Source organism: Aquarana catesbeiana, linkage group LG01 (genome assembly GCF_042186555.1).
Source record: "Aquarana catesbeiana isolate 2022-GZ linkage group LG01, ASM4218655v1, whole genome shotgun sequence".
Taxonomy (NCBI): domain Eukaryota; kingdom Metazoa; phylum Chordata; class Amphibia; order Anura; family Ranidae; genus Aquarana; species Aquarana catesbeiana.
Window position 1 is genome coordinate 987,881,763 of NC_133324.1, and position 72,089 is coordinate 987,953,851.

Consider the following 72,089-nt stretch of genomic DNA (forward strand, 5'->3'; position numbering starts at 1 on the left):
GTAAAGTTTATATTAATGGAAGATCAAACCTAACTCTGTGTCTTCTCTTCTCTTATTTTCAGAGGAAATGGAGATCCCAGGTAAGAAGCTTCTTTATTAAAAGAATTTTTTTGTTTCCATCATTCTGTAGCAAAATTGTAACTTAGAGTACAACTCTATCCATGGCTTTCTTGTTTATTGGATGGAGTGGGGAAAGGTAAGTGTCTGTGTTCTCCCCATTACTTTCTGTCCTTGTGACCCCATATCAGACTCTGACTAATTTGGTGTCACCTGGAGAGAACATGAGGGAGAAATCCCCCAGAGCAGGAACACAGTCAGCAATACAAACCCTTTCCTACTCCACCCAAATAAAGTATGTCAGGAGTTACACTTTAAATAGGTGTTAAAGGATAAGTTCACCTTCGGAAACATGTTACTTGCTCCACCTGTTTTTAGGTTTCCACTCCTGCAGCCGCTGCACCCAGTGACAGCATGCACAGAATGATGCAGCCTGCCCGACCACATCATTCATAGAGTTCTGTGAATGGGAAACTACAAGTGGAGTTGTAGTTTTAATTAACTACCAGGTCACTGTTTAGCACTCTGGTAGCTCCTCCGTTTGAGGAAAAATCAGACAATTACACTGACAAGTCTGCAGGAGTCCAGCATGACACCCGTAATCTACTGACCATGGGTGCAATGATTCCAAAGCTCCTCGAGAAAAAAAAAAAATTGTTTTTAAATTGTGAACATATCCTCTAATAAATTGAGTTGGTATAAGCCGTGTGTAGGGGGCAGCCATGAAAGAGACAGAAGAGAAGTGCATGCTCCTCATCTGATACCCAACATGTCTCTGTGATCTCTCTTCTATCCTCCTCCAGTACAGCTCTGTGATCTCTCTTCCATCATCCTCCAGTACAGCTCTGTGATCTCTCTTCTATCATCCTTCAGCACAGCTCTGTGATCTCTCTTCTATCATCCTTCAGTACAGCTCTGTGATCTCTTCCATCACCCTCCAGTACAGCTCTGTGATCTCTCTTCTATCATCCTCCAGTACAGCTCTGTGATCTCTTCTATCATCCTCCGGTACAGCTCTGTGATCTCTCTTCTATCATCCTCCAGTACAGCTCTGTGATCTCTTTTCAATCATCCTCCAGTACAGCTCTGTGATCTCTCTTCTATCATCCTCCAGTACAGCTCTGTGATCTCTCTTCAATCATCCTCCAGTACAGCTCTGTGATCTCTCTTCCATCATCCTCCAGTACAGCTCTGTGATCTCTCTTCTATCATCCTCCAGTACAGCTCTGTGATCTATTCCATCATCCTCCAGTACAGCTCTGTGATCTCTCTTCTATCATCCTCCAGTACAGCTCTGTGATCTCTCTTCCATCACCCTCCAGTACAGCTCTGTGATCTCTCTTCTATCACCCTTCAGTACAGCTCTGTGATCTCTCTTCTATCATCCTCCAGTACAGCTCTGTGATCTCTCTTCCATCACCCTCCAGTACAGCTCTGTGATCTCTCTTCTATATCCTCCAGTACAGCTCTGTGATCTCTCTTCTATCATCCTCCAGTACAGCTCTGTGATCTCTCTTCCATCATCCTCCAGTACAGCTCTGTGATCTCTATCCCATCATCCTCCAGTACAGCTCTGTGATCTCTCTTCTATCATCCTCCAGTACAGCTCTGTGATCTCTCTTCCATCATCCTCCAGTACAGCTCTGTGATCTCTCTTCTATCATCCTCCAGTTCAGCTCTGTGATCTCTCTTCTATCATCCTCCAGTACAGCTCTGTGATCTCTCTTCTATCATCCTCCAGTACAGCTCTGTGATCTCTCTTCTATCATCCTCCAGTACAGCTCTGTGATCTCTCCTCCATCATCCTCCAGTACAGCTCTGTGATCTCTCTTCTATTATCCTCCAGTACAGCTCTGTGATCTCTCTTCTATCATCCTCCAGTACAGCTCTGTGATCTCTCTTTTATCATGGGGATAGTTCCAACCAAAAAATCTATTTTAAGCTTTTTGGAAAACATAGGGAAGGGTTATCACCCCTGTGACATTTGTTTTGCTGTCTGTCCTCCTCTTTAGAAGATTTCACCTCACTTTTTGTCCCAATGACAAATGTTTTTTGAAAATTTGGGGTTTTTTGTGGAACAAGGATTGGAAAGCATCAGTGGAAAGGAGAAAAGTTTTTCCCATATTAACTCTTACAGGAGAGAATTTCCCTTCCTAGGGGTAGATTTCATCTCACCTCCTGTTGTCTCCTTCCGTTTGCAAGTAGGAGTCGTTTGTAAGTTGGATGTTTGAAAGTAGGGGCCTGCCCTATATACTCAGCAGAAATTTGGGCCTTAGGTGTTGTTGTGGCCACAACACTGTAAGCCCTCACAGGGCCCTGCTGTGAAATATTAGATCAAGAATTGTAATTACATGCCCCTGTTGAACAAGGGCAGAACAATTGGACAAGCATGTCCCACGGCCACGTACTGATGAGAATGCACAATCTCCACGACTAGCACTGTTGCCTCTAGACACAGAGCCTTCTTGCCCTCTCTTATTGGCTTGTGACTGTCTGCCTCTCCTTGTTGGCCTTCCAGACATACTAATGGCCTGCAGTGAGATTTAGCTGCACAAAGCTGGGATGTATATATATACTGATACTGCAGCTAGCAGAAGCAACTGCCTGCCTGTAGTATTATTCGTATGAGAACACCAGCAATTGTCTTCAGATAGCTTTAGGTGCACACTGTGCAGAGGGCGCAGTACACTAACTGTAAACACTGTAGCTGCCTGCCTGTGGTATTAATATAGGATCAGAAGAACACCAGCAATTATCTTCAGGTAGCTTTAGGTGAACACTCTGCAGAGGACGCTCTACACTAACTGTAAATACTGTAGCTAATAGGACTAATAAGATCAGAAGAATACCAGAAATGTTCTTCAGGTAGCTGTAAATACACCTGCCTGCCTGTCAGTAGGAAGAGAATAACAGGAATGGATCTAGCTAAACTGAATGCAGTATATATATAACTACTCTAACTTAAATCAAATGACACTGTCTCTGTCTCTCAACGCTGGAACACACACTACACAGGGCCGATGTGCAGGCGGCGTTATATAGCGTGGGGCGTGTTCTAAATCCTCTGAGACTCTCTGTACAGACGGCGCTGTGATTGGCCAAGCATGCGGGTCATAGTGCATGCTTGACCAATCATCAGCCAACAATGCACTGCGATGCCGCAGTGAATTATGGGCCGTGATGCACCACTCGAATTTGGCACGAGCGGCCCATATCGTTCATAATTCTAGGAATTGGTTTCGACTCGAACATGAAGCTCATCCCTAGTCTCCAGACACAAAATGTTCCTGCTTATTTTCTGCCCATTTGTTGTATTGTATTCAAAGAAACACAATATAATCCAATATTCTCATTGAATTATGTTTTTCTGTTCTATTCTTGCAGTTTTACAACCAGGTGAGACATTATTTATCTGTTTATTATAATATTTTATGATTAATATGTATCCAATCAGCCTTCATTAAACTCATCTCACATAGCAGGACAAGGAGTTGGAGGCATCTGATGGGCTTACCAGTTTATAATGTGATCTTGGACTTGTATAAACCTTAATAGTTTGGAGGACACATCATCTCTGGTCTCTGGTATACATTCTGCTCTAGGAGGACGGACTCTAGGAAAATCAAAGGCACAGCTGGTCCCGGTGCCTAAAACCCGGCACATACTGAGTAAGCCCAGTTTAACCCAATGTCCTCAGGAGGTTGAACATGTCTGTCCAAATTTTCTGTATCAACAAACCAAAACTGACGATTTCTTCACACTCATCAATGATTATCGATCAACAGCTGCTGGTGGTGCCTTACTGTTCTCTCAGATATGGAGATTTGTCCCACCAGACAATATGCAGCTTAAAGTGGTTATAAAGCCTAAACATTTCCTTGCATTAAGGTAAACAATGTTTAGGTATTAGTATCTCCCCTCCCCCTCCTTACCTGAGCCCTCATTCTATCCGGCACTCTCTTCCTTACTTCCTGGTCTCACAGGCTGTGCTGAGGCAGCGGCAGTCATTGCATCCCACTGCTGTCAATAAAAGCCAGTGATGAGGAAGCGAGGGGGGGCAAGCCTCACTGTCTGTGCGGGTAGGCTTGGCAGAACAATCCCCACTCAGCATGTAGGGTCTTACAAAGTTGCATGGAACTGCCTTTAATGGGTTCAGAGCCCTCTGAGACCACATTGTAAAGGGTTGTAGGGTTGGGGGGAAAGGTTGCTTCTCCCCCCGATAGGGGTGCACTCCCTCCTGGGCTCCAGCTTGCTGTCTCTTTTACTTTTTGTGTTTATTACAAACACCCTGTCCACCTGTCGCAATGGCAGTTCCTCTAGGATGGCATACTCAGCAAGTCTCTGTGTCTGTCCGGCACTTTTGGCTTTTTGTAATCAATCCCAATGCTCCTGTACCCAAGTGCTGGGCGTGTGTAAGACGTCAGACATTCTTGGGAGTCCAGCAAGAAGACGGCCACATTGTCCGAACATCAGGAAAAACGTAGTGTAGCCGTGGCTTGGTGCACCATTTTGTTGTAGGCCCAAAGCACGGCTCCCACATTCTGGTGCCAATAATCATTATAACCTTGTACAAGAGTCTGTAACATGCCCAGCAGAGAGCGGCTGAATTGACCGCAGACCCCATTGCCCTGCGAGTGTTAAGGCATGGTATGAGACTTACGAATAGCATTCAAATGACACAATTCAGATATTATTTCTGACTAAAAATGTTGGCCTTGGTCAGAGAGTATATGTCTGGGGCAGCCATACAACTGGACCATATGTTCCCAAAACAGTCGTGGTCTGTGCTGTCTTGTCTTTGGTGAGTGCTACCACAGAACTTAGTAAAATGATCAACAAAGACCAGGGCATAACGGAACCCCCGAGGTAGAGCTGGAGACTGTCAGGAAGCCAATTGTGACCAGCTCCAAGGGCACTGAGGTAGTGATGGTCATGGGAGTAGACTTTCCAGGAGGGGCTTTAGGCACGGAACAAACCACACATTCCTGTCAAGCCAATTGTACCCACTCTGACAGCCATGGGCAAAAGAAGTATCTCTTGACCAGGGCTTCAATTTGGTTGCCCCTGAAATGCCCACTTGAGGCATGCAGCACCGGCAGACCAGAAGAATGTGTGACTGGGGGACCACAATCTGTAGTATGTCCAGATGCTCGGTGGGGATGCATGTCTGACGATATAGTACATTTGCCCCAGGACTTTAGCCAATCCCACTGCTTTAAGATTGGTGTGGTTGTATCGGACAGTCTTTGGCACTCTCGGGAGGACCGCTTGTGTTGGCATGGCAAGAAACATTGCACTTGAATAAGGTTGTGATCTTTTTGCTCAATCATAGCTCTCTCCTCCAGGGTGTGGATTTCGGTGGGTCAAGTTGGGTGGGGTGTTGCTTGTTGACCTTTGAGAGAGTAGGAGAAGGAGGCCATGGCCAAAATAAGGGGCCGCCTCCTCCTGGTTCATGTCCACATCCTGTCCTGGATGCTTTACCAGATATCAGCAGAGGGCGTCTGCATGTCTGTTAAATTTCCCTGGCTTGTAATGTATCTTGTAGTTAAAACGAGCCAATCAGGTCACCCATCTCTGTTCCAATGCCCCTAGTTTTGCAATTTCTAGGTAGGCAAGGAGGATGTTGTCCATGAAGAGCTCTATTTCTGCTCCTGTGAGAAACTCTGCAAACTTCTTTCTGATGGCCCACACCAGGGCCAACAATTCCAAAGGAGATGTTATTATGGGATTTCACTCAGTGGGCCGCAGGCTGCAGCTTGCATAGGCAATTACTCATTTGCGACCTTCCTGCTCTTGGGACAGGATGGCCCCCAGGCCTTGTAGGCTCCCATCCGTTTATACTCGGAAGGGTTGCAAGTAGTTGGCATAGGCCAGTAGAGGAGCAGATGTAAGGTTTTGTTTGTGAGCTTCAAAGGCTTTTTGTTGAGGTTCTTGTCATCGAGACTGGATTGAAGGTGAGGCCAACCCCTTTTTTCTGCACATCCTGGCTGCTCGGCAGCTGGGTGAGAGGGGCAGTGATTTGTCAAACTTGGGAATGAACCACTGATAATATCCTACTAATTCTAGGAAAGAGCGTAGCTCGGTGATAGTTTTTGGGGGTCCTAGTCCTGTACTGCCTGAACCCTAGCTGGATTTGTGGAGACCCCCCTGCCTCCACAATGTGCCCCAGGTATTGGATTTTCTGATGCATTAAGCAGCATTTACTAGGTTTTGTACTTCTGGTTTGAATAGTCCCAGGAACGTGATGAAGTTGGTCTTTTCTCGGTCTTGTTCCCTTACTGGGACTTGCCAGTAGCCGCTTGCCAGATCGAGCATAGAGAAGAATTTAGCTTTACCCAGTTCCATGAGCAATTCCTCTACCCTGAGTAATGGGTAGGCATTCCGATGGGTGCAGGCATTTAGTTTGTGAGATAAAAAAAGATTTAGTGTTCCGTGCCAGGAGATGAACTTAGCTGCAGCCCACCCCAGCTGTACCCACAGGTGAAGGGATAAGGGAAAAGTATAAGGGTGAATTGGTGCTGCTAAGTGTTATCGATGTGGTAAAAAATCAATAAACAAAATATAATAAAAATATTTAGAAACCTATATAAAGTGTGCTGTCTCTTTAAAACATCACCATATAAAGTGAAAATGTGTTATATGTGTAAACACAATTAATAAAGTTCTCAAGTGCTGATCAATGAATCTGTGTCCAAAGTATGTCCCTTTCTTCAAAGATTCCAGGGTGTATAAATCCACAAAAAATCAACATCAACATAATCAACAAAAAACATTTTTAATTATTAAAAGGTTCATAAAAAGTGGTAGTGAATTGAAAGAATTTGTAATCGACAAAATTGGTGACTCTTCACACGTGGAATCTTTGAAGAAATGGACATACTTTGGACACAGATTCATTGATCGGCACTTGAGCACTTTATTAATTGTGTTTGCACATACAGTATAATACATTTTCACTTTATATGATGATGTTTTCAAGAGACAGCACTCTTTATATAATTTTTAACATATTTTTATTAAGAATTTTTGTCACATCGATAACACTTAGCAGAACCAATTTACCCTGATACTTTTCCCTTATTTAGTTTGTGATAGTCCACTCAGAACCAAAGGCTCCCATCTTTTTCTGCACCAAGACAACAGGTGCAGCCCATGGACTGTGACTCTCTTGGATGACTCCACTCTGTAACTTGTTATGAATCAGGTTCCTGCAAAGGTCCGGGGCAATATAGTGGTACAGCTCCCGAATGGTTGGAGCATCCCCCATATGGATCGGGTGGTCTATGGTCTTGGTGAAGCTGTAATCTTTAGGGCTGGTTGTAAAGACCAGCAGTAGCTGATGAAGAAGCCACTAATGAGGCAAGGGATAGTCCCAGAAGGGGATGGCCAACTTTTCCAACAGCAGTCTGTATTGCTCCTCATTCAGGGAGGTCATTTCAGCTGGTAATGGGGCACAGATGGCTTCAACTCTTGGCTCGGCCCCAGAGATGCAGTGACCAGGCACCACATAGAGGTCCACAATGGTGATGTGGTTGGGGAGTGGGATTAGGGAGGTTCCCAAATTGATAAAATGGATTAGTACCTTTCCTTTGTGGACCTTGAACAAGGTGCGGGCTGTCAACCGCTCCCCCGGTTCCCCTAGGTCCTTTCGGGGCTCTACAATTGCCATGGCCCCTTTCCACCTTGTTGTAATATCTGATAGGCAGGGACCATTTGACCTCTTGGAGGGGTGCAAGAAGCAGTTTTTGTTTGGGGGGCCATACGGATGATCCCCACCCATAACATCTGTTTTCTATCTGCTCGCTGATAAGCCTCGAAGGCTTGGATCATGTTGAGCCAGACAGATTGCTGACCACAGCCCCGTGATGCTAGCCTGAATGTTCAAACTTTGCCAGCAAGCAGTGTACTGAAAGTCCAAGTCCTTCAAAATATTCATGCCCAGGATAATGAGTACTGCTGAGCTCACTGGGCTGAGTCATCGCAACTTCCACCCATTCCACCACCTGGTTGCATCTGTATTTTCACCCAGGTGATGCCTTCCACTGAGATGGGCAGATTATTGGCTGCCTTTAGAGATAGCCAGGAGGGGTCCAACCAGGAGGGGTCCAACTGGTCTCAAGTCCCAAACTGCTAGAACTTGTACTCCAGGACAGTAACATCTAACTAACTGTCAATCAAGTAAGGGACCTCTTGATCATTGACTGGGATGTTGATCACTGACTTGATGCAGCCATGACCTCTGGTCTGAAGAGACCTTGTGTTGACATGCACTGGGGCCCCAGGAACCCATGTTTTAATAGCAGCCTATGGGTGTCTTTGGATTCAGGCCTGTCACAATTCCTTGCTACATGACCAAAGCGGCCACAATGCCAGTACTTCCAAACTTTGTCTGGAAGCAGATTCTTGCTCTCGGAGAGGTGGGCCACTTTTTTTGAATGTGGACATCTCTTGCTTCATGGATGCCATATACCCTTAATGGCCATCTGCATGGCCAACAAGGGAGATAGGGTCAAGGCCTCTTCCCTCAGGGGTAGTGGTTCATGGTCTTTGTCACTGCTACTGTTGCCACAGTAATGTTGAAAGAGGGAAGGTTGCGCTTTTATTCATTTTGGTAGGACTCCTCTGACAAATCCCGCCTTGCCCTAATGCTGCATACACATGACCGTTTTTTCTGTCAGAACAAACTCTGAAGGTTTTTCCGACGGAGTTCCAACGGAGTTCCGCTGAAACTGTCTTGCGTAGACACACGATCTCACCAAAGTCCGACCGTCTAGAACGCGGTGACGTACAACACACACTACGGGACTAGAAAACGGAAGTTCAATAGCGAGTAGCCAATAGCTTCCGTCTCGTACTTGCTTCAGAGCATGCTTCGTTTTTGGTCCGTCGGAACAGCATACAGACGAGCGGTTTTCCCGATAGGAACTGATTCCTTCGGACAGATTTAAAACATGTTCTATTTCTAGGTCTGTCAGAATTTTCGAAAAAAAAGTCAGATGAGGCCCACACATGGTGATCGTGTGTCCGATGAAAAGATTCCGTTGGACTTTTCCTGCCGGAAAGTCAGAACGTGTGTACGCGGCATAAGTAATCTATATGAGGCTTCTCTTCTGGGCATTTCCACAGATTTTGGAGAGCTACCACAAAGTGGGTGAGGTTTAACCTACCTGAATTTCCCCTGCCTGTACCCATCCAGTGCTTTTAATATTTATGCTTCAATAAAGACTTTATACTTTACTTTCTGAGTGGGTGTGCTGCCGATCCGAAGATTCTCTGTTCCGAGGTTATTGTTTTGTTGCCTAAAAACAAAGAACCTTTGCCTCAACTATGGGACTGACAAATTCTCCTCAAACAGGCCCTCCAGGCATTCAACAATGTGTTCCAGGCTAGTCCAGGAGGCCTCCAGTAGCACCTTTATCGCTCAATGGGCATTATGATCCAGGGACTTAATGGACAGCTTTGAGATCAGCTTGGCGGGAACCTGATACAGGCGAGCAGCTCTCCTACAGGCAAGCTCTTCTGTCTCTCCTCTCACTCAGATAGGGAGATGTTAGAATCATTAAACTTGGGCACCAGGGCCAAGACTGCTCCTAATGGTACCATTATGGTCCCCGTTCCTCCTTCTGCATCTGCTGCAAAGAGGGGCATATCCTGCCGACTATGCCAAGTGTTGGGTAGGTACAGTGTGGTGAGCAGTAAGCAGTCCCGGTTTGCAAAGAACAATGTACTATAAAAGTAGTTCAACAGTACAACCTGCCCCAGAGGGAAGGCTTACCCGACCGGAACTACTTTACAACAGTGCAGTATAGAGACATCAGTCTGCAGATTCAGAGTTGCTGACAGCATCTTCCATAAGGACCAGAGTGTGGCCTGGCTGGTCCAACCCCAAAGGGGAAGTTTCCTGAGAAGCTATATATAGTCCTTGCCCTCTCCCCACTCCACCTAAACCTTTCCATATCACTAATGCTGTCCCATCCTAACACTAGCCAATCACATAAAGTGCCCAAAGAGAGTCTTCTGGTCATCCCAAACTTCCCGTCTTCCATTTAAGGATTATGGAGGCCACTGTGCTCTTAGGAACCTTAAGTGCAGCAGAAATTTTTTTGTAACCTTGGCCAGATCTGTGCCTTGCCACAATTCTGTCTCTGAGCTCTTCAGGCAGTTCCTTTGACCTCATGATTCTCATTTGCTCTGACATGCACTGTGAGCTGTAAGGTCTTATGTAGACAGGTGTGTGGCTTTCCTAATCAAGTCCAATCAGTATAATCAAACACAGCTGGACTCAAATGAAGGTGTAGAACCATCTCAAGGATGATCAGAAGAAATGGACAGCACCTGAGTTATATATATGAGTGTCACAGCAAAGGGTCTGAATACTTAGGAGCATGTGATATTTTAGTTTTTCTTTTTTAATATTTCTGTGTTTTTCTGTCAATATGGGGTGCTGTGTGTACAATATGGGTTGCTGTGTGTACAATATGGGGTGCTGTGTGTACAATATGGGGGGCTGTGTGTACAATATGGGGTGCTGTGTGTACAATATGGGGTGCTGTGTGTACAATATGGGTTGCTGTGTGTACAATATGGGGTGCTGTGTGTACAATATGGGGGGCTGTGTGTACAATATGGGGTGCTGTGTGTACAATATGGGGTGCTGTGTGTACAATATGGGGGGCTGTGTGTACAATATGGGGTGCTGTGTGTACAATATGGGGGGCTGTGTGTACAATATGGGGTGCTGTGTGTACAATATGGGGTGCTGTGTGTACAATATGGGGTGCTGTGTGTACAATATGGGGTGCTGTGTGTACATCAATGGGGGAAAAAATGAACTTAAATGATTTTAGCAAATGGCTGCAATGTAACAAAGAGTGAAAAATTTAAGGGGGTCTGAATACTTTCCATCCCCACTGTAGCTTAATGTCATACCAGATCTTCTGACCTTAAGGCCTCATGCACACTGGACATTAAAATAACATTATAAAAATGCCAGTAGCTTTGCAGTGTATAATAATGGACCTCAGATAAGGAGATTCAGGCCAGCTTCAGGTCATAGTGGGCCCCAGATACAGAGGTGCACACGAGCAACCAATATCTAGCTTTTTGTCATACCGGACCATAATATATGGAGATTCAGCTCAGCAGCCAATATATAGCTGTCTCATGTCAGACCCTCATACATGAAGATGCGTCCCAGTAACCAATATGTAACTTACCATCATACTGGAACTCCAGATATGGAGTCTCACCACGGCAGCTTACTTGTAGCGTAGTATTATACAGGACACCCAGATTCATACCAGAGATTCATACCAGCTGCCAATATTTAATTTAGCTTGGTCAGTGCAGTGGTTGTCCAGGGAGGGCCTCAGACTGGGGCTACGTATAAGGGGGGGGGGGGGGGGGGGTAAAAAAACCACAGTTATTAAAAATCTCTCACTTTGATTCATCTGCTGCTTATCCATTCATTTTCCCTCATTCATTGACTTTAACTCCTCCCTCTCCTTCCTTGTAAGAGTATACAGAGATCTGCTGTGCCTTTTGATTTGCATAGTCTCCATTCTCCCAGAGCTGAAGCATACGGTATACAGTGCTTTGAAAAAGTATTCACACCCCTTGAAAATCTCCCACATTTTCTCATGTTACAACCAAAAAGGTAAATGTATTTTATTGGGATTTTATGTGATAGACCAACACAAAGTGTCACATAATTGTGAAGTGGAAGGAAAATGATAAATGATACAAATAAATATGTGAAAGTGTGTGGGGGGGCATTTGTATTCAGCCCCCTTTACTCTGATACCCCTAACTAAAATCTAGTGGAACCAATTGTCTTCAGAAGTCTCCTAATTAGTAAATAGAGTCCACCTGTGTGTAATTTAATCTCAGTGTAAATACAGCTGTTCTGTGAAGCCCTCAGAGGTTTGTTAGAGAACCTTAATGAACAAACAGCATCATGAAGGCCAAGGAACACACCAGACAGGTCAGGGATGAAGTTGTGGAGAAGTATAAAGCAGGGTTAGGTTATAAAAAAATCTCCCAAGCTTTGAAGATCTCACAGAGCTCTGTTCAATCCATCATCGGAAAATGGAAAGAGTATGGCACAACTGCAAACCTACCAAGACATGGCCGTCCACCTAAACTGACCGGCCGGGCAAGAAGAACATTCATCAGAGAAGAGCCAAGAGGTCCATGGTAACTCTGGAGGAGCTGCAGAGATCCACAGCTCAGGTGGGAGAATCTGTCCACAGGACAACTATTAGTCGTGTTCTCCACAAATCTGCCCTTTATGGAAGAGTGACAAGAAGAAAGACATTGGAGAAAGAAAGTCATAAGAAGTCCTGTTTGTAGTTTGTGAGAAGCCATGTGGAGGACACAGCAAACATGTGGAAGAAGGTGATCTGGTCAGATGAGACCAAAATTCAACTTTTGGCCTAAAAAAAAAATGCTATGTGTGGCGGAAAACTAACACTGCACATCACCCTGAACACACCATCCCCACCGTGAAACATGGTGGTGGCAGCATCATGTGGTGGGGATGGTTTTCTTCAGCAGGGACAGGGAAGCTGGTCAGAGTTGATGGGAAGATGGATGGTGACAAATACAGGACAATCTTAGAAGAAAACCTGTAATGTCGTGTAAACACGAGCGGACTTCTTGTCTGCCTGAACTCTGAAGGACTTCCGACAGAGTTCCGATGAAACGGACTTGCTTACACACGATCCTACCAAAGTCCGATCGTTTCGAACGTAATGACGTACGACCGGACTAGAATAAGGAAGTTCATAGCCAGTAGCCAATAGCTGCCCTTGCTTCGTTTTCAGTCCGTCGGACTAGCATACAGACAAACGTTTTTTTCGATAGGAATCAAGTCCCTCGGAAAGATTTGAAACATGTTCTATTTCTAGGTCCGTCGGAATTTTCGACAGAAAAGGTCGGATAAAAGTCCGATGAAGCCCACACATGACTGGAATGTCCGACGGAATCGTTCCATCTGACTTTTTCTGCCGGAAAGTCCGCCCGTGTGTACGCGGCATTAGAGTCTGCAAAAGACTTGAGACCGGGGCGGAGGTTCACCTTCCAGCAGGACAACGACCCGAAACATCCAGCCAGAGCTACAATGGAATGGTTTAGATCAAAGCATATTCATGTGTTAGAATGGCCCAGTCACAGTCCAGACCTAAATCACATTGAGAATCTGTGGCAAGACTTTAAAATTGCTGTTCACAGACACTCTCCATCCAATCTGACAGAGCTTGAGATATTTTACAAAGAAGAATGGGCAGAAATGTCCCTCTCTAGATGTGCAAAGCTGGTAGAGACATCCCCAAAAAGACTTGCAGCTGTAATTGTAGAGAAAGGGGGTTCTACAAAGTATTGACTCCAGGGGGTGCCATACAAATGTCCCTCCCAACACTTTTCACATATTTATTTGTATCATTTATCATTTTGCTTCCACTTCACAATTATGTGCCACTTTGTGTTGGTCTATCATATAAAATCCCAATAAAATACATTTACGTTTTTGGTTGTAACATGACAAAATGTGGGAAATTTCAAGGGGTATGAATACTTTTTCAAGGCACTGTATACAGAGACATGTTGTGCATTTTAATTTCGCCCAATGTCCAACCTCTTAGAGCTGAACCATATACCCAGAGATATCCTGTGCCTTAAGGGAGTACAGAAGAGATCACTAACTGTCCTCCTGTTTGGTGTAATATGAAAGATGCTGCAAAATATTTCTTATACAATGACTTCAGCTCATCTTTTGAAATTTTCAGATAATAAAACCAAGGTGACCTCAACCAGACAAAGAAAGGGCCACATGCTGCCCAAAACATTTTTACATGAATTTAAAGAATATATGGACAGTTGGTTGGTGACGAAGCTTGTGCCCTCCATCTATACCGTGGTTCTCCTCATGGCTCTTCCTCTCAATATAATGGCGATCATCGTGTTCTTGGTGAAGGTGAAGGTGAAGAAGCCGGGAGTGGTGTACCTGCTGAACCTAGCCGCTGCTGATGTTCTCTTTGTTAGTATTCTTCCTTTCCACATTGTGTACCGATTCTCAGGAAATAACTGGCTGATGGGGGAAGGGATGTGCCGAATTGTCACGGCCATGTATTTAAGTAACATGTGTGGATCCATCCTGCTGATGACGAGTATCAGTGTGGACCGGTTCCTGGCTCTGGTCTACCCGGTCCAGTCCCTTCCCTGGCGCACTGTGAGAAGAGCCTGGCTGGTGTGTTGCTGCATCTGGGTGATATCGATGGTCAGCACTGTGCCGATTCTCATAAGACAACTAACCCGACATTTTCCCGACCTAAAGATCACAACTTGTTATGATGTTCTGGATGCCGAATTGTTTGAAAGGTTTCATATTTACTACATTTTCCCCATTTATATGGCACTTTTCTATTTCTTACCTTTAATTATTACAACCTTCTGTTACATTGGAATCGTCCGCAGTCTCAGAGCTCCGAGCATGAAGGGCGCCCAGAAGAGATCCCGAGCCGTCCTCCTGTCTGTGGTTGTGTTGTGTGTGTTTGTCCTCTGCTTTGGCCCAGCCAATGTTATTTGGTTCATGCATTTCCTGCAGGTCTATAACAAATCCAGTAACTTCCTGTACATAGTCTACATCATTAGTGTCAGTATGAGCAGTGTCAGTTGTTGTCTGGATCCTCTGATCTATTACTATGCGTCCTCGCAGTGGCAGAGACATGTCTACAGCCTGCTGGGATGTAAGAGAGAACATACACAACCAGTAGGCCATCAACGGGTCCTCCTCCACAAAGACCAGATACAGAAAACTCCCAACAATTCTACTGAAACTTCCCGGTTTATATAACTGGAGGAGGCCAAACATTTTGAGAAAGTGATCCCCTTTATGAAGAAATATAATTAATATCTGCTTTACTAATGGTTATATGAGAGTATTAAACGCTTCCAGTATATGCTGATGATGGGACCCTTATATAATAGGCTCACTTGCTAGAAATTACTTTGCAGAAAAATGTTCTTAGAATGATCTTGGTCTTGTTAGAAGGTTGTTGGGACGTGTTGCTAGAAACTCTTTGTCACTACCACCTTACTACATTCTGAGTGACTCCTAGTAACCCCAATGTTCTTAGTGTTCCTGTAGCTGGATCCACCTTGTTTCTACTGTGTGTTGGCAAGGTCTTCCACTGTAATCTCTATATCCCAGTTTTCCCAGTGTCTCCCAGTGTGATCTCTGTACCCCCAGTGTTTCTAGTGTCTCCCAGTGTGATCTCTGTACCCCCAGTGTTCCCAGTGTCTCCCAGTGTGATCTCTGTACCCCCAGTGTCTCCCAGCGTGATCTCTGTATCCCCAGTGTTCCCAGTGTCTCCCAGTGTGATATCTGTACCCCCAGTGTCCCCAGTGTCTCCCAGTGTGATCTCTGTACCCCCAGTGTTCCCAATGTCTCCTAGCGTGATCTTTGTACCCCCAGTGTTCCCAATGTCTCCCAATGTGATCTCTGTATCCCCAGTGTCCCCTGTGTCTTCCAGTGTGAGCTCTGTACTCCCAGTATTTCTAGTGTCTCCCAGTAGGTGGGTGCAGCATGGTGCGGTGGCAATAACATACATACAGTCTAGGTGCAAATAAAGGAACGTATATTAAAGAAAAGGCAGAAAAGTTCACAACAAACTCAGTGGAAGGAGGCCCAACCGGGAAACATTCACAGAGCCAACAGCGTGTAGCAGAGCAGGTTTCAGATGAACTGACAGCGTCTGTCTGGAGGGGAAGAATGTGGACTGGCCATTGCAAGGTGTCCGAGAAGAGTGAAGAGCCCCCCTACTCATCTTAAAACTATCCCTGCTATTACTACTGTCTGTAACAGATGATTGACCTGAACCTACACTACCAAAATGCGAATGCGCGCCAAACTATGGAGCCAGGGTCTTAAATAGATTCTGCCACACCGTAGATGGTTACCAGCGTCACATGGGCAGCAATCTTGTGACAAGATTGCTTTCCCAGTGACTCAGGAAACCATAGAGGAACCATGTTCATCTTGGCTTCCTCTCCCTCTGCATTGCTGCTGCATTTGAGCGCCACCTGCAGCAGATTGCACCTGCCCACACTCCCCCCCTCATTGACAGATGCTGTCCTTGGAATCACAAAATATAAAGAACAACATGAGCAACCCATTGAACATGGTAAAGGCACAACAGGAAGAAATTCAAGTAACGTAATCAGAGTATCTTGGGGGAAGTTTTCCATGTTTGGACCGCAAAGGGTGACAAGCAACAGTGTCTTCCAAGGAGTCAGGTTGCAGGTAATCATCTTCTGGTTGAGGTTCTGTGCCCAAGCATTGAAAAGGGATTTCTGCGATCCCCATATCCTCGTTGTTCAAGTGCAGACTCCTGACATAGACATAGACAGTTAGACAGTCTGTTGTACTCTCTGGGGTGACAAGACTGCCTGTGCTCATGGTGTGTGGGCTTCTTCCCTCTGAATTTTCAGGAACCGGAGGTTCCAGCAGGAGAAGGGGCAGGTACCATTCCTCCAGCACCTCCTGTACTGGTGGGATGTCTGCAGAATTGAAGGGCTGTCTGTCCCCAGCTGATTAGGTAGAACAATCACCACTCAGTGCATATGGCCTCAGCAGGCTATGGCGAAGATATATCTTAATAGGATTAGGTCCTTCTGAGCCTATATCATACACTAGAGTTGGAGGAAAGGGCTGACTGTCCACTTGATAGAGCGTGCGCTACTACTTGGGTTCCAGTTTGTTGCCTCCCATTTTTGGTATTTTTCACCAACACCCAGTCCAAGTGTTCGATGTGATACTTATAAGTCTTTGAGAAAATTATAAATATCGTCCAGATAAAGTAGCACAGTCTCAAAGTTTAGGTCTATCAGGCACCTTTCCATTAGGCGTTAAAAAGTTCTGGGAGCATTGCTCAGCCCAAAAGGCATGTGGTTAAACTCAAACAATCCCAAGGGCGTGATAAAGGCAGTCTTTTCATGATCCTGATCTTGCAGTGGGACTTGACAGTAACAGCTCACCAAGTCAAGGGTGGAAAATAAGCTGGCCTGCACAAATGCCATCAGCGATTCTTCTACCCGGGGTAACTGATAGGCATCCCCGTGGGTACAGGCATTCAGCTTGTCATAGTCCACACAGAACCATAAGCTTCTATCTTTCTTTCTCAGCAGGACCATGGAGGCAGCCCAAGGACTGTGGCTCTTCTGCATTATCCTGCTTTGTAGCATATTACTAAGAAAGTCCTTGATTTCCTCGCAGAAAGCTGCAGGAATGTGATGGTTTTGTTCCTGGATTAGTGGGATGTCCCCTGTGTGAATTGGGTAGTGAATGGCCTCTGTATACCCGTATTCCTCCAGGCCGGCAGTAAAGACAGGTGTGGCAGGGAAAGTCATGGAAAGGAATGTCCAGCTGTTCCAGGAATAGCTTGTATTGTGACTCATCCAATGAAGTCATGACTGGATGAAGCAGAGCACATGTGGCTTCTACCCCCACCTGTGCTTCCAAGATGCAGTGATGGGGTATTATGTACAGGCCTGCTAAAGTGGCATGGTTGATGAGTTTACCAGGACCTTCCCTTTGTGAACCTTAGACAAGGTGCATGCAACCAGTCATTCCCCCGGGTGCCACTGGGTGTTTGTGTGGTTCTAGCATCACGGTGGCTCTTTGCAGTCTCTTGTGGGCACCTATGGGGAGGGACCAGACTACCTTTTGGAGGAGTACCAGTAGTAGCTTCTGTGTGTACGGAGGAGGTGTACGGAGAACTTCAACTTGCTCGTGCAGTTTCCTGGCTGCCCAATGTTGGACTTCACAAGCTTGGATGATATTGAGCCATACTGGTTGTAGGCAACAGCCCTGTGCTCACCAGCCAGAATGTTAAAACTTGGCCAGAAAGCAGAGCAAATCCAAGTCTATTAACATGTTCATGCCCAGAACAAGGGGTACTAAAGAGGTGACTGGTTCACAGTTCACTACCACTCCTACCCGATCCACCACTTGGTCATCAATCTAAATATTCACCCAGGTGATGCTTTCCACTAGAATGGGCAAGTCATTGGCTGCCTTAAGGGATAGCAAGGAGGGGTCCAGTTGGTTCCCTGTCCTGTCCTTTGTCCAGTGGATATAAAAGTCATACTCCATAACTATGGCTTCTGATTCAGTGTCGATTAGACGAAAAAACAGAAAAAAGAGCATGCACCAGCTTTGTGCATTATCATTTGATACATTTATTAAGAAGAAAACATAATTTAAAACTACTCACAAAGGTCTTTGGCTTGTGACAGTCCGTGTACTGATGGCAGTCTCCAGATCCTGAAGAGAGGACGTACGGACTGCTATTGGCTGACGTGTTTCGAAGGTTAGCCTTCTTCCTCAGAGCCTAGCCTAACCTTCTTCTTAATAAATGTATCAATGGATAATGCACAAGGCTGGTGCGCCCTCTTTTTTCAGTTTTTTTCGTCTGATTGCTAGGATACCCCTATCCTGGAGAGCAGCAAGGCCGAAAGCTATTGTCCACCCCAAACCTTGGACTGCCTGGCTAACACATTTGTGCACAAGAGTATTTGTTTTGCTGTATTCAGTGTCGATTAGGCATAGGGACTCCAATCCACTGATAATGGTGGACACCACTCGGCTTGGGGCAACCATGGTCTGTGGTAGGATGGGACCTTGTGTGGCTGATCTCAGGGGTCGTCCCTCTGTCCTGAGAGCTGTTAGTTTAATAGTGGCCTGTGTGTGCTTTTAATGTTAGGCCTGCCACAGTTCTTGCTCACATGCATGTAACGAACACACCGACAGCACTTCCGGTCTTCTTCTGGGTCCTTCCGTAGCGTTTTCTCACACTTAGGGGAAGGGGCCAAATCTCTTTGGAGTGCTTACACCTGTTTCTTCAGGGAGACCACATCCAGGGCAAGTTCTCTTAGTGTAGAATGTATGGTAAAAGGGGCAAGGCCTCCTCCAGCATGTAACAGATCATTTTATTTTGGTTTATGTTACTGTAGCTTCCGAATCTTCCTGTGCCCATACAACCATATCCACCACAATGTCATGAAAAGAGATAGTGGGTTGTACTCTAATCCACTCTTGCATGGCCATCCTGACTGGGCCCTTCTTTCAGTTCTGCCCACCCCCTCAATTGGCCCCTCAGAATGTTGCACGAATCTGCAATTTCTGCAATGCCACGTGCATCCTTTTTTCCCCAGCCATTTCAAGAGGTGCTGGAGCACTACCGTGAACTGCTTGAGACTCTGACCTCCTAAAGTCTCCTGACAAAGAATGTGCATCTCAGCTCTGGGTTACATTTTCTCCAATAAGCCCTTCAGGTGTGGCACAATTTTCTCCAGTGTGGCCCCGTCCTCTGCCAGCAAAGCCATTACCACTTGCTCTGTGTCCTACTCCAAGTGTTAAGGGCCTGATCAGCCAGGCAGAAATCTGGTATAGACATGTAGTACTCTCTAGTCTTTCCTCCCACTCCATCAGTGGCATATTGGTGCCAATAACTTGCACCAGGGCTAATCCTAATGGTGTCAGGATGGTGCTTGCTCTGACTTCTGCAAGAAATTACATATCCTGCCAACTGCTGCCAAGTGTGGGGGCAATAACACACACACAGTCTAGGTGCAAATAATGAAACTTATATTAAAGAAAAGACAGAACAGTTCACAGCAAACAAGGTGGAAGGAGGCCCAACCGAGAAACACGGAACCAACAGCGTGTAGCGGAACAGGTTTCAGACACACTGACAGCATCTGTCTGGAGGGGCGGAATGCGGCCTACCCGGTCCAAGGTCAAATAGGAAGGTGTCCAAGGAGAGTGCAGAGCCCTAAGCTTTCCCTACTCATCTGGGACCTTTCCATGCCACTAATACTGTCACTGACAGACTGGTAACCTGTCCATACACTAGCCACACACAAATGTGCACCAAACCCAGGGGCCATGGTCTTAAATAGACTCTGCCACACCAAAGATGGCTACAAGAGTCACATGGGTGGCCAGCATCCAACCGGATCACTATCCAAGTGACCCAGGAAACTATAGAGGAACCATGTTTCTCTTGGCTTCCCCTCTCTCTGCATTGTCACCTGCAGTGGAGAAAACAAACTGCACCTGTCTACAGGCTTTTATAGATTCCTTGTTGTCTCTTTGCATTACTACTCATTCCTAGCTGTACTGTGTGTCTCTGTTCACCTGTTCCCAGTGTCTTTGTTTCCATGAAAACCTGCCAGCTTGGGCTGTATTCCCTAATGTCCTGTGATCGCTGAGCCTCAGTGCAGTAAGAGATACTTAACTTTTTATCAGCCCAGGGTTCCTAGTAGCTGCCTGCTGAGGGGAGTCAGAAAGCCACAACCAGGGAATCATCTACAGGCCAAACTTCTCCACCGTAAGGAGCTCCAGAGGTGGTTCCTTAGACTCTACCTCAGCCCTTCCTGGAGCCCCCACCTTAGCTGTACATGTGGGCAGACTGGCTTCTCCCTTCTGAGTTCCAATAGGTATCTGTCCTGTCCTAGATTCTTCATGTCACTCATCTGTATCTTGTGTATCTACATTCCCTGGGACCTCTTTGCACCTCAGTGTTCCTCATATGCATTGTTACCTTGGTGTTGCTATAAGCTCCCTCGAGTCCTGCACTAGTCCTGCACTACAGTGCTGTAAGTGTCTTCTGTGTTCTGCCTGCCTGTAAAACCAGCACCCCAGTGCTACAGTATACTCTTGCCATCCCAGTGAGTCCTGTATTCCATGTTTTCCAAAACCTTTGTCTCTGTGCTTTCCTGTACCAGGTCATCTGCAGCCTGTATGGGTGAGCTCTCTGACCATACCGCTATCCAGCTTACAGTCTGCATGGAGGGTTGAGCAACCCAACTGTGATGGACCCCCGTCTTCAACAGGACTATGTAACAGTACATGACAGCCCTTAGAATGTGTTGTTACAATGACCTTGGACCATGTTTGTGTGCAGTCTGTAGAGAGATGGTTTATCTCCTAATATTGTACAGAGAGGCATTTCACAGACTGGGTCATGGTCTTCCAAAATAACAGAAATGAATGTCTCTTGTCATTGTTATATGTGTTGCTGTGAGGACTATCCCATCGTGTCCCAAACCTCCATTTTGTCTCTTATATTGACCAGTTCAGCTCTTTGGATGTACTACGTACAGTACTTCCAAAGAGTGGACCTTTAATCACCAGCTGATGGCAGCAGTAGCGGGATTTGTTTAGCCGGCTCCCAGCTTGAAAGTGAAAGTGATGAGGTGGCTCCATATCTGCCAATCACCTTCACAGATTTGGCAGCACGTTCCCCCTGACCCCTCCTCCCGTGCTTCCCGCTCTTACCGGAGCCCGGGAACCCGGGAGAGCGCTGTGAGACCGAGGCGAATCCATGCCTCAATCTCACATGCAAACAATGAAATGGAAGTGATGTCACTTCCAGGTTCAGATGTCACCATTTCTTCACATCTAACCAAGCCGAAATGTGATTGGTTAGATGGTTTATTACACCCCTAAATGTCTCCATAAAGAGTACCTGTCACCTGCCCAATGCCATCACATAGGGGTTTATTAACCCCTTGTGATAGTAATCAAGTAAAAATAAATAAAAAAAGAAAAGAAAAATGTTTAAAAAAAATAAATTTATAATAAAATATATAATTTTTTTTAAAAAATTGCCGTAACTCCTGTTGCCCCACACACCTGCAAACACAAGTTTGTAAACCGCGGTCTCACCATACATGTGACATATCACCACAAACGTCAGAGTGAGAAGAACAATTCTAGCACTGGAGCTCCTAGTTCAGGCTTTTAAAGCTTCACCTATGGTGATTTTTGGGCACCATAGTTTTTTGCCGATATTGTGGGCGCACGCAATTTTAAGACATGAAATGTTTGGTATCTATTTACTTCATCTTTTATATTTTAACCAAAAATGGGTATTATATTGTGTGTTTTTACACCAAAATCCATTTTATTATATTTTATTCCTGCGTTTAATAAAAACTTGTACAAATATCATGTGACATGACAATTTCAATTATTACCTTTTTATTCTACAGGGTCTCTGCTTGCAGAAAATATATAATGTTGTGGGGAGTTTTAAGTAATTTTATTGCCAAAAATTACGATTTTTACGTGTACAGTACGCAAAGAAAATAAAAAATTGCTCTGGAGCCGAACTGGTTACCGGTCTTGTTGGAAATTCTGAACAGGAAGTTAGTTGCAGTCACACCTTAGAACATTGATCAGATAGCGATATCTGATGGACATTGATCAGATAGCGATATCTGATGGACATTGATCAGCTAGTGATATCTGATGGACATTGATCAGATAGCGATATCTGATGGACATTGATCAGCTAGCGATATCTGATGGACATTGATCAGATAGCGATATCTGATGGACATTGATCAGATAGCGATATCTGATGAACATTGATCAGCTACCGATATCTGATGGACATTGATCAGCTAGCGATATCTGATGGACATTGATCAGCCAGCAATATCTGATGGACATTGATCAGATAGCGATATCTGATGGACATCAGATAGCGATATCTGATGAACATTGATCAGCTAGCGATATCTGATGGACATTGATCAGGTAGCTAGCTAAAAATCTTGCCACATTGCTATGTCTGACCCAGGGCGGGGACAAGGGGTGGGCAGAAGGGTTGGCTGCCCTGGGCGCAGGTATATTGTAATGATGGGGGTGCCGCAAGTTCCTTCTATTATGAAGTTAAGAGGAGTATTGACAGCATCATTACTTCTATCAGGCTAGCACTGAAAGTGGCAAGGAGAGGAGATAGCCGGGAGAGGGTGCAGGCTGTGCTCTCTTTCCCCTCCTCCTCATAGGCTCACACATAATGAAGGGGGGAGAACAATTTGGCATGTTTGCCCTGGGCACTGGATGATCTTGTCCCGTCACTGGTTTGACCTCCACATGACAGTCTTCATCTCTCTACTTTCTAATCTTCACTTTTACTTTGTACCTCTTCTCTTCTAAATAAACTTTCCAATCAGATCTCCAGGATCAGAGGTTGTTATTTCCTCATCAGATAACAGAACAAGGAATTTCGGTCCCCCCATGCACGTTTTCCCCCAATCTTACCTGTCCTCAATTCGGATCCTGCATTGTCCTGCTGTGATCCTCTGTGCCACTGCCAGAGTCCAGGTCCCGTGCCGCCATCTTTGATCCTGGCATCATCGGGTTCAGCCAGCCCGGCCCCCCTGATGGCTTGGGGCTGGGTCCACCCAGTTCCAGGCACATGGATGGAATCTGAAATATCTCGGGATACATGACATGCGTATCCCAGGAGTTCTCTGAGCACATAATACATCATTTTCACAAAGGAAAAAATGGTTGCTGGGGCCAACTTAAAAATTAAACAAAAAAATAAAAAGGTGGGGGAGTGAAATAATACCTAGTTGGATGTGTGAAGGCTTTCCGTAAACTCAGGGGACCCCTTAGATTCCTTCTGGAAATGGTTCTGGAACTCCCATATTTATACACAGAGATATATAGAGGAATGACAAGATACAACTATTGAAGAGGAGGTGACGTCTGTTGTAAAGTCCTGACGGGCAGAGCCTTGTTTATGACAGTAGACTGTGGATGTCTTTTCCATCATACAATATATGTACAATCTCGGCACGGTTCTGTGCTGGGCAGAAGTAGCTTCATACACACGCATGAGAGTCATCCCAACCTGGCTAATCAAGATGGCCAAAGACTCTGAACCTGGAAGAAGACCCAGAGAAGATAAACCTTCTGACTATGGAGGGGAGCATGGTCATCTCAGAGCTAGAAGGGATCATTCTGATGGTAGGTCCTCCATAATGTACACATTTGAATACTTTCACTTTATGGTAAGAAGCTCCTGGGGGCCCAACATTCTGTATCTGGGGATAATGAAGTACAAGGTAAGCTGGGTATCCCTGGCTGTGTAAACAAAGAGCATGGATAGTGCTGACATCACTGACCCAATATATCCACATGGCCATGTATGGTCATTGACATCACCCAGTAGACCCCGCCCCTTTGTTTAGCAATGGGAATCTGCGACATGTCATTCCTTGCGAGTAAGCCATGGGAGAGGATCATGTCAATGTGGGTGGGATAGTTTTCTATCAGCAGATCATTGATTGTGGCTGATGAATCGCTGGATGATGTGAATGATGATGGATGTACTGTACATCATGGGACATTATTTGGGGTTATTTTTATAAAGGACTCAAAAAGTGTGGTATCATTATTTACTGTGTGTACAATGTACCCCTTACTTTTTAACATGGGGGTCTGGTATCTGGGAACCCCTCATCTTAAAAGGGGCTTCCAGATTCTGGTAAGCCCCCCTGCCTAAAGACCCCCACAACCACTGGGCCAGGGTTATGGGGAAGAGACCCTTGTTCTCATCACAAAGGTTTCCACCATTTTGAGGGCATGTGGCCTAGTATAGTTAAGGGGGAGCACACATTTGTTCCCCCTCCTTTCCTGGCCAACCAGGCTGCATACTCAGATGATGTTCTGGTATTGGGGGAGGAAGCTCACCTTTTTTTTCCTTCAATTTTACTTTTAAATTCAAACCAGAAATTCATCAAGGATAAGGGTCTGCTATGTATTTTTTAAGGGGATCCCATCAAATTGATGTAACTTTTGCTTCTAGCATGTTTTTTACAAACATATACAGTATGTATTTCCTATGCTCCTCAGCTCCATCTAGAGGCCATAATGGGGTGTTTTACTACTGTATATAACAAAGAACATTCATTCAAAACACAAAATAGCCTAAAGAATGTTCGCTTTTGCCCTTTTCACACCGAATTTGCAGGGTGTTCTCCAGGTGTTCGCCCCGATGAACACCCTGCAATGCACTGAGCATTCTGCCCAATCAGGGCACAGTGTAAGCTGGTTGTTACGGAATGGGGCTCGGAAGCCAGCCGCGGCATCCTTAACAACCAATGAGTCATCAGCTGTCTATGGGTTAGCCCGCTGACAGCTGAACATTAAACAAAAAAGTAGCAGTTGAAAAATAAAGAAATAAATGGAGTGGGGTCCCCTTCGGGTCTGCTATGGATTTAGAGGGGAACCCCACACCAAAATTTAAAAAAACAACAATGTGTGGTCCCTCCCAAAATCAGCACCAGACCCTTATCTGGGCATGCAGCCTGGCAGGTCAGGAAAGGAGGACGAGCAAGCACCGCCCCCTCCTGAAACATACCAGGCCACATGCCCTCAACATGGGAGGTGGGTACTCTGCCCCCCCACCCCAAAGCACATTGTCCCCATGGGCCAATGGATGTGGGGGTCTGTGGGCGGAGAGGTTTATCGGAATCTGGAAGCCCCCATCCTCCCATGTGAATGAGTATCGGGTACATAGTGTCAAAAAGTTATATAAACAAAAGGCAAGTTTTTGTAAATCCATCGTCAATGATGCCGCCCGCTGACCAGAAAACAAAACAACACAAAAAAAAGCTCCGCCTCCTAGGAGGCATCCTGCTGAATGCCTGCTTTGCGCTTTGACATTTCTTATATAGGTAAAGGGGCGGGATCACCTTGTTATGTCACCCGGTGGCACCGCCTCTTCTGACATCACAGGCCCATCATGCACAAGTCCGTGACATTAGAAGTGAGCGCTGCCACGGGTGACATGTGGGCCATGTGGACCCGCCCCTTACCTATATAAGAACTGCTAAAGCAGGCATTCGGCAGGAGGCCTCCCAGGAGGCTGAGCGTATTTTTCTGGTCGGCGGGAGGCGTGATTGATGTTGAATTTACATCGAGGGAAACTATTTTTTTATTTTTTAATAAAGGAATTGTCAAAAATTGTCTCTGTGTGTTTATTACTTGTTGATACTTTTTTGGTGACTGGGTAGGGGTACAATTTACCTGATACTCATTCACATGGGGGGTTGGGATCTTAAAGGGGGTTTCAGATTCTGCTAAGCCCTCCTGCTCACAGACCCTGACAACCAATGGCCACGCTTGTGGGGATGAAGCCCTTGTCTACGTCAACATGGGCACAAGGTGCTTTGGGGTGAGCACCCCGCCATTTTGAGGGCATGTGGCCTGGTATGGTTCAGGAGGGGACTCTCACTCAACCCCCCCTTTCCTGATCTGCCTAGCTGCATGCTCGATAAAGGTCTGGTATGGATTCTGGGGGACCCCATGCCATTTTTCTTTTTTCTTTTGGCGTGGGGTTTCCCTCCAAATCCATAACAGACCCGCAAGGTGGGAGAGGAGTGGGAAGCCCAGCTACATATAGTGGGAGAGGAGTGGGAAGCCCAGCTACATATAGTGGGAGAGGAGTGGGAAGCCCAGCTACATATAGTGGGAGAGGAGTGGGAAGCCCAGCTACATATAGTGGGAGAGGAGTGGGAAGCCCAGCTACATATAGTGGGAGAGGAGTGGGAAGCCCAGCTACATATAGTGGAAGAGGAGTGGGAAGCCCAGCTACATATAGTGGGAGAAGAGTGGGAAGCCCAGCTACATATAGTGGGAGAGGAGTGGGAAGCCCAGCTACATATAGTGGGGAGAGTAGTGGGAAGCCCAGCTACATATAGTGGGGAGAGTAGTGGGAAGCCCAGCTACATATAGTGGGAGAGTAGTGGGAAGCCCAGCTACATATAGTGGGAGAGGAGTGGGAAGCCCAGCTACATATAGTGGGAGAGGAGTGAGAAGCCCAGCTACATATAGTGGGAGAGGAGTGGGAAGCCCAGCTACATATAGTGGGAGAGGAGTGGGAAGCCCAGCTACATATAGTGGGAGAGGAGTGGGAAGCCCAGCTACATATAGTGGGAGAGTAGTGGGAAGCCCAGCTACATATAGTGGGGAAGGAATGGGAAGCCCAGCTACATATAATACACTAAGCTGTGCTGGGAGAAGATAAAGGCAGATTGGAATACAGCTGGCCAGCACTCGGCAGTGACAAGGAGAGAACAGGGAAGATATACAGGCTGGGCAGAAAGGAGACAGGATGGATCGGACAGATCGAGGAGTGAAGGACTGCAGGGAGACACCAAGACACAATCAGACAGATCAGAGAGAAGGATCAGAGCTTGATTGTAGGGAAGGGGGATGGGAGGCATACCTGAGAAACAGAGTGAGTATGGCAAGAATCTGGAGGAAGGAAGTGAAGAGAAACAAAGTTACAATCAGAAATCAACAGAAAGGAACAAGAACGAGTCACACAAAGATATTATATACAAGTAAAGGCACAGGGAACTAGAGCAGTAGGTATCCCACAATGTTATAAAGCATAAGTTAAAAGCATAGTGGTCTATGCAAAACTGGAAAACAAGAGGCCATATTCTTGTAGTATGTTTAAAAAGTCCAAGGACCATATGGGATGGTAATAGTGGTCCCACACTCAGGGCTGCCATCAGGGGGAACATAAACCATGTTCCAGTACACTGAAAACACAAGGAGAGAGGCACCTCTGGGTGCAGATATAGGAGAAGTTCAATAACACTTAATACAGGCAACTCACATTTGAGAAGTCATAAGTAGGCATTGATAAATCCCAACATGGGGGTAATCTGGTCATCAGTTCATCAATCCGTTCCTGCGAGGTGGAGGCACTCTGCTCAATACAACACCGCTAGATGGTAGAAAACTGGCCGCAGTGGAAAGTACTCAGAATAAGGCTTGAGGCGCTGTTGGTGTGCAGGCAAGGAGGGATGACATCACTGGAAAGCGACACATTTCCCGAGCGTACAGGCTGTGGGTGACCTGGCAGCCACCCTCCTTCTTTCTTCTGTTCTCAGCGATGGTGTCTGCTGATCTGAGGAAGGAGCTGGAATGTTCCGTCTGTCTGAACATTTATAAAGATCCTGTAAACCTGAAATGTGGACATAACTTCTGCCGGGACTGTATTGGTCGTGTGTTGGATACACAGAAGAGGTCTGGAGGTTATTCCTGTCCTGAATGTAAACAAAGCTTCCAGAAACGTCCCGTCCTTCAGAGGATTCTAAAACTACGTAACATAGTGGAGAATTTCCAGTCCACCCATCCAGATCAGGAGGAGTCCGGGGTCTTCTGTACTTACTGTATTCACACTCCTGTACCTGCTGTGATATCCTGTCTGATGTGTGAAGCTTCTCTGTGTGACAATCACCTGAGAGTCCACAGCAAGTCACCAGAACACGTCTTATGTGACCCCACCACTTCCCTGGAGAACAGGAAATGCTCCGTCCATAAGGAACTACTGAAGTATTTCTGCACTGAGGACTCCACCTGTATCTGTATATCTTGTTGTCTGATTGGAGATTACATCGGCCATAAGAAGGAATCTCTGGATGAGGCCTCTGAGATGAAGAAGAAGAAACTGAGGAATGTTCTGCAGAAACTGATGACAGAGAGAGAGGAGATGGAGAAAAGAGTCCAGAGTCTGTAGGAACACAGGAGGAAAGTACAAGGAAAAGCAGATGATGAAACAGAGTGTCAGGGGATGTTATACACAACATCCAATGCAGGTGATCAGATCGCTGGGCTGCACCAAGGAATCAGGGACAAACAAGTAAATTAATAAAAAAGGTATGTTTATTGTTAATGATAAAGACACTCGTGAAATCAAGACAGCAAACCAAAAACAAGTAAATGGTGAAAAACACAGCAAACCCCCAAACCCACCTAACTCTCTATCTAACTAATATAATATACGAGCAAGTAAACAAACATGAAATAAAAAATAAGGCATGGGCAAAAGCGACAAGGGAACAGAAAACAGGAATAATGAAGCAGACCAAGGAGTAGGGAACAGGAAACAGGGCTCAAGGACAGGATACACCAACGGGGTCCAGGAACAAACAGGAACAGGCTGGAACAAGAGCAGGTACTGGCAGGGACAAGGGCTTAGCAGAGGAATACTGAAGCACTGAGGCTTAGTTCAGGGCGGGTTTATATAGTCCAACAGACCCATGACAGGTGTGCTGATGGCAAGTCTGAAGTCCAGGCAGGGAGACACCCGCTGGTGGCCACTGGAATTACACCCTTTTGGTGCTGAATGTAATAGTGCCACAAGCAGGTGAAACCGGAGATGACACCGTTCCTGACAGTTCCCCCGCCGCAAAAGGAGTGGCCTCCGGACACTCCATTCAGCCCTGGGTACGACAGTCCGAGTGGGTGCAGAAACACCCTACAATGCTTCCCTACTGAGTCTACGGACTTCTTCACACTTCCAAGGCCAGAGTCTTTTAGTTCACTGAGGAACATGCCATCAGAGTCTAAAAATAGGACACGCACCCCACCCCCCGGGTCAGGAAGTTTGGATCCGGAGAAGAAAATTAGGAGGGTAACGGGAAAGAAACCATCGGAGGCAGACCACACAGAAGCATTACATTCAGGCCAGGCGACAGACAGGATTGACACAGCGGCAAGATGGCCATCAGTCAGGAATAGTTTTAGCAGGCACCATGTCATCAGGCTGAGCAGAAAGCAGAGGTACATCACGCTGAGCAGTGGCACATACGCATCGAGCTGGGCAGCAGGGAAAAGCACATCGAGCTGGGCAGCAGGGAAAAGCACATCGAGCTGGGCAGCAGGGAAAAGCACATCAAGCTGGGCAGCAGGGAAAAGCACATCGAGCTGGGCAGCAGGGAAAAGCACATCGAGCTGGGCAGCAGGGAAAAGCACATCGAGCTGGGCAGCAGGGAAAAGCACATCGAGCTGGGCAGCAGGGAAAAGCACATCGAGCTGGGCAGCAGGGAAAATCACATCGAGCTGGGCAGCAGGGAAAAGCACATCGAGCTGGGCAGCAGGGAAAAGCACCTCAAGCTGGGCAGCAGGGAAAAGCACCTCAAGCTGGGCAGCAGGGAAAAGCACCTCAAGCTGGGCAGCAGGCATGGGCACCTCAAGCTGGGCAGCAGGCATGGGCACCTCAAGCTGGGCAGCAGGCATGGGCACTTCAGGCATGGGCACTTCAAGCTGGGCAGCAGGCTCATCAAGCTGGAGAGCAGGCACTGGTACTTCCGGCTGGAACACTGGCACCTCAGGCTGGAACACTGGCACGAGACATCAGGCTGGAGGGCTGGCACAAGACATCAGGCTGGAGGGCTGGCACGAGACATCAGGCTGGAGCTCAGGCACCGAGACATCAGGCTGGAGCTCAGGCACCGAGACATCAGGCTGGAGCTCAGGCACCGAGACATCAGGCTGGAGCTCAGGCACCGAGACATCAGGCTGGAGCTCAGGCACCGAGACATCAGGCTGGAGGGCTGGCACCGAGACATCAGGCTGGAGGGCTGGCACCGAGACATCAGGCTGGAGGGCTGGCACCGAGACATCAGGCTGGAGGGCTGGCACCGAGACATCAGGCTGGAGGGCAGGCACCGAGACATCAGGCTGGAGGGCAGGCACCGAGACATCAGGCTGGAGGGCAGGCACATCGGACTGATAGCAGGTACTGGAACTTCAAACCGGACAGCCGGTACTGGAACTTTAGACTGGACAGCAGGCACTGGCACATCAGGCAAAACAGCAGGTGCTGGCACAACAGGCTGAACAGCAGGTGCCTTGGACTGGATAGCAGGTACTGGAACTTCAAACCGGGCAGCTGGTACTGGAACTTCAGACTGGGCAGCAAGCACAGACACTGGCACATCAAGCAGAACAGCAGGTACTAGCACAAAAGGCAGAACAGCAGGTGCATCGGACTGGATAGTCGGTACTGGAACTTCAGACTGGGCAGCAAGCACAGACACTGGCACATCAGGCAGAACAGCAGGTACTGGCAAAACAAGCAGAACAGCAGGTGCATTGGACTGGATAGCAGGTACTGGAACTTAAAACCGGTCAGTCGGTACTGGAACTTCAGATTGGACAGTGGGCACAGGTGCTGGCACATCAGGCAGAACAGCGGGTACTGGCACAACAGGTTGAACAGCAGGTACATCGGACTGGATAGCAGGTACTGGAACTTCAAACCGGGCAGCTGGTACTGGAACTTCAGACTGGACAGTGGGCACAGGTGCTGGCACATCAGGCAGAACAGCAGGTATTGGCATAACAGGCTGAACAGCAGGTACATTGGACTGGATAGCAGGTACTGGAACTTCAAACTGGGCAGCCAGTACTGGAACTTCAGACTGGACAGTGGGCACAGGTGCTGGCACATCAGACTGGAAGGCACAGACATCAAGCTGGAAGGCAGAGACATCAAGCTGGGAGGCAGAGACATCAAGCTGGGAGGCAGAGACATCAAGCTGGGAGGCAGAGACATCAAGCTGGGAGGCAGAGACATCAAGCTGGGAGGCAGAGACATTAAGCTGGGAGGCAGAGACATCAAGCTGGGAGGCAGAGACATCTGGCTGGGAGGCAGAGACATCTGGCTGGAAGGCAGGCACCGAGACATCCGGCTGGAAGGCAGGCACCGAGACATCCGGCTGGAAGGCAGGCAACGAAACATCCGGCTGGAAGGCAGGCACCGAGACATCCGGCTGGAAGGCAGGCACCGAGACATCCAGCTGGAAGGCAGGCACCGAGACATCCGGCTGGAAGGCAGGCACCAAGACATTCGGCTGGAAGGCAGGCACCGAGACATTCAGCTGGAAGGCAGGCATCGAGACATCCGGCTGGAAGGCAGGCACCGAGACATCCGGCTGGAAGGCAGGCACCGAGACATCCGGCTGGAAGGCAGGCACCGAGATATCCGGCTGGATGGCAGGCACGAGACATCCAGCTGGAAGGCAGTCATCGAGACATCCGGCTGGAAGGCAGGCACCGAGACATCCGGCTGGAAGGCAGGCACCGAGACATCCGGCTGGAAGGCAGGCACCGAGACATCCGGCTGGAGGGCAGGCACCGAGACATCCAGCTGGACGGCAGGCACGAGACATCCAGCTGGAAGGCAGGCACCGAGACATCCAGCTGGAAGGTAGGCATCGGGACATCAGGCTGGGAGGCAGGCATCGAGACATCCGGCTGGAAGGCAGGCATCGAGACATCCGGCTAGAATGCAGGCACCGAGACATCCGGCTGGAAGGCAGGCATCGAGACATCCGGCTGGAAGGCAGGCATCGAGACATCCGGCTGGAAGGCAGGCACCGAGACATCCGGCTGGAAGGCAGGCACCGAGACATCCGGCTGGAAGGCAGGCACCGAGACATCCGGCTGGAAGGCAGGCACCGAGACATCCGGCTGGAAGGCAGGCACCGAGACATCCGGCTGGAAGGCAGGCACCGAGACATCCGGCTGGAAGGCAGGCACCGAGATATCCAGCTGGACGGCAGGCACGAGACATCAAGCTGGAAGGCAGGCACCGAGACATCCAGCTGGAAGGTAGGCATCGGGACATCAGGCTGGGAGGCAGGCATCGAGACATCCGGCTGGAAGGCAGGCATCGAGACATCCGGCTAGAATGCAGGCACCGAGACATCTGGCTGGAAGGCAGGCACCGAGACATCCAGCTGGAAGGCAGGCACCGAGACATCCGGCTGGAAGGCAGGCACCGAGACATCCAGCTGGAAGGCAGGCACCGAGACATCCAGCTGGAAGGCAGGCACCAAGACATCAGGCTGGAAGGTAGGCATCGGGACATCAGGCTGGGAGGCAGGCACATCAGACTGGAAAGTGGAAGCAGGTTGGGTTACTGGCAAGATGATGTGGGTCGGGAAGTTTTGTATGTAGGTGCAGGGCTGTAAGAAAAGAAAGTAGCTGGACAGAAGGAAGACTAAGGAACTGTAGCTGGAGGAGGAGTTTGTGGGACTGTTAAAGGTGGAGGAGAAGAAACAGGTGGATTGAAGGCAGGATAGGTGCGACACTTGGAGACTGGGTAGTAGTATTTGGTAGGGGGCTGATTAAACTGGGCTGTAGCTGAGGTTGCCATAGGCGACGGGGAGATAGATTTTTGGGAAGGCAGATGATTAATGGCAGGGGAGTTAAAGGCAGGGTAGGTGCAACAGGAGGAAACAGGGTACTGGTATTTCATTGGTAGAGAAGTATATTCGGAGCTAACAGAAGCTGAATGCGACAGACTTGACCAGGCCTGTATTAATGATTGCACTGAATCAGGTATGCACTTAGCTTGTCTGACCAGAGACTGCACTGATTCATTTTGCAAGCACCTGCTGGGGACAAGCTGAATATTGTTCAAAAAAAAAAATGCTGAGTCATTCTCCAACAGCCAAAGATTCTACCTGAGCTGCACTAAAAGGGGGTGTATAGTCATAAAAGGGGGTGTATAGTCATCACCTCCCTCAGCGACATCAGACAGGGCCAACTCAGTACAGATCTTAAATAATGGTTGCACATCTTCAAACAAAAAACTGCCTTGCTCAATAAAAACATGAGCTAGACGGATGCATTCTAACAATTGTTCCCTAGTGTATTCAGCCAATGTCTGATAACAAAAGTCTCTGTCATCAGTTGCCAGGAGCGATAAATATAAAATACTTTCGAAATCCATCTTTCAACAATAGCTGGGACTCAGGCCCCAATTCCCAGGTGCAACCGATCTGATTGTATGGCTTCAGTATTCTGTCAGGGGATGTTATACACAACATCCAATGCAGGTGATCAGATCGCTGGGCTGCACCAAGGAATCAGGGACAAACGAGTAAATGAATAAGAAGGTATGTTTATTGGTAATGATAAAGACACACGTGCAATCAAGACAGCAAACCAAAAACAAGTAAATGGTGAAAAACACAGCAAACCCCCAAAACCCACCTAACTATCTATCTAACTAATATAATATACGAGCAAGGAAACAAACATGAAATAAAAAATAAGGCATGGGCCAAAGCGACAAGGGAACAGAAAACAGGAATAATGAAGCAGACCAAGGAGCAGGGAACAGGAAACAGGGTACAAGGTCAGGATACACCAACGGGGTCCAGGAACAAACAGGAACAGGCTGGAACAAGAGCAGGTACTGGCAGGGACAAGGGCTTAGCAGAGGAATACTGAAGCACTGAGGCTTAGTTCAGGGCGGGTTTATATAGTCCAGCAGACCCATGACAGGTGTGCTGATGGCAAGTCTGAAGTCCAGGCCGGGAGACACCCGCTGGTGGCCACTGGAATTACACCCTTTTGGTGCTGAATGTAATAGTGCCACCAGCAGGTGAAACCGGAGATGACACCGTTCCTGACACAGAGAGAGTCACTGCCCTGTTCAGAGACCTCAGGAGACGTCTGGAAGACCTGGAGAAGAGAGTCCTGAAGGAAATCTCCGGGCAGGCAGAGTGGGTCTTTGTGTTAATTGATGATCTGGTCCAGGATCTGGAAATAAAGAAGGAAGAGCTGTCCAGGAAGATGGGGAACATTGAGGAGCTGTGTAACATGACGGATCCACTAACTGTCCTACAGGAATCAGACACAGGTGACTTGTGTGATACTGAGGATGGAGATGATGAGGACAGAGAGAGACATGATAAACTCCTCCATGATGGAGGGGATCTGGATGTAGGGGGGATCTCAAACACATTATACACAGGTTTATCTGATATCATGTCTTGGGTAATTGTAGAGAAATGTCCAGGCACACATGTCTATACACATTCTACTACAAAGGGCAAAGGCTACATCAATGCTGAACCATCCAGGAGACCTCCCCAACCCTCCTCCACCATACAACCATCCAGGAGACGTCCCCAACCCTCCCCCACCATACAACCATCCAGGAGATCTCCCCAACCCTCCCCCAACATACAATCATCCAGGAGACCTCCCCAACACTCCCCCACCATACAACACTCACACCTCCAGGTTGGAGGACCAAATATTGGGGCTGTACAGTGTCACGGAACGTCCCACACTCTGCTTAAGTGCTTCTGTCAGTATACCACTTCCTTGTAGTCTGGATACAGATATCAGATATTCCAACCGCTCTCAAGCATAAAACAAGGGGAGACTTGCGTAGATGCTAACATGGACTATTTGATTTAGAATCAAAATTACAAGACTTTATATGCCGTTGGAACCTCCTCTAACAATACAACTGTAACCTAATTAACATGAGCTAGTTTACTAAACCATTTACCCAGACTAGGTGACTATTCAATACACATTACCATAAACATCAACACAGGGTTAATTAGAACAAACAACAATGTGTGGAATACCCTTAGGACCTGTGGTAAGCCAGACTAAACTCATTTACATTAAACACATTATAGCAGAGAACAAGACAGGTAGTTGGAGTTGATGACACCAGCATCTCCTCACAGTATGTGTCCCAACAGTATGAATCAGGTCTTATTAGCAGGGGGCTGCTGGAGGAATCCCCCCTCCCTCTACAGGGACACACATCCCAAATGACCACAGCAAAGAGTCCACAACAGAATCAAACAACATACAATATATACATATATACACGACTGAGTCCGATTAGTACAAATCAGACTGGATTTCTAATTCATCTCACAAAGAGTATTGTTCCCTTGCAAATCCTGGGCCCATAATCAAAAGGCAAGAGGCTTGCATTCAGTCCTCTCCAACAGCCTCTGTCCCGGCTAGGTCTGTCACATACAGCAAACATCGGGGGTGTCGGGGGTTACAGACATATTACTGGATGTGAGCATAGCTGGTAATAATCTACATATATCAGATGACAGGAAAACTCTATGTCGGACATATGAGAGACCAAATCGCCCAGAAACACCAGAGAGGTTTCAGGATTATTCTCAGGTGATGAGCAGTCAGAGGTTCTCCTTAGGGAGACATTACTAGGAAGTGGATGTCGGGGAGTCAGAATGGTGGAGAGTCAGGTTGTGGTACCCCAGTATAGACAGGAGAGGAGATCAATCTCTGAGTGGATGTAATAAAAAGTCCTGGGGTTTGGAGAGGGGTGGGGGTTGGGTAACCAGTATTCAGTGATACATGACAGTAATAAGACCCCATTACCCGGCGGTGTCTCCAGTAGGAGAGTCAGGATAGATCTGGATTATGAGGCCAGGAGGATCTCCTTTTATGATCTGTGTGACCCGATCCGACATCTCCACACCTTCACCACCACCTTCACTGAGCCCCTCCATGCTGGGATATGGGTAGGGGGAGGGTTATATGTAAGGGGGGAGGTTGTATATTAGCTATGACTAAGCACCGTGTCTGGTGTGAAACATTTCAGCGGCTGTGCAGTTAGTCTGTACTTACCCTTGATGCCTTGATTTAAAAAAAAAAATTCAATAAAGGTGAATATTTGGAGTGCGGCTATCCAGCTATACATTTTTTCTATTTCTTTTTTTGTTGCCAACAGAGCCAGCACCCTGTTTGATTGTGGAGACAGCTGATTTTGGGAGGGGTTATTGTCCTGGAGCAGTGAACTTCTACAGGAAATTGTTGTTCTCTGGATCCTTGGAAGGTCTTGTTGGGGAACATAGAGACAGTTGGTCTCCTTCTTCTACAATGAGGGATTTGGGAGTCTGGAGGTGGGACAAGCTGATAAGGTGTTCAGAGATCACAGAAATGAATGTCTCTTGTAATGAATGATGTGCTGCTTGTACAAATTCTTCAGTGAATGATTCATCTGTAAAATGTTGATGTTTGGGACGGTCCTCCATGACAACTGTCTAGGATTGGAGGGTAAAAGTCTCCCGTTTGATGAAGGTAGGGAAGGTGGGGTGTCCCTGGAACAGTTTGGAAATGTGGTCACCCTAGTGAAGACTGGCCCTTGTGTGTCCCCGATCTCAGCCATAGATTGTTATTCATTTCTCATAGCAAGCATCCTGGCAGTGTTTCCAGAGCTGGAGAAGAGAGCTAGCTCTTGGGGTTTTGGAAAAAGAATGTGCACTTCCCTCCAAATGTACAATGCAGTGCTTAGTGCCCGGGGCCACATGTAGCCCATTGCCACTTTATGTGTGGCCCATTGGTCCCCTGCAGACACTTATCTGTAATATGTCATGTACTATGTTTCCAGTCTATGACTGACTGCTGAAGCATGCCCCCAGTCTCCAACAACCCCTGTAGCATGTTCATAGTCTCTGACCATTCTCTGTATCATGTCTGCAGTCTCTGACCATTTTCTGTATCATGTCTGCAGTCTCTGACCATTTTCTGTATCATGTCTGCAGTCTCTGACCATTTTCTGTTTCATATCTGCAGTCTCTGACCATTTTCTGTATCATGTCTGCAGTCTCTGACCATTTTCTGTATCATGTCTGCAGTCTCTGACCATTTTCTGTATCATGTCTGCAGTCTCTGGCCATTTTCTGTATAATGTCTGCAGTCTCTGACCATTTTCTGCACCATGTCTGCAGTCTTTGACAACCTCTTGTATAATTTCTGCAGTCTCTGACCATCTCCTGTACTATGTCTGCAGTCTCTGACCATCTCTTGTCTGCAGTCTCTGATCATCTCCTGTATTATGTCTGCAGTCTCTGATTATCTCCTGTATTATGTCTGCAGTCTCCGATCATCTCCTGTATTATGTCTGCAGTCTCTGATCAGCTCCTGTATTATGTCTGCAGTCTCTGATCATCTCCTGTATTGTGTCTGCAGTCTCTGACCATCTCCTGTACTATGTCTGCAGTCTCTGATCATCTCCTGTATTATGTCTGCAGTCTCTGATCATCTCCTGTATTATGTCTGCAGTCTCTGATTATCTCCTGTATTATGTCTGCAGTCTCTGATCATCTCCTGTATTATGTCTGCAGTCTCTGATCATCTCCTGTACTATGTCTGCAGTCTCTGATCATCTCCTGTACTATGTCTGCAGTCTCTGATTATCTCCTGTATTATGTCTGCAGTCTCTGATCATCTCCTGTATCATGTCCATACCTTTGCAATGCAGTCTCTGACTATTTTAATAAAGTTCTTTAAGTTAGGCTCAGACAAAGCAATCAAAGCATATTTTATCAGTACACCGAAGCATGGGTTTTGTTTAACCACATCACTTAAGGCCCTCCCACTTCTAGATGCTTGACCGCGCCTACAACTCACCATGACGTAGCGAGCTGCAGGTCTTTTTGCTCCTCCAGTGTCCCTCATTCTGAAGTTCAAAAGTTGGGAGGTATGGTGTCCTGACTGAGGGGTGTACTGACTTTTGTTGCCAGCGGTTTAGACATTAATGGCTGTGTGTTGAGTTATTTTGAGGGGACAGCAAATTTACACTGTTATACAAGCTGTACACTCACTACTTTACATTGTAGACAAGTGTCATTTCTTCAGTGTTGTCACATGAAAAGAGAGAAGAAAAGATTTACAAAAATGTCACTGAGGGGTGTACTTACTTTTGTCAGATACTGTATATATACAGTGCAGTGCAGTGTCAGGGGAAGAACGCGGATTGTAAATAATTACCTTTATAGGATCAGACAACCTGAAATAATGTCTTGTACAATTCATACTTTGTGTGTATTCACAATCAGTATAAATTGTGACCTTCCTGTGGAATGAAATAAATGAGAACAATGTTGGGGATGCTAAACAATGAGACATCCTGACAAATACGTGATAACAGCATCGGGAATTCTCCACCGAAAAGCTGGCCATGGTTGCCATAGCGATTGTCCTGAAAAGAGGCGTGGTTACAGGAACTACTGTATGTATGCAGATAAGAAGTAACTTGAACTGCAGCTGGCCTGGCGCCGTCCAATCACAGACCGGACATTTTTACAACAATAAAGGAAGTAAGAGACAAATAAAAGGGCTTACCATTAATGTAGAATGCTTTCTAACACTTTACTGTAATACTTTTATCAAGAATCTCTCTTTATTAAACAAAATCCCTTAAAAAAAACTACAATGGAGGGTGTTTTCTTTGCGAAAAAAAAAGTTCTCTTTATTCCTCCCTTAAACACGATACTCTCTATGCAAGCAAAGGGATGTATTTTTTTTACAATGCAACTCCCAAAAATACTTCTGTTTACAACCTTGAGACTAGGGATGAGCCGAACATCCCCCCCCCACCCCCCGGTTTGGTTCGCAGCACAACATGCGAACAGGCAAAAAAATTTGTGTGAGCATCATTAAAGTCTATGGAACATCAAAGGTGCTAATTTTTAAGGCTTATACGCAAGTTACTGCCATAAAAAGTGTTTGGGGACCCGGGTCCTGCCCCAGGGGACATGGATCAATGCAAAAAAAAAAAGTTTTTAAAACGGCCATTTTTTCGGGAACAGTGATTTTAACCACTTCAGCCCCGGAAGGATTTACCCCCTTCCTGACCAGAGCACTTTTTACAATTTGGCACTGCGTCGCTTTAACTGCTAATTGCGCGGTCATGCAATGCTGTAACCAAACGAAATTTGCGTCCTTTTCTTCCCACAAATAGAGCTTTCTTTTGATGGTATTTGATCACCTCTGCCGTTTTTATTTTTTGCGCTATACACGGAAAAAGACCGAAAATTTTGAAAAAAAATGATATTTTCTACTTTTTGTTCTAAAAAAAAATCCAATAAACTCAATTTTAGTCATACATTTAGGCCAAAATGTATTTGGCCACATGTCTTTGGTAAAAAAAATGTCAATAAGTGTATATTTATTGGTTTGCGCAAAAGTTATAGCGCCTACAAACTAGGGTACATTTTCTGGAATTTACACAGTCTTTAATTTATGACTGCCTATGTCATTTCTTGAGGTGCTAAAATGACAGGGCAGTACAAAACCCCCACAAATGACCCCATTTTGGAAAGTAGACACCCCAAGGAAATTGCTGAGAGGCATGTTGAGCCCATTGAATATTCATTTTTTTTGTCCCAAGTGATTAAATAATGAAAAAAAAAAAAAAAAAAAAAAAAAATTACAAAAAGTTGTCACTAAATGATATATTGCTCACACAGGCCATGGGCCTATGTGGAATTGCACCCCAAAATACATTTAGCTGCTTCTCCTGAGTATGGGGATACCACATGTGTGGGACTTTTTGGGAGCCTAGCCGCATACGGGGCCCCGAAAACCAATCACTGCCTTCAGGATTTCTAAGGGCGTACATTTTTGATTTTACTCCTCACTACCTATCACAGTTTTGAAGGCCATAAAATGCCCAGATGGCACAAACCCCCCCCAAATGACCCCATTTTGGAAAGTAGACACCCCAAGCTATTTGCTGAGAGGCATGTTGAGTCCATGGAATATTTTATATTTTGACACAAGTTGCGGGAAAGTGACAATTTATTTTTTTTTTTTTTTTTTTTTGCACAAAGTTGTCACTAAATGATATATTGCTCACACAGGTCATGGGCATATGTGGAATTGCACCCCAAAATACATTCTGCTGCTTCTCTTGAGTACGGGGATACCACATGTGTGGGACTTTTTAGGAGCCTAGCCGCGTACGGGACCCCGAAAACCAATCACCGCCTTCAGGATTTCTAAGGGTGTACATTTTTGATTTCACTCTTCACTGCCTATCACAGTTTCGGAGGCCATGGAATGCCCAGGTGGCACAAAACCCCCCCAAATGACCCCATTTTGGAAAGTAGACACCCCAAGCTATTTGCTGAGAGGCATGGTGAGTATTTTGCAGCTCTCATTTGTTTTTGAAAATGAAGAAAGACAAAAAAAAAAATTTTTTTTTTCTTTTTTTAATTTTCAAAACTTTGTGACAAAAAGTGAGGTCTGCAAAATACTCACTATACCTCTCAGCAAATAGCTTGGGGTGTCTACTTTCCAAAATGGGGTCATTTGGGGGGGGTTTGTGCCACCTGGGCATTCCATGGCCTCCGAGACTGTGATAGGCAGTGAAGAGTGAAATCAAAAATTTACGCCCTTAGAAAGCCTGAAGGCGGTGCTTGGTTTTCGGGGTCCCATACGTGGCTAGGCTCCCAAAAAGTCTCACACATGTGGTATCCCCGTACTCAGGAGAAGCAAAAGAATGTATTTTGGGGTGTAATTTCACATATTCCCATGGCATGTTTGAGCAATATATCATTTAGTGACAACTTTGTGCAAAAAAAAAAAAAAATAATAATAATTTGTCTCTTTCCCGCAACTTGTGTCACAATATAAAATATTCCATGGACTCGACATGCCTCTCAGCAAATAGCTTGGGGTGTCTACTTTCCAAAATGGGGTCATTTGGGGGGGTTTGAACTGTCCTGGCATTTTATGCACAACATTTAGAAGCTTATGTCACACATCACCCACTCTTCTAACCACTTGAAGACAAAGCCCTTTCTGACACTTTTTGATTACATGAAAAAATTATTTTTTTTTGCAAGAAAATTACTTTGAACCCCCACACATTATATATTTTTTTAAAGCAAATGCCCTACAGATTAAAATGGTGGGTGTTTAATTTTTTTTTTTCACACAGTATTTGCGCAGCGATTTTTCAAACGCATTTTTTGGGGAAAAAACACACTTTTTTACATTTTAATGCACTAAAACACACTATATTGCCCAAATGTTTGATGAAATAAAAAAGATGATCTTAGGCCGAGTACATGGATACCAAACATGACATGCTTTACAATTGCGCACAAACGTGCAGTGACAACAAAATAAATACATTTTTAAAAGCCTTTAAAAGCCTTTACAGGTTACCACTTTAGATTTACAGAGGAGGTCTACTGCTAAAATTACTGCCCTCGATCTGACCGTCGCGGTGATACCTCACATGCATGGTGCAATTGCTGTTTACATTTGACGCCAGACCGACGCTTGCGTTCGCCTTAGCGCGAGAGCAGGGGGGACAGGGGTGCTTTTTTTTTTTTTTTTTTTTTTCTTTATTATTTTTTTGCTTTTTTATCTTATTTTAAAACTGTTCCTTTCATTTTTTTTTTTTTTTTAATCATTTTTATTGTTATCTCAGGGAATGTAAATATCCCCTATGATAGCAATAGGTAGTGACAGGTACTCTTTTTTGAAAAAATTGGGGTCTATTAGACCCTAGATTTCTCCTCTGCCCTCAAAGCATCTGACCACACCAAGATCGGTGTGATAAAATGCTTCCCCAATTTCCCAATGGCGCTATTTACATCCGGCGAAATCTAAGTCATAAAATGCTCGTAGCTTCCAGTTTCTTAGGCCATAGAGATGTTTGGAGCCACTCTGGTCTCTGATCAGGTCTATGGTCAGCTGGCTGAATCACCGGCTGCATTCTCAGGTTCCCTGTTGAGACAGGAGAGCCAGAGAAAAACACGGAAGACGGTGGGGGGGGGGGGGGGGCATTCTCTCCCACTGCTTGTAAAAGCAGTCTAGAGGCTAATTAGCCGCTAGGATTGCTTCTACATGAAAGCCGACTGCTGGCTGAAAAGAATGATACCAAGATGATACCTAAACCTGCAAGCATCATTCTGGTATAACCACTCAAAGTCGTGAATGCTGTACCTGAAGACAAAAATATGGTTAACAATAAAGCACAGTAAACGGTAAAGTATAAAAAATTGCATATCTGAAAAGCAAACATGATAAAACATAATAACAATAAAACATTGCAGAATAGAATACAGTAAAAAAGAGCAGAACAATAGAGAGAATAGAGAGAGAGAGAATAGAGAGAGAACAATAAAACGACAACTATTATTTTTTATTTTATATTTTTGTTTGTTTTTTTTTTTTTTTTTTTACACTTTTTTTGTAACTGTAACTTTTATAACTGTAACCGGTTCCAGGTTCGGGTCTCTCAAAATGCGATGGCATCTTGGGAGACCCTGTGAAAGTGTGTCCTAGTCTGTGCAATGCTGTACCCTACGCTAATACTCAACTAGTGAATGGTAGCGTTCAAAACATTCACCAATGCAAAGACCAGGATTGTCAGGACAGGAGGGACAATAATAGCGGGTGTCACGCCTACATCCGCGCTTGCTGCAGACACAACATCTTTTTTGGGGGGGTTCGTCGGGTAGGGGTACTCGGGAGGACATAAAAATGCCTCTCATGCAGCCGACTGCATTTGGTTGGGGATGTGAATGGGGGAAGTACGGGCGCTGCAGAAGTGGTGGGTTCCCAATTAGGATTGGCGAATGCAGCAGGAAGGGCACTATGGGCATGACGGGCCTGTGTTTGTCTTCTTGGTGGCAGCGGGACACTATTTGTGCTTGCCACCTCACCAGCTTGAACTGCACTTATGGGACTCGCCACGTCACCAAGTGTTACTGCAGTGCTGGTTTGACTACGACCGGGGTGTACTAGGCCGCTGGCGCTTGCCAGTTCACCAAAACGCTACCAAAAAAACTGTTAACGATCGCAGGGATCAGGCCTGACTCTGCGAACGCTGCAGTTATGCATTTAGTGTTTTGTAAGTGACAGTGATCGATCGATACTGCACTTGGGTGGGCTGGGCTGGGCCGGGCGGAGGGGTAAAACGCAGGTGCTAGCAGGTATCTGGGCTGATCCCGCTAACACTGCGTTTTTGGGAACCCTAAACTGCTGGGGACGCCAGTATAGATCTGATCGGATCAGATATTGATCAGTTCAGATACTATACCACTAAGGGAGGTGTACAGTGCGTGCGTGGGTGTTAGCGCTACTGGCACTAACCTGAAGCTGCCTGGGGCTGGTGCTTGCCAGTTCACCAAAACGCTACAAAAAAAACTGTTAGCGATCGCAGGGATCAGGCCTGACTCTGCGAACGCTGCAGTTATGCGTTTAGTGTTTTGTAAGTGACAGTGATCGATCGATACTGCACTTGGGTGGGCTGGGCTGGGCCGGGCGGAGGGGTAAAACGCAGTTGCTAGCAGGTATCTGGGTTGATCCCGCTAACACTGCGTTTTTGGGAACCCTAAACTGCTGGGGACGCTAGTATAGATCTGATCGGATCAGATATTGATGCGTTCAGATACTATACCACTAAGGGAGGTGTACGGTGCGTGGGTGTTAGCGGTACTGGCACTAACCTGACGCTGCCTGGGGCTGGTGCTTGCCATTTCACCAAAATGCTACCAAAAAAACTGTTAGTGATCGCAGGGATCAGGCCTGACTCTGCGAACGCTGCAGTTATGCGTTTAGTGTTTTGTAAGTGACAGTGATCGATCGATACTGCACTTGGGTGGGCTGGGCCGAGCTGGGCGGAGGGGCAAAATGCAGGTGCTAGCAGGTATCTGGGCTGATCCCGCTAACACTGTGTTTTTGGGAACCCTAAACTGCTGGGGACGCTAGTATAGATCTGATCGGATCAGATATTGATGCGATCAGATACTATACCACTAAGGGAGGCGTATGCTGCGTGCGTGGGTGTTAGCGGTACTGACGCTAATCTGACGCTGCCTGGGGCGACGCATATCACCGCCGGACGATCAGGGGGCTAAATCTTTATTCGGTAATAAACGGCGGGTTCCCTGACACTATAAAAAATAAACAAACTAACCAGCGTCACCCGTAACGGTTATACAGTGATCAGTGGTGAAAGGGTTAACTAGGGGGCAATCAAGGGGTTAAAACATTTATTAGGTAGTATATGGGGGTCCCTGTCGCTATAAAACGCTGACAGCGAACCTAAATATTTACGTTCCTAACTAGCGTCACCAGCGACACTAATACAGCGATCAGAAAAATGATCGCTTAGCGACACTGGTGACAGGGGGTGATCAAGGGGTTAAAACTTTATTAGGGGGGGTTAGGGGGGTACCCTAGACCTACAGGGGGCCTAACACTCACTGCCCTGACACTGTAACTGTCACAAACTGACACCAATACAGTAATCAGAAAAAAAAAAAAAAAAAAAAAAAAAAACTGCTGGTGTCAGTTTGTGACGGGGGGGGGGGTGATTGGGGGGGGATCGGGGGGCGATCGGGGGGGGGATCGGGGTGTTTAGTGTGCCTGGCATGTTCTACTGTGTGTAGTGTGTTGGTGCACTTACATTGCAGTCTTCTCTCCTCGGCCCGGAACGGAAAATACCGAGCCGAGGAGAGATGACATCATTTCCTCTGCCTCTGTGTACAATACAGAGGCGGGGAAATGATCCCATTGGCTGAGAGCGATCGCGAGGGGGGGGCCACGAATGGATGGCCTCCCCCTCACCTCCGATCGCCGGGGGAGATTTGCCGACCGCCGCAGGCACCGGGGGGGGGTCCGATCGGACCCCCCACCCGCGGGCAGGCAAGGACGTACATATACGTCCTTTTGCCTGCCCGTGCCGCTCTGTCGACGTATATAGTCGTGCGGCGGTCGGCAAGTGGTTAATAATGCTTAAAGTGAAACAATATAAATGAAATATTCCTTTAAATATCGTGCCTGGGGGGTCTCCTTAGTCTTCCCGTAAAGTGGCGCGTCTTTCCCGTGTTTAGAACAGTAATGCAGCAAAATTACATTTCTAAAGGAAAAATGTCATTTAAAACTGCTCGCGGCTGTAATGTATTGTCGGATCCCGGCAATATACATTTTTTTTTTTAAATGGCGTGGGTGTCCCCCCAAAATTTATACCAGGTGCTAATTTTTAAGGCTTATACGCAAGTTACTGCCATAAAAAGTGTTTGGGGACCCGGGTCCTGCCCCAGGGGACATGGATCAATGCAAAAAAAAAAAAGTTTTTAAAACGGCCATTTTTTCGGGAGCAGTGATTTTAATAACGCTTAAAGTGAAACAATATAAATGAAATATTCCTTTAAATATCGTGCCTGGGGGGTCTCCTTAGTCTTCCCGTAAAGTGGCGCGTCTTTCCCGTGTTTAGAACAGTAACGCAGCAAAATGACATTTCTAAAGGAAAAATGTCATTTAAAACTGCTCGTGGCTGTAATGTATTGTTGGATCCCGGCAATATACATTTTTTTTTTTAAATGGCGTGGGTGCCCCCCCCAAAATTCATACCAGGCCCTTCAGGTCTGGTATGAATATTAAGGGAAACCCCGTGCCAAAATGAAAAAAAAATGGCGTGGGGGGGTATGACAGACTCACCCAGGACAGAGGCTTTTGGAGGGGACTGAATGCTAGCCTCTTGCCTACCGATTATGGGCCCTGGCATTTGGGGGAATGGTGCTCTTTGTGAGCTGCATTCCAAGGGACCCCTGAGGTGGTGTTACTTTGGATTCGGGTCCTTGTCCCCCCAAGACACACAGACTCTGGGAACCCTGTGTATGCCATATTGGAAATGGTGACTGGGAGGGTATGTCTTGGATTGCTTAAAATGGGACAGTAATATTTATCCACAATATCTCCCAGGATATATGTAAAAAAGAAAGAAGGACAGTGCCCTCTAAGTGCAGCATGTATGTAAAAGATATTTATTACAATAGATAAAAGCACTCACATTTGAGTTGCTAAAAACCAGCATGTAAAGTAGTTTCATCCGCGTGCTCACGGGGGATGTGGGTGTCACGGGCCAGTGGGGGGGGGGTCCTGGGATGTGAGTCCTGTGACCTGGGTCCTGGTTGCTGTTCCGGTGGTGCCGAGGGTCCTCAGAGCCTCCGGGCGGCAAGGATGCGGGTCATGGATCCTCCGTGGAGCGCCGTGCTGACCTGTGTCTTCACTTCCAGGAGCGGGGTGAGGCGGGCAGTGCTTCGCGTTCGGAGCATGCGTGCTCCTTCATCAGGCTATGCTGGTGGCCATGTATAGTGTGGGAATTTTATACCATAGGCACAGGGAGGAGAGGTGATTGGGTGGAGGGCGGGACTATGTGTGATGACAGGGCAGATAGGTAACCATGGAGATGGGTTGTATGCAATATGGAAGGAGAGTGGACAGGGACGGGGAGAGGGCAGGGAGAGGGCAGGGCGGGGAGCGGAGGGGGGAGAAAAATGGAATGTGAATGAGTGTGTTATGGTAGAGAATATGGATTGTAGGGCGAGAAGGCGGTACGTATAAAGAGGAATGATATCTTGATATATTGATCATGGTGGACGGAAACTGAATATGTGTATATATACATACAGTATGTGAATATATGAGGAGGGAATAGGAAAAAGTATGTAACTATAGGGAAAGATGAGTGATGTATATGAGGAAATGATGGAGATGGAAGTGTATATGTGTGTAACCAATTGTGAATATAAATATAAAAAATAAATGAAAAATATGAAAAATATAAAAAATATATGTGAGTTGGGAATAGGAAATTATTTTATTTATAATTTTTTTTTATTATATGTAAAGACTAATCTTGGTTTGTTTGATTCTGAACCCCACATGTTAGTTGAGAGAGCTGATCACATTGGCCTGTAGAACTGGGTAGGAGTCGGACAGTCTACTCCTACTATAGTTTGTTGCTTACTAGGCTGAGGAGGGGGGGGAGATCACTGTTTGTATTGTTAATTGTAATAAGCTCCTGCTATTTTGTTTATACTACTGTGTGAAGCTCGGTGACCACAGATCTGCCCCAAAGGTCATGTGTCTGAGTCACATAGTCTGGGTAAATGATTTAGTAAACTAGCTCATGGTAATAAGGTTAATTAGGTTACAGTTGTATTGTTAGAGTAATATGAGCAGGAGGGGGGAACCTCCTCTTTAACGGTATATAAAGACTTGTAATTTTGGTTCTAATAAATGAGTCCATGTTAGCAGCTAAGCAAGTCTTGTCTTGTTTTGTGCTTGTGAGCGGTTGGAATATCTGATATCTATATTCAGACTGGGAGAAAGTGGTATTACTGACAGAAGCACTCAAGCGGAGTGGGATAGGATCCATTACCCCGCTCCAAAATTTAAAAAAAAATGGCGTGGGGTCCCCCCAAAATCCATACCAGACCCTTATCCAAGCACACAACCTGGCAGGCCGCAGGAAAAGGGGGGGGGAAGAGAGAGCGCCCCCCCCCTCCTGAACCGTACCAGGCCACATGCCCTCAACATGGGGAGGGTGCCTTGGGGTCTCCCCCAAAGCACCTTGTCTCTATGTTGATGGGGACAAGGGCCTCATCCCCACAACCTTTGCCCTGTTGTTGTGGGGGTCTGCGGGCGGGGGGCTTATCGGAATCTGGAAGCCCCCTTTAACAAGGGAGCCCCTAGATCCCGGCCCCCCGACTGGGCAAGGGTTGTGGGGATGAGGCCCTTGTCCCCATCAACATGGGGACAAGGTGCTTTGCCTTGTCCCCATCCCCATCAATCAACCTGCTTAAAAAAACAAAAACAATCCCTCCCACATCAATATGATCTTCTTCCATGGCTCACCCTAGGTCTCCTAGGTGATTTAATTGACCAAATATGGCCATGTGGGTATATTGGGTCAGTGACGTCAGTGCTATCCATGCTCTTTGTTTACATAGCCATGGGTACTTGGCTAATAGTTTCAAGAAATTATTAGATAAGCACCTGAACGACCACAACATACAGGGATATACAATGTAATACTGACATATAATCACACACATAGGTTGGACTTGATGCACTTGTGTCTTTTTTCGACCTCAACTACTATGTAAGTATGTAACCTATTTCATTATCCCCAGATACAGAATTGAGCCCCCCCAGGAGCTTCTTACCATAATGTGAAAGTATTCAAATGTGTCCATTATGGCCGACCTACCATCAGAGCGATCCCTTCCAGCTCTGTGATGGTAATGCTCCCCTCCATGACCTTCTCCGGGTCTTCTTCCAGGTTCGGAGTCTTCAGCCATCTTGATTAGCTTGTTGGGATGACTCATGCATGTGTATAAAGCTACTTCTGTCCGGCACAGAACTGTGCCGATATAGTACACTGAGCATCTATGACGGAAGAGACATCCACAGTCTACTGTCATAAACAAGACACTGCTCATCAGGACTTTACAACAGATGTCACCTCCTCTTCTTCTCTCTGTGTATAAATATGAGGGTTCCAGAAACAATTCCAGAAGATATCTAAGGTGCCCCCAGAGCTTAAAAAAGACTTTCACCGGGGCGTGGCCTGGCACAGCATGGAGTAGGACGTTTGTCTTGAGAGCTCCGTCCATTACTCCTTAATCCTATTCATCCTGGACTCTCTGTGCTGCTAAACTGGCTGGATCACATCCCTGAGGCTCTAGCAACACCCTGGGCTCCTTCCTGAACCGATTGGTCACACAGCAGCCCGAACGGAGCGGCGATCTCCCGCGCGGCGGCCGAATCTAAGCAAGACCGCGGCTTCGGCCTACTCCTGGAGGCCGCGGCCATCTTGGTCCTCCGATCCTCTGGCCCTGAATCGAGATACCTGCTAATCAAAGGTACCCTGTTACTGGACAATCCTTCCGGGGAGAGGGACAAGACATATATAGCTCATCTGGCCAGTGGGGACCCCAAGAAAGCCGACAATTACACCCGGTCTGGATTGCGGCCTAGGCTTACACGAGGTGTACGGCGGCCATCTTGGCACACCTGCCTTCCCTGCCTGTGTACTCTACATAAGCTATAGCCCTGGTGTCTCCCTTCTGACAGCCTCCACTGGGATCCCCTATACCCTGAGGGACACAACCCCAGATTACCATCAGCTAAAGAGGTGGGGAGGGATTGCACGCACCTGCTTTGTACAATAACGTCTATCCTTAAACTCTGAGGGCTACAGGGCCTGGGACAGCACTTGTCTTTAACTAACCAGCAAGTCAGGTTGTTACACTAAGTTTGGAGGTTCTCTGGGTCCCACCTGGGACCTCCGCAAAATGTCACCAACTAAGGCACAAAAGGCAGCGGCAGCAAAACTAGATCAGTACCGCCGACTAGAAAAAGAAGACATGGAGGGGGGGGACAACTGAGAAAAGTGGAGCAGGAGAACGAACTGTGGGTGATACTGACAAACTCCTTGAAGCAATCACCTTCTGCAGAACCTCTCTCACAGCACAAATTGAGGAGGTCAAGTTGGATATTTCCCTTATCAGACAGGACTTTCAAAAGCTCAGGGAAAGAGTGAAAGAAACTGAGTTCAGGCTGGGCGAGGTGGAGGATGCTATCCCACCCTTACAAACATCCTCAGACCGCGTGCAAAGGCAAATACAGCAACTCCTTTTAAAGCAAGATGATATGGAGAATAGGCTGAGAAGATGTAATATACGCCTGATAGGCCTGCCGGAAGGGTCTGAGGGTAAGGACACTTCCACTTTTTTGGAACAACTACTGATCAATACTTATGGAAGAGAAGTTTTTTCCCCCATGTTTGCGGTAGAGCGGGCACATCGCATGCCAGCAAGACCCCCCCACAAGGAGCTCCTCCCTGCACGTTCATAGCTAAACTCCTTAACTATAAGGATCGGGACACTGCTTTGAGAATGGCAAGAGAGAAGGGCAATATCCAAGTTGGGAATGTTAAGGTGGCCACTTTCCCAAACTTCTCGACAGAGGTACAGCGCCGTCGTCAGAGTTTTACGGAGGCCAAACGTAAGCTAAGAAATCTGCAATACAAGTACTCAATGCTTTTCCCAGCCTGACTTAGGGTGGAGCATGAAGGGCGCGCGGTTTTCTTCGAGGACCCAGAGGAGGTAATCTCTTGGTTGGAACGAAGAGTTAACCCTCAACAAGCTGATTGATCAAGTCCCATTGATAACGTGTCTGAGACCAGGAAATGTCTCCAACCAGTGCAAGTTTAAAGCACAAATCCTGATTACTTACAGCACAAGAGTCAAATTACCCTCCGGGGCTCCGGAGTGAGAAAAAGTCCTACAGCCAACATGCATCGTGCAGCGAGACTTTACGCCACACAGTTCTGGGAAGCAGCACCATGTACATTGGAACTCTATCCGGAAATTAATAGTTGAAGCTAAATGGAAACAAGAAGATCGAGAGACCGCACTGCATGTTTTACAAGTGATATGGTTGATATTTTTAATTTTATTTAGTGTCCGGAGACTGAACCAATTGTTCTACATTCCACTGTTCACAAAGAAGTTCGAATGTTTCCCAGATAACGACCAGTTCAGGGATTATGCCCGCACAAGTTTGGGTCAGTGTAGGGCAGGGAGGGGGTTCAAATGTTTTTGGTTCGGTTAAATTTGAAAGTGCATACTTATAATAGAAAACAGGTAACGTTACATGTGCCAGATCTATGGGAAAGTACATATGTGCCATATCACAGGTATTTGAGTCAGATGTCTCTGCAAGTTAAGATTCTGTATGCCTTATGCAGAAAGAGCAAATTGTTTTATATAAATGTTATATTAATGGTTAAAAAGTTTGGCCTCTTTGAAATTTCTAACATGGAATGTGAGGGGCCTGCGTGAGAAATTTAAGTGCGCAGCAGTCTTCACATTCCTGAAGAAGCAACATGCTGACATAATAGCACTAGTGGAAACACATATCGAGGGAAGTGTTCAGATGGCGCTCCGCAGGCCATGGGTTGGTTGGGCGTACCACTCTACCCACACATCACACTCTAGGGGAGTTTCTGTATTAATTGCTAAATCAGTACATTTTGAATTATGCGAGCTAACTACCGACCCGAATGGCCGTTATGTATTTATTCATGCCAAAGTATATGGAGAGCCCTTGCTTATAATGGCTTTTTATATACCACCTCCATTTAATGTATCCATGGCCAAGGAAGGTATATCATATATGACCCGTCATCCAAATATAGCAGCGGTCTGGCTAGGGGATTTTAATGTTACTTTGAACCCGGCTCTAGACAGGCTACAGTTGACATCAACAGCTCCCGGTGCTCCCACCGAAACTAAATTCTCTAAGCTTATCTCCACCTTCCATCTGATAGATACATGGAGACATAAATTCCCACTGGTTAAGTCATATTCATGCTTCTCGTCATCTCGGGGCTCTATGTCTTGTATAGACTTTATACTTATCTCCCGTAGATTGACCCCAAGATTATCGGAGGTAATGTTTTGCCCTAGAGTACTGTCAGACCATAGTCCTTATTGGATTACATTAAGTATTCCAGTGGCAAAACCACCACGAGCATGGCGTCTGAATCCATTCTGGCTATCTCTTCTACCAGAAGGTGACGAGCTCATAGACAAATGGAAATTGTACTTTATCGAAAATGATGAGTCAGCATCACCACCCGCAGTCTGGGACTCTTTTAAGCTATTTGCTAGGCATACATTGATAACGGCGATTAATAAAATCAAGATGGACTCTTCTAGTGCCCTCTGTAAGGCGCTGGAGGACTTGTCCTCTGCAGAAAGAGAGTATGCCAACACCCCAACATCAGTAACCGTAAACCAACTTAAACTACAGACTAGAGTGGTTAATCAGCTACAGTACCAGAAAGCCAAACAAAAAATGTTTTTTTCTAAGCAAAAAATGTTTGAACATGGGGAAAAGGCAGGCAAGTTACTTGCATACCTGGTCCACAGTGAAGATAGACCCCCAGTGGTTATCACACTGCATGGCTCCGGAGGACAAAAAGTAACAGACCCACCTACAGTAACCTCAATGTTTAAAGACTTCTTTGCAGACTTATACACAACGACAGCCCCCACTGAGACCCATCACATCTCTCTTTTTCTTGAAAAAGGTGTCCTTCCCACAGCTAATGGAAGAACAAGTAGAACTATTGGAAGCACCACTTACTTTAGACAAAATATCAACTGCCATGGCTAGCTTTGCTAGGTCCAAATCCCCTGGTTCAGATGGACTTCCAATAGAGTTCTATTCCCAATTCAGCAAAATACTAACCCCTAAACTATTAAAATTGTATAATTATCTATTTGAAACTGGGACTTTACCTCCATCTATGACAGAGGCTACAATAGTCCTCATCCCTAAACCCGGTAGGGATCTGGGGTTTCCAGAATCTTATCGGCCAATATCACTCCTACAGGTTGATATCAAAATACTTGCCAAAGTTCTATCGATTAGGCTCAATCAGGTAATATTAACATTAATACACACAGACCAGGCTGGCTTCATGCCTGGACGCAACACCTCGTTTAATCTTAGGAAATTATACATTAACCTGCAAGCTACACACGAGGAACTTGGTACACGGGTTGTTGTGACCTTAGACACAGCGAAAGCCTTCGACTCGGTAGAGTGGAGGTATCTCTGGAGATGCTTGGAGGGCTACGGATTTGGCCCAAAATTTATCAAATGGGTCCAACTTCTATACCAGGCACCCAGGGCCAAAGTGGTGGCTAATGGATGGTCGTCTCAGTTATTCGACCTCAGTAGAGGCACGAGACAGGGTTGCCCCCTATCCCCACTACTATATGCCCTGGCGGCAGAACCACTGGCAATATCCATCCGAGCAAACCCAGAGATCAGAGGACTTAAAATGGTCTCTCTGACTGAAAAAATTAACATTGTACCTGGCAGACTCGGGCCCATCATTACGTAATGCACTCCACACGATAGAACAATTTGGAATATTTTCAGGTCTAAAAATCAATTGGGACAAATACCAAATTCTGCCAATTGATAGTTTCCCACCCCCAGATGTCATTAAATACTTGGGTATTCATATAACCAGATCCCCTGCAGACTATATATCTCTGAATATAACCCCTCTCATTTCCCTAGTTAAAAATAAAATACGGGTCTGGTCCAAACCACCATTAGGAGTCTGGGGACGTATAAATTTAATCAAAACGATTCTACTACCCAAAATACTCTATATTGTATGGCACACCCCCGTTTATTTACCCTTAAAATTTTTTAAATCTCTAGAGTCCCTCTTAAAGACATTTGTGTGGGGAAATAATAGGCATAAATTGGCATGGCAAGCCCTCAAAAATCCAACTGATCTAGGCGGCACTGCTCTACCCAATTTTAATCTATACTACATTGCAGCACAACTATCTCAGCTTTTTCATCTAGACAAAACCGACAGTGAGAGGTTTCTTATGCTCATATGTCCTAAATGGGCACAGTACACCAAAGACCCGATATATGCAATAGCGACGGACAAGGGAGGGATGGAACTAGGAGACAGAAGACATACCATACTATACCACTACAGGAAAATATGGAATTTAGCAACCTCTAGACTTGACATCTCACAGTTTAACAACTATACGCCGTTATGGCATAACAAAAATCTTAAGGAGTTTAATAAAATACAGGACACATCTATATGGTCCACACAGGGAATATTTTACCTACATCATATATTAAAAGATGGACAACTTAAAACCTTTGACTTACTTAAAGAAGAATTTACAATACAGGACCAGATGTTCTATAGATTCTTACAAATCCGTCACGCAATACAATCACAATTCCCTGACTCCTGCCCTAGTCCTGCACCTAATGTACTCATTGCCATAATTAAGAGCACAGACTCTCATACATTGATCTCGGCATTCTACAACTTGCTCTTAACCCCTGTAGCTGCTAAAATAGCATATGGTCTTAAACCAAGATGGGAGAGGGAGGTGGGACCGGTGGAGGATGAGGAGTGGGGGGAGGCAATGGAGGCCTGTAAAACTGTATCCCCTAAACTCTCAGATCGTCTGACCCAGCTCTATACAAGCACACACAAACCACCACATGTCAGATGTGTTGGAGAGAGATAGGTACCTTCCTCCAACCTATATAGACATGCCCTAAGATAAAAGGCTTCTGGGAACAAATTGTGGCATTTTTACACGACACAATGGGTTCACCTCTAGCCCTAGACCCCAAACAGTGCCTCTGGGGTATAGTTCCAGATATAACCGATAAATAAAGTAAAACCTTCTTACACGAAACACTCTTTGCAGCAAGAAAGGTTATAGCCAAAAAGTGGATGAGACAAGAGACCCCCAAAATAGCGGAATGGAAGGTGGAGATAAATAATACATTACCATACAAGAAATGTATTTATATTAATAGAGGTTGTCCAGCAAAGTACAGCAAGATCTGGGATAGATGGCTTCAGGAATCTTCTACCTGTGTCTAATGTAATCGTATGACCGCAAAGTGATACTAAGGTATAAGTATGGATGGACAGTGTTAAAACCAAATATGTATACCTTGAATGCCAAGATATGCCAGAAATGTTTAAATTTAATGCTATATATATATTTTTTTTATTTCAATGATAATAATTATAACACTGTTATAGTGTCAACATGACAACGTAACCTTTTATTTTTTCTTTTTGTATGCACTAAATATTCAATAAAACCTTGTTTGATTTAAAAAAAAAAAAAGACTTTCACCCATTCAATGCACTAGGTATTCTTTCACTCCTACACACATTTTAATTTTTTTACTTTTAAGTTAGCCTCACACCCAGCCACCGTTATTTCCTTGGCAAGAATGACATATTCTGTTCTCTGAGAACTCCTGGAACTCACATGTTGCATATCTCAGGAGGTTTCAGGTTCCATTCATGTGGCTGCAGGTGGGTGGACCCAGTGCCATCTCATCAGTGGGGCCGGGTTGCCTAAACCTGGAAGACGCATCAGAAACTTGATGATGTCAGGACCAAAGATGGAGGCACAGGACCCGGGATCTGACAGCGGTGCAGAGGATCACAGCAGGACAACCCAAGATTCAAATTGAAGAGAGGAAAGGGGGGGGGGGGCATGGAGGAGAGTTAATTCAGTTCATCTTTCTGTTATCTGAAAAGGTAAAGAACAACCTCTGATCCAGGTGATTGGATTTTGAAGTTTATTTACATGAGAAGAGTTACAAAATAAAAGTGAATAGAAGAAACTAGAGAGATCAACACAGACATTAACACAATGTATGAATTTTCAAAATACATTTTAAATTTTAAGACATTTACCAAGGAGTTTACACAAGTAACACATAAAACAACGACAAGAGACATTCATTTCTGGTATTGTGGAGGTCTGACCATGACCCAGTCTGTACAATATTAGGATACACACCTTCTCTCTACAGACTGATCAACAACACATTCCAAGGACATTCTGATGGCACATTCTAAGGACTGGTATGTATGGTTGGGATCCTCAACTCTCCATGCAGCCTGCAAGCTGGATAGCAGTATGGTCATAGAGGTTACCCATGCAGGCCACCAATGGCCTAGTACAGGGAACCATAGAGATGAGGATCTGGGAAAGCACAGAATACGAGGCTCACAGGAATGGCAGGAGTATAGTGCAGCACAGGGGCGCTGGTCTTACAGGGAGACAGGAGTACAGGAGTATCTAAGCAGCAGTGGGATTCTGAGCATACAGAAACACAGGAGGTACATGTATGAAGATTACTTAAGTGCACAGGGGTCTTAGAGAATAGGGGTACACAAGGCATCTAGGACAGGAAGGAGATCTTTTGGAACTCCTAAGAAAGAATCCAGCCTGCCCTCACTGAAAACAATTGGGATACAGAGATCATACTGGGAGACACTGGGAACTCTTAGGTACGGAGATCATACTGGGAGACACCGGGGTACAAAAATCACACTGGGAGACCCTGGGAACACTGGGAGTACAGAGATCACACTTGGAGACACTGTAAACACTGGGGTACAGAGATCACACTGGGAGACACTAGGGACACTGGAGGTACAGCAATCACACTGGGAACACTGGGGGTACAGAAATTACACTGGGAACACTTGGGGTACAGAGATCACACTGGGAGACACTGGGAACACTGGGGTACAGAGATCATACTGGGGGACACTGGGAAAATTGGGGTAAAAAGATCACACTGGGAGACACTGGGAACAGATATCACACTGGGAGCACAGAGATTACACTGGAAGGCACTGGGAAGACTGGGCGACACTGGGAACACTGGCAGTATAAAGATTACACTGGGAGACCCTGGAAGTACAGAGATGACACTGGGAGACACTGGGGGTACAGAGATCACACTGGGAGACACTGGGGGTACAGAGATCACACTGCACTGTGAGACACTGGGGGTACAGAGATCACCCTAGAAGACATTGGGAACACTAGGAGTACAAAGATCACACTGGGAGACACTGGGAACACTGGGGGTACAGAGATCACCCTAGAAGACTCTGGGAACACTGGGGGAAGATAGATCACACTGGAAACAATGGGGGTACAGATACAGCCCTAGAAGACACTGAGAACACTGAGGGTACAGAGATCACACTGGGAGACACTGGGAACATTGTGGATACAGAGATAGCCCTAGAAGACATTGGGAACACTGGAGGTACAGAAATCACACTGGGAACACTGGGGGTACAGAAATTACACTGGAAGACACTGGGAACACTGGGGGTACAGAGATCACACTGGGAGGCATTGGGAACACTGGGGGTACAGAGATCACACTGGGAGGCATTGGGAACACTGGGGGTACAGAAATCACACTTTGAGGCCTTGCAAACAGACACAAGGAACAAGGGGGATCTGGCTAGAGGAAGTCTAAAAATATTGGAGTTACAAGGAGTCTCTCGGAATGTAGAACACTGGGTGAATAGGGATCAATAGAAATCTTTTCAGGAAGCTGAGGACAGGAAGGAGCACTGGAACTTCATGTGCAACTTGCAAGCATGACTTCTGATCTTTGGGAATACAGGTGACAGATAAGCAGGAAAGCAGCAGATCTGTGACAAGAATTTTCTGACAACACGTTCCAACAACCTTCTAAGACATTCCAAGGACATTCTAACAATATCTTTTTAGCAAGTCAGCCCGTTATATAAGGAACCCAACATCAGCATATACTGTAAACACTTAATATCCTCATTTAGCCATGAATTCTTTTTCTTTATAAAGGAGATCACTTTTTGGAAATGTTCGGCCTCCTCCAGTTATATAAACCGGGAAGTTTCAGAAGGTTTGTTGGGTGTTCTCTACATCTGGTCTTCGTGGAAAAGGACCCTCTAATGGTCTACTAGTGGTGTCTGTTCTCTTTTACATCCCAGCAGGCTGTAGACGTGTCTCTGCCACTCCGAGGACGCATAGTAATAGATCAGAGGATCCAGACAACAACTGACACTGCTCACACTGACACTGATGATGTAGACAATGTACAGGAAGTTACTGGCTTTGTTATAGACCTGCAGGAAATGCATGAACCAAATAACATTGGCTGGGCCAAAGCAGAGGACAAACACACACAGCACAACCACAGTCAGGAGGACGGCTCGGGATCTCTTCTGGCCACCCTTCATGCTGAGACCGCGGACTATTCCAGTGTAACAGAAGGTTGTAATAATTAAAGGTAGCAAATACAAAAGTACGATATAAATGGGGAAATAATAATAAACCTGAAACCTTTCAACTGATTCGGCATCCAGAACATCAGAACAAGTCGTGATATTTAGGTCGGGAAATGGTCGAGTTTGTTTCACTATGAGAATCGGCACAGTGCTGACCATCGATATTACCCAGATGCAGCAACACACCAGCCAGGCTCGTCTCACTGTGCGCCAGGAAAGGGACTGTAATGGGTAGACCAGAGCCAGGAACCGGTCCACACTGATACTCGTCATCAGCAGGATGGATCCACGCATGTTAATTAAATACATGGACATGACAAATTGGCACATTCCTTCCCCCACCATCCAGTTATTTCCTGAGAATCGGTACACAATGTGGAAAGGAAGAATACTAACAAAGAGAACATCAGCAGCGGCTAGGTTCAGCAGATACACCACTGCCGGATTTTTCACCTTCACCTTCACCAAGAACATGATGATCGCCATTATATTAAGAGGAAGAGCAACAAGGAAAACCACGGTATAGATGGAGGGCACAAGCTTCGTCACCCACCAGCTGTTCATATACGCTTTAAAGTCATGTAAAAATGTTTGGTGCAGTATGTGGACCTCAATTTGTTGAGTTGAGTTCATCGTAGTTTCATTACCTGAAAACATCAAAAAATATGAGGTGAAGTCATTGTATGAGAAACATTTTGCAACATTTTTCACATTGCATTAAACAGGAGGACAGCTGGTGATCTATTGTGTGACCCCTTAATGTTGAGTGCCCTGAGATCTGCTGATGATTTCAATGAAAGAGGAAGGAGCAGTTCTCTGGGTATATGCTTTGGCTCTAGGAGGTTGGACACTAGGCAAACCAAAAGGCTCAGCAGATCTCTGGGTATGTGCTTCTACTCTAGGAGGTTGGACACTAGACAAACCAAAAGCCACAGTGGATCTCGGAGCTTGGACACTAGGCAAACCAAAAGTCACAGCGGAGCTCCAGGAGGTTGGACACTAAGCAAACCAAAAGGCTCAGCAGATCTCTGGGTATTTGCCTCTGCTCTAGTAGGATGGATACTAAGCAAACCAAAAGGCACGGCAGATCTCTAGGTATATGCTTCTGCTCTAGTAGGTTGGACACTAGGCAAATCAAAAGGCACAGCAGAGCTCTAGGAAGTTGGACACAAGGCAAGCCAAAATGCTAGCAGATCTCTGGGTATATGCTTCTGCTCCAGAAGGTTGGACACTAGGTAGACCAAAAGGCTCAGCAGAGCTATTGATACATACTGTATATGCTTAGGATCAAGAAGTATGAATCCTGGACAACCCAAAAGGCTTAGCTGTCTCTATTGGCTACAGTCATTCTCTTAACTGAGGCAGACAAATCAACAAAAATAATGGGCAGGATTAGTGTCCCCCAATGAACTATTGGAAGAAAGAATTTTGTACTCATCGTAAAATCCTAATTTGTTCCACAAAATTCATTGGGGACACAGTAAACATGCAAGATGTTCAAAAGTATCTCTAAGAATAAAGGGAAGTGGTGATTATACCAACAGATAATCCTTCAGGTGTCATGCCTTGGCATGATTTCCACAGCCGCCTGTATATTTCTTCAACAGCTGGCTTTGACTAATGCAGTGACCTCCATGTGATAGAACCTGGTAAAATGTGTGAGCTGAGGACCAGGTCCCAGCTCTTCATACCTGTAAGACAGATGTCTGGTGACTACCGGGTACCTACTTACCTGTTAGAATAAGCAGTGACAGGGAACATGGCCTTTCAACCTTTGGTAGAGTATGGCTGGGATATCACCTGGTAAATCCAGTGTGCAATAGTGGAACTTGGCATTGTGGAAACCCTCAGAGATGTCAAAGCCTAGGTCCACCTTGGTGAAGGACAGTGGAGGACAGATGAATATTGGCCACTGTGTGACATTCAGAGAGTGAACAGCAATCTGGGATGAGAGAGAGATGGACAAGAGGAGGGAGCACACTGTTCTCTCAGAAATGGAAAAACAATACTAACTTCAAAGAACCACCTTGTCCTTTTGGAAGATGAAAAAGGTAAATAAAAGCTAGCCATGCATGATTGTTTTTCTCTCGTTCAGCCTACATTCAGTCTATTACTCCATCCACATTAAACTGCATGTTTGAAGGAACCTCCATTGCTGACTATTGTATTCATGCAAATGCAGCAACTGTGGTTGCCTAAATACCCAAACAGTGATTTCATCTGATAGCATGCAGTCACTGCTCAGGCAGTAATTTTCCATTGATTTTTGTGTTCAAAAATTTTATTAGACTCAGTAACACATGTAAAATAACAGCTATTGTATATAAAGAAGGGTTCCACGCAGGGAGAGGTACAATATCCAGGTTTGTTAACATGTCAGAGCAAATAATAATCCAACACACTAGGTCAATTGACTTATGAACAAATATAGTCCATCAAATGATGGCAATTAACAACCTAATAGCTAAAATAGAGGCATAAGAAGGTAGAGTACCGACGATTGGATGGCTCACCCCAGTCTTGGCCCGGGAAAGAACTAGGGCCAAGCAAATCCAGAGGATTATACATCAATGTTCTAGTAAACAAGAGAGAAAGTTAGAAGAGTAATGGAAGAAGAAATAGAGAAAGGTATGGATCCGGTGTTGAACGGGCCATGGTCCCAAGAGCACAATAAAACAGATGAGGATAGGATGAGTTGGCCACTCCTGCCCTTCCTCTCTGACAGAAGTAACTGCAATGTCACTCCTGTCAGAAGGAGCTGCTCAGGCTTCTGTTAGAGAGGATTAAGCTTTCTCCTCCATCCTGTAGGGGGAGGAAGAGAGACGGCGCTGCTATTGAGAACTCACCTCAGTATCAGCAAGGGAGAGGAAGGAGAAGCTCCTTTCATTGCAGGTGGGAAAAACATCTATGAGTAAAAGGGTGAAGGGGTGGGGGTGCACAACTCTGATATATAAGGGAAGCTGATGTTTAGGGACACTGTTATGGGGGGGAACCCAAATTATGGCGACACTGTGCACTGTGATGGAGCAACCTAATGTATGGGGGAACCTGAAGTAAAGGGGCACTGTGATAGGGGAACCTGATGTAAAGGGGAGCTGTGATGGGGGAACCTGATGTAAAGGGGCACTGTGATGGGGGAATCTGATGTAAAGGGGCACTGTGATAGGGGAACCTGATGTAAAGGGGCACTGTGATGGGGGAATCTGATGTAAAGGGGCACTGTGATGGGGGAATCTGATGTAAAGGGGCACTGTGATAGGGAACCTGATGTAAAGGGGCACTGTGATAGGGGAACCTGATGTAAAGGGGCACTGTGATGGGGGAATCTGATGTAAAGGGGCACTGTGATGGGGGAATCTGATGTAAAGGGGCGCTGTGATGGGGACACCTGATGTACAGTATATGGGCACTATGATGGGGAAAAAATTGTGAAAAAAACGCGCTGTTTTATACAAATAATGGTAGCTGCCAGCACATCAGATAATCTGTGAATAAGTGAACAAATAAAGTAGTATAGTGCAGCGCTGATGAAGATGAAATAAGCAATAAAATTATACCAATATAAAGTGGATATGATAAATGAATATTCAAAACAAAAATACACAGCAATAAAATATCACAACGATAATGATAAAATAGTATAAACCAACAGTGTCAGTACATATAAAGTGCATAAAGTCCATATAGGACATCAAATATAGTGACTGTGAATCTGTGTGAACTGGTTGTCTGTAGATAATCCACTACCTTTAATAAGGAAAGGGGCTTACCAGACAGGTTGAACCCAACTAGGCATATGCCTGATGAGTCAACCAAGCTTTTGGTGTAACACACCCAAGGAGGTACAGCAACCACGACTTCTAAAATAGACCAAATCAGATAGGGATCCGTGACCATTTTGACATCAGTAGCTGTCTACCATAGGAATAGTGACCGGAATTTGTGAGCGATTCCTCTCAATATGACATATGGCAAAAGGAGAAAAAAATAGGGCCACATAGTGTAATACCGTAAAATATAAAGCATTTATTGAAAAATAATAAAATGGTCACTGTCTTTGAGAAGACATTAAAAGCATTGGATAAAATCAAAGCAACGCAGTGGCATCAGCAGAGCCCGTCCCAACGTTTCATCCACATAAGGCATTGAGATCAGAGCAGACATGAAGGGGAGAGAGATGGCTGAGGGTCCTGACTAATGCCACATCCACAGTGTCCAATTCACACTGTGTACTCCCTGGGATAAATATAGGAGTATCAGGGGTGCAAAAATAATATAGGATAATCTACCACCTAGGGTAATCATAGGGGGTATTAGAGAGCACACTTACCATTAGGGATGGGCGTTATGTTTGGGCAGAACATGAGTTCGACTGAAACATTGGCAGTTCGCCCGTTCGCCGAATAGCGAACAATTTGGGGTGTTCGCAGCAAATTCAAAAGCTGCGGAACACCCTTTAAAAGTCTATGGGAGAAATCAAAAGTGCTAATTTTAAAGGCTTATATGCAAGTTATTGTCATAAAAAGTGTTTGGGGACCCGGGTTCTGCCCCAGGGGACATGGATCAATGCAAAAAAAAAGTTTTAAAAACGTCTGTTTTTTCGGGAGCAGTGATTTTAATAATGCTTAAAGTCAAACAATAAAAGTGTAATATTCCTTTAAATTTTGTAGCTGGGGGGTGTCTATAGTATGCCTGTAAAGGGGCGCATGTTTCCCGTGTTTAGAACAGTCTGATAGCAAAATGACATTTCTAAAGGAAAAAAAGTCATTTAAAACTTCTCGCGGCTATTAATGAATTGTCGGTCCGGCAATACACATAGAAGTTCATTGATAAAAACGGCATGGGAATTCCCCGCAGGGGAACCCCGACCCAAAATAAAAAAAAATGCGTGGGGTCCCCCAAATTCCATACCAGGCCCTTTAGGTCTGGTATGGATTTTAAGGGGAACCCCGCGCCAAAATTTTTATAAAAATGGCGTGGGGGTCCCCCCAAAAATCCATACCAGACCCTTATCCGTGCACGCAACCTGGCAAGCTGCAGGAAAAGGGGGGGGAGACGAGAGAGCGCCCCCCCCTACTGAACCGTATCAGGCCACATGCCCTTAACATTGGGAGGGTGCTTTGGGGTAGCACCTTGTCCCGCACTTTTAATTTTTCATGTTCGCGTCCCATAGACTTTAACGGTGTTTGAACAAAATTTTTGCCTGTTCTGGATGTTCTGTTCTGGATGTGAACCGAACGGGGGGTGTTCGGCCCATTCCTACTTACCATTGGATAATGTACCCCTGGAGTAATCATTGGGGTATAAAGAAGGCAGACATCCTGGGCAAAGCTTGAGGGATTCCCATGGCACCCATGTGGCCTCCCCATCACATTACATCATCCTTGCTACTGACCCACATCCGGAACTACCTCATTAATGTTATAGAGACTACTGGAGTGGAGATGTGCTGTACACCTTCACCCATTGAGTAGCTGCTCTCTGTGAGTTGGGAAGAGGGGGTTGGAGGAGTAATGTGAGACACATGGCACTCTCCCATCTGTATGGAGAGGGCTTCTATACAGTGTGCAACACTTTCCCATCAGAGCGGGGCCCACGGAGATCTCCACCTGTACAGTGGATGAAACGTTCCAACACTGGCTGCACACCTCACTCTGTTGGGTTCTAACCTTTCAGTGTCAGCTCCCACTGCTGTGTTCTACCAGGGCCGTATGTAAGTATATATGAGGGCATGGGCGGAGCTTAAGGGGTCGCAATGGCTCAACCATGCACAAAAGGTGGGGGGGTAGGCCACACTCTGAGCTGTCGAGTGAAAGTCGCGGGCTTGTATATGTAGCACAGTCCCCTTGAGGACTGCTTTGATTTACCTGCTCATCTGCATCGCCATGACCCTGTGAACATTCCAACCCAACCCACCTGACACTCTGGGTTCAGACATCCTTGCAACACCTTTGAGTAATAAGACAACACTCAATATGTTTATATTCTGTTAATGTTTACTGGAATGCTTCAGATAAGGTATAGTTGTACCATAAGGGTAATGGTTCAACTGAGCTTTGGTTAACAGCACAAGCTCAGTAGAATGTTAAGACAGTTGGCAACAACAGAATAATTATATATATATATATATATATATATATATATATATATATATATATACACACAATGGAGTACCAGTTGAACATAGCCTGAAAGGATAAGCAAAGTTAAGCATAGATTCTGACAATACTTCTAGAAAGAGAAACCCAGGCCGGCCTGTTTAACCTTTAATCTTAATGAGAGATGAAGCTAAGCAAGGATGGTATAAGGGCTCTTTAAGCAGCAATGACAGAATGTCCCTGTTGCAGATCTGATGGTCTTCACCTACAGTTGGAGCTCATTAACTGTATCCAATAAGGTGTAGTAACAGAGTGGTAGTATCTCTTATGCTTATTGCAGCTAGGGATGCCTATATAAGTGTTCGAATAGAAGTGCAGTGAAGTGTTCCCAAAGTAAAACTGTCTGTACACAGTGTCCCAGTAAACAACCAAAGAAGGACTTGCAATGGATCACCCTCTCGGTTGGGCAGGAATGTTGTACTCCACGTGGTAGGCTGTGCTCTCGCTCTCCCTGCAGGTAGATCCCTCACACACAAGGCCCAGGAAGAAGAGACCCTGGGGCGGGTCTCTGGTTTCTTTTATAGCCCTTCCCAGCAGTCTCCCTGATGGTAGCAAAGATCCCTGGGATATGTTGTCCGGGTGTATAGTCATGCAGGGGGATAGTCATCTGGTGGAACTACCAATCCCACAATCCCTTTGGCTAGGCTCACAAATATATTGTCAGTTTGGTAACACCGGGCACTAAAGGGATAATATAATATACAGATAGGACAGGGAATAACTCTTTGTTGCAATTGTAGTCCATATTGCTACATCTATGAATCCGATGGGGCCAGGCCAGGCCCTCTGAGTTTCCTCTTTTACGTATAAGCCCACCACTTTCACCTGGCAGTTCAAAGTGTGGCCTGCCTACTTGTAGTATCTAGGTGTGCAGTGGGAGTATCTTGGCGCACAGTGAAAGTGGTAGTGGGAGGGACACCGGGTCTCAGGGGAAGGGTTGCGGTGGGGGTGTAGTTAACTTTTGGCACCCATTTACTGAGAAAAAAAGCCCTGGCTATCACTCAAGAGATGAGGGCAGAATTGAATGGAAACAAATTGCACGTATATATCCGCTCCTCCCCCACCTTCTCTGACCAGCCAGGTCATTTGATAGAAGGCATGAGAATGATCGAGACACGTCTTGGTGGGTGACTTTGTCTTTCAGTGGGTGATGGGCATCACGATTGAGGTGGATAAACAATGATAGATGCCGCCATGGATGGGGATGTACATTGTGGGACTTTTTTTAATTATTGGACTTGTCAACAACTTTGTCTTTCATTTTACATAATTTACATTTTTTTCCCTCAGATTAAAGGTCTGGGATGGATTTCTGGTGAATGTCTTGATCTTTTTTTTTTTTTGTATGGGGAACTCCCTTAAAATCCAATCAGACTTTCATTTACATTTTTGTTACAGAATGATGGAAACATAAAAAGACTTCTAATAATTAATCTCCTCACCTGGATAGTTATTGGGCCCTGGAAATAAGAGAAGAGAAGACACAGAGTTAGGTTTGATCTTCCCTTGATATAAAAGTTACTTTATACAGAGTAATGAGGATGTACCATGTGACCTGAGCCCCAGCAACCAATCAGATCTCAGCTCACTGTGGTCACATGATAGAAGATATGATTTTTGTAAATGAGGTCCTTATGGTGTTCATAGCTCTGATTTGTTGTATAATCTGAGGACCATCTATATCAGTGTGGATTTCCACTCACCCCGTCATTTGGTGGAAGACATGAGAACGATCTAGACGTGTCTCGGTGGGTGACTATTTTTTTTTCTTTCAGTGGGTGATGGGCATCATGACTGAGGTGGATAAACAGCGCTGAATAACATGATGGATGTGCTCCAACATTGTGGGACTTTTTTTTTGTCAAAAACTTTATCTTTATTAATACTTAACATTTTTTTTTTGCTCAGATTAAGGGTTTAGGGTGGGATTTCCTGGGGGACTTTGTGATTTTTTTAACATCAGGGGGCCTCAGGATATGTCGATCAGCTGGTGTGATGTCAACACTGCGCATGCGCAGATCGTCATTATGCGATGATCTGCAAACGGAGAATGTAATAGTGCAAGACACCGACGATTACAGTCTCCCTTTGCAGATCATCGAATAACACCTCTGAATCTGCGCATGCGGAGCCATTATCTGACGGGGATGCACTATTCAATAGAACACCGGCAATGAAAAATGGAGAATAAAAAAAACAGTGTGGGGTCCCCCTAATCCATACCAGACCCTTATAGGAGCATGCAGCCCAGCAGGCCAGAAAAAGAGGGGGTCATGTAATTGCCCCCCTCCTGAACCATACCAGGCCACATGCCCTCAACATAGGGGGGGTGCTTTAGGACCAGGGGACTCTGCCCCCAAAGCACCTTGTCCCCATGTTGGTGGGGATGAGGGCTTGTTCCCCACAACCCTGTCCCGGTGGTTGTGGGGTGCAGGGGGTGACTTATCAGAATCTGGAAGCCCCACTTCAACAAGGGGACCCCCAGATCCGCTCCTCCCATGTGAATGAGTAGGGGTACATAGTACATAGTACATAGTACCCCTACTAATTCACTAAAAAAGTGTAAAAAAGGTAAATAAAAACACAGAGAGAGTTTTTGACAATTCCGGCATTAAAAAACAAAAAAATCCCCAAAAAAACAATGGCCCCCCGAAGTAGATCCAACATCAATCAGGATGCCCACCGCTACCGCCGACTCAAAAAAACAAAACAAAACGTTGTCACCCGATAAAGGCTCCCGCCGTCTGCCCGCTCCACCGTTCGACATTTCTTAAACAACAAAGGGACGAGGCCCATCAGATGATGTCATCAGGTGGCCCCACCCCCTTGTAATGTCATCGACCGGCATGACCACCTGATGATGCCACGCCCCCTTAGCTATTTAAGAGCTGTAAGATGGCGGAGCTGGCAGATCCCAGGAGCCTTTGTCGGGACCGGAGGGTTTTTTTTTTTTTTGTTTCCGGAGGTGTAGTGGGCTTCATAATTGATGATGAATCAATATATTTTTATAATGGACTTGTGTTATGTTTTATGTACTTTTTGACACTTTTTTGGCGAATGGGTAGGGGGCTCATTCAAATAGTGGGGGCCCCAGGATCTGGGGGCCCTTTTGTTAAAGGGGGATTTCCATATTCCAATAAGCCCCCTAACCCACAGACCCCCGCAAACACCAGCCAGGGTCGTGGGGAAGAGGCCCTTGTCCCCATCAACATGGGGACAAGGTGCTTTGGGGGGGCGAGCCTCTCCACCCTAAAGCACCCCCCCATGTTGAGAGCATGTGGCCTGATATGGTTCAGGGACGCTCACTCATCCCTTTCCTGGCCTACCAGGCTGCATGCTCGAATAAGGGTCTGCTATGGGTTTTGGGGGCACCACATTGTTTTTTTTATACATTTTGGCATGGGGTTCCCCTTAAAATTCATATCAGACCCACAGGGCCTGGTATGGATTGGACGGGGACCTCACACTGTTTATTTTGATCAATTTTCATTACCAGCATTCTTTTGTTTACATTCAGCTGTCAGTGGGGGAAGCCCGCTGACAGCTGATGAGTCGTCAGTTGTTAGGGGCGCGGCGGCCATCTTCCTGCCCCCCCTCCATAACAACCAGCTATTCTTCACACAGAATTCAAATCCTTCTGAAAATGTGTAATTCATTAGAAAACGAATATACGAAACTAAATTCAATGAATTTCAACAAAATTTGTTACCTTTTCATTTGGAGATTCGGATAAATCCAAGTCTTCGAATAACCAAAAATTTGTCCGAATTTATACTCAGAACGAAACCAATTGCAGGTATCTATCCGCTCCTCCCCCACCTTCTCTGGCCAGCCAGGCTGCATGCTCAGATAAGGGTTTGGTGTGGAATGTTGGAGGGATCTCGTGCTTTTATATTCTTGATGCATTTCCAATCACCCGGTCATTTGGTGGAAGGCATGAGAATGATCGAGACACGTCTTGGTGGGTGACTTTGTCTTTCAGTGGGTGATGGGCATCACGATTGAGGTGGATAAAAAATGATAGATGCCACCATGGATGGGGATGTACATTGTGGGACTTTTTTTAATTATTGGACTTGTCATCAACTTCCTTTTTACATAATTTACATTTTTTTTGCTCAGATTAAAGATCTGGAATGGATTTCCTGGTGATTGTCATGATTTATTTTCTTTTTGTTTTTGTATGGGGCACTCCCTTAAAAAACCAATCAGACTTTCATTTACATTTTTGTTACAGAATGATGAAAAAATAAAAAAGACTTCTAATAATTAATCTCCTCACCTTTATAGACCACGACCTCTGAAAATAAAGAGAAGAGAAGACACAGAGTTAGGTTTGATCTTCCATTGATATAAAAGTTACTTTATACAGAGTAATGAGGATGTACCATGTGACCTGAGCCCCAGCAACCAATCAGATCTCAGCTCACTGTGGTCACATGATAGAAGATATGATTTTTGTAAATGAGGTCCTTATGATGTTCATAGCTCTGATTTGTTGTATAATCTGAGGACCATCTATATCAGTGTGTATTTCCACTCACCCCGTCATTTGGTGGAAGGCATGAGAACGATCTAGACGTGTCTCGGTGGGTGACTATTTTTTTTTCAATCATAATGAGGTGGATAAACAGCCCTGAATGACGTGATGGATGTGCTCCAACATTGTGGGACTTTGATTTTTAAAAAAAGGACTTGTCAAAAACGTTGTCTTTGTGTTTATTAACACTTAACATTTTTTTTGCTTTAGATTAAGGGTCTAGAGTGGAATTTCCTGGGGGACCTTGTGATTTGTTTTTGTTTTTTGTGTGGGGGACTCCCTTAAAATCCAATCAGACTTTCATTTACATTTTTGTTACAGAATGATGGAAACATAAAAAGACTTTTAATAATGAAGCTCCTTACCTGAATTGACCATGGGAACTGAAAAGAAGAGAAGAGAAGACACAGAGTTAGGTTTGATCTTCCATTGATATAAAAGTTACTTTATACAGAGTAATGAGGATGTACCATGTGACCTGAGCCCCAGCAACCAATCAGATCTCAGCTTACTGTGGTCACATGATAGAAGATATGATTTTTGTAAATGAGGTCCTTATGGTTGATTTGTTGTATAATCTGAGGACCATCTATATCAGTGTGTATTTCCACTCACCCCGTCATTTGGTGGAAGACATGAGAACGATCTAGACGTGTCTCGGTGGGTGACTATTTTTTTTCTTTCAGTGGGTGATGGGCATTATGATTGAGGTGGATAAACAGTGCTGAATGACGTGATGGATGTGCTCCAACATTGTGGGACTTTAATTTAAAAAAAAATTACTTGTCAAAAACGCTGTCTTTATGTTTATTAATACTTAACTTTTTTTTTTTTGCTTTAGATTAAGGGTCTAGAGTGGAATTTCCTGGGGGACTTCGGGATTTTTGTTTGTTTTTTTTTTTTTTGCGTGGGGCACTCCTATAAAATCCAAACAGACTTTAAGTGACATTTTTTGTTACAAAATGATGGAAACATAAAAAGACATTTAATGAAGCTCCTTACCTTGATCGACCATGGGCACTGGAAATAAGAGAAGAGAAGACACAGAGTTAGGTTTGATCTTCCATTGATATAAAAGTTACTTAGTTATACAGAGTAATGAGGATGTACCATGTGACCTGAGCCCCAGCAACCAATCAGATCTCAGCTCACTGTGGTCACATGATAGAAGATATGATTTTTGTCACTGGGGCCCATATGATGTCCATACCTCTGATTAGTTGTATAATCTGAGGACTATCTATATCTCAGTGGTGGTCAACATTCTTAAACTAGGGGAGCCCCGACATCACCAAAGGGCCACACAGAATATTCTGGGGTCAATCCTAGACTAGAGAGACATTATATGGGACTGCTAAGATCTCTGCTATTACACCTCTTTACTCATCAATAGTAGAGGTTTAATAAACCAAATCGCAACTGGGTAAGACAAACGTGGAATTTGATATTCTGGGGCCCTGAGGGCCACACAGTGGGTACCAAATGGCAGCACGTGGCCCCTTGGAGGCAGTTTGGGCTCCAGGGATCCGGATTCTGTGGAAGGACATTCCTGGTCTATTGTACAGTGAGAACTCTATGGGGGATGATGGATAAACAGATATTGGTGGACAGTCTGATCCTTCTCTACCCGCCATTGTTACTATGGAGGCTTCACATTCTGGCCATAGTGCCATCCTTACACCGTGCCCTGCAGATCAGGTGAAGAAAACTGCTGCATTCTCCTTCTGGAGCAGAATAATAGTATTCCGGGGCAGGAAAAAAAGCTTTAGCGTGTGATTGGTCAACACCAAAATGGAGAACATACCTGTGGGGTGGTCAATTTACTTTGTAGACTCACCATAGTCCTCACTGACCATAGAGCTTACCGCAATGGGACGAGGGATGAGCTCAGGGTTCGGACGTTCATTCAAACATTCAATGTGGACTAATGTGACAGCTTCTGGTTGTCAATAGTTGCTAAGGAATCAGTGGGTGCTTGTACCCACCCCCTCCCTACCAAGCACTGACCTTGATGTCTGCTCAAATACCCTAGAATTAGCTGTTGTCTCTCTATGGTATGTTTTTATATGCTACTTGGTTTTTGATGTATGGTCTACCGGCACCCTCAGTTAGTGGAGGGGGAGGGGTGTCTTCCTCTCCGGACACATCTTTTTCTTGCTGTACTTCTCCATTAGTTCTCCTTGATTAGTTCTCCTCCCATTTCTCTGGCCACACCCTTCCTCCTCACCCCAACACACACCCTAACCGGGAAATGATTTGCACCATCCATGGCCCCCAGATGCCTGGCGTTTAGTGTGTTGTATTCCCCCCTCCCCCCTTCCTTGCCCCGACAACCCCCTTCCTGCTGCCCAGTTTTATTGGCTTCTGTGCAGACAAAGGGAAATGTTCCAACTTTTATCTCATTGGCAATCCCTTCCTATGGTATTATCTAAAGCTACTATATATGGTTTTTCCAATCACGCCAAGGTTTATTTGCTGATGTTATGTACTATCTCAGAATAATGAGTATACTCGCTCCTGTTCATTTACTTTCCTGAACACTTTGTCAGATTTGTTATCCTCCAAAAATCCAATAAAGCTTATTATAAAAAAATAAATAAAAAGAAATGATGTGTCCTGACCAGCACCAGCTTAATCAGCCTGCACAAATGCCCCTGACAATCTGAATCTGGCTCACCAAACTCGTTTACCCCCCCCGCCGTTTGGCGATGGTCCCGGCGAGCAGTAGCTGGATATCACATCAGTGGTTATCCACAATATTAGACAGCAACCCAATCTCTATGCATTTCGCCTATAGAGGCATCATCAGGAAATCCAGTTGCCGTCATTTTCTTGGAGACCTAAGTACCCACTACCCTTATTTCATTGGTGGATAACGGAATATTTTAGACACCTTATAAATTCATAAAAATCCATACATTGTTTTAGGGGCCCTTGGAGTTTATTTAGCCCATAAGATGACCATCAATTACAGTGCCTTGAAAAAGTATTCATACCCCTTGTAATTTCCCACATATTGTCATGTTACAACCAAAAACGTAAATGTATTTTATTGGGATTTTATGTGATAGACCAACACAAAGTGGCACATAATTGTGAAGTGGAAGGAAAATGATAAATGATACAAATAAATATGTGAAAAATGTGGGGGGGGGGGGGAATTTGTATTTGGCCCCCTTTCCTCTGATACCCCTAACTAAAATTTAGAGGAACCAATTGCCTTCAGAAGTCACCTAATTAGTAAAAGAGTCCACCTGTGTGTCATTTAATCTCAGTATAAATATAGCTGTTCTGTGAAGCTCTCAGAGGTTTGTTAGAGAACTTTAGTGAACAAACAGCATCATGAAGGCCAAGGAACACACCAGACAGGTCAGGGATAAAGTTGTGGAGAAGTATAAAGTAGGGTTAGGTTATAAAAAAAAAAATCTTCCAAGCTTTAAACATCTCATGGAGCTCTGTTCAATCCATCATTGGAAAATGGAAAGAATATGGCACAACTGCAAACCTACCAAGACATGGCCGTGAACCTAAACTGACAGGCCGGGCAAGGAGAGCATTCAACAGAGAAGAGCCAAGAGGTCCATGGTA

The 72,089-nt window shown here is 45.6% G+C and overlaps 2 protein-coding genes and 1 pseudogene across 2 annotated transcripts; 2 read left to right on the forward strand and 1 right to left on the reverse strand.

Moving 5' to 3' along the window:
- The first annotated feature begins 13,840 nt into the window (after positions 1–13,840).
- LOC141124047 (proteinase-activated receptor 1-like) lies at positions 13,841–16,750 on the forward strand. Its single transcript, XM_073612130.1, has one exon. It carries the CDS (start codon positions 13,886–13,888, stop codon positions 14,906–14,908), a length of 1,023 nt encoding a protein of 340 aa, XP_073468231.1. The 5' UTR covers positions 13,841–13,885; the 3' UTR covers positions 14,909–16,750.
- Positions 16,751–27,827: 11,077 nt separating this feature from the next.
- Positions 27,828–36,269, forward strand: LOC141129255 (E3 ubiquitin/ISG15 ligase TRIM25-like; annotated as a pseudogene).
- Positions 36,270–57,399: 21,130 nt separating this feature from the next.
- Positions 57,400–58,460, reverse strand: LOC141124046 (proteinase-activated receptor 1-like). The gene has a single exon (XM_073612129.1). It carries the CDS (start codon positions 58,458–58,460, stop codon positions 57,465–57,467), a length of 996 nt encoding a protein of 331 aa, XP_073468230.1. The 3' UTR covers positions 57,400–57,464.
- Between the last annotated feature and the right edge of the window lie 13,629 nt (positions 58,461–72,089).

Coding starts and splice junctions, on each gene's coding strand:
- LOC141124046 (XM_073612129.1), bottom strand. CDS start 58,460: ATGTTTTCAGGTAATGAAACTACGATGAACTCAACTCAACAAATTGAG.
- LOC141124047 (XM_073612130.1), top strand. CDS start 13,886: ATGCTGCCCAAAACATTTTTACATGAATTTAAAGAATATATGGACAGT.